Here is a 69,911-nt window from a genome sequence, read left to right as displayed (position 1 = left end):
CATCATTTCTGACAGAGATGCTCGTTTCACTTCTCATTTTTGGAGAACCATGCAATCCGCTATGGGGTCCCAACTTAATCTGAGCACAGCTTATCATCCGCAAACGGATGGTCAATCTGAAAGAACAATCCAGACACTGGAGGATATGCTTAGAGCTTGTGTGATAGACTTTGGTGGTAGTTGGGATTCACATCTTCCATTGATTGAATTCTCCTACAACAACAGTTATCACTCCAGCATCAACATGGCTCCTTTCGAGGCTCTCTATGGTCGAAAATGTCGTTCACCAGTCTGCTGGAATGAGATCGGTGAGGCTCAACTTACTGGACCTACCCTCATTTTAGAGACAACAGAAAAGGTAAAGAAAGTTCGTGATAACCTTCAGACAGCTAGAAGCCGTCAAAAGAGTTACGCGGACCTAAAACGCAAACCCTTGGATTTTCAAGTCGGTGATCGTGTATTACTTAAGGTCTCACCTTGGAAAGGTGTGATCAGATTCGGAAAGAAAGGAAAACTTGCACCTAGATATGTTGGACCATTCAAGATCGTTGAAAGAATCGGTAAGGTAGCCTACAGACTTGAGTTACCTCCTGAACTTGGAAATGTTCATCCAACCTTTCACGTGTCCAATCTCAAGAGGTGTTTAGCTGATGAAAACCTCCACATACCGCTTGACGAAATTCGTGTTGATGAAACACTGAAATTTGTTGAGAAACCGGTAGAAATCATGGAACGTGAAGTCAAGTGGCTCAAACGCAAGCGCATTCCTTTGGTCAAGGTTCGTTGGGAATCTAAGCGTGGACCCGAGTTTACTTGGGAACGTGAAGATCAAATGAAGGCAAAATATCCGCATCTTTTTCAATCAGTTTCCTCTAAATAAATTTCGGGACGAAATTTCCACAAGTAGGGGAGACTGTAACATTTGTGCTTGTAATCATCATGAACAGTTCAATTATCAATAAAATAATGTTATTTGATCCCAATGTTTGTTTCATTGTGTTTTACATTTTTCGTGTTTTGACTTTCGTTCAATTTCAAACTCTACATCGCTTTCTGGAGCATTATACGCAAACTGGTGCGTAAACGTACTCAGTTTAATGCGACAAATACTCCGGAACATCAACATATACTCAACATACCTTAAATAACCTTTACATAACTTAGAAATAAGTTTTGAAGGCTTTGGTATAGCAAAAACAAGTTAATTCGCTTACAGGGACTAAACTTGACAAACTGCGAAAGTAGGCCAATTTGAACTGTAACGAACATTCCGGAACATGTCCATAAGTTAAACATACCATAAATATCCTTTAGCATAGCTTAGAAATAGGCTTTGAGGGGTTTGGTATGCTAAAATAAACTTTTGGGTCATTCAGGGACTAAAAGTGTCAAAAAGTGCACAAGTTTGCACTTTTGCGCATAACTTATGTTCTGAATACATCCGGACTTCCAAAAATTTATGTAAGCATCCTTATATTATGCCTTAGTGTTTGGCATGAGAAAAATCCATTCGTCGCGTCATTTGGATCGTCTTTCACGCTTATACGCATTCCGTCGTAATTAAGCGAACATCGCGATCGTACGGCCAAACGAACCGACATCCGACACATTTTTGAGCATGTTTCATGTCCACAATGTTTAGGCATCATTTTAGGGCCTTAAAGGTGACTTTACAGGTCTTAAAGGGGCTGGAAATAGCTTAAAAACGCAACAGGGGCTGAATACGTAAATTCTGCAAGTGGTGCAGATCAGACGGGGCTAGGCGACCCGCGTAAGACCTGCACCCACTTTCACGCGGGCCGCGTGAACATGTCTGACAGCAGATTCTGCATTTAATGCAGAATCTGGCCTTTCGTTCGATCAAAGGGCGATGCCTTTTCACCCAAATGAAGGGCCAAGGGTCAAATACACTGAATCTAACCTCTGGACACGTGTACGCACGAGATCAAAGCACGTTATTCGATAAAACGATCCTAACGGTTCCACCTTTCCTATAAATACCCCCCCCCCTTTTTGTGTAAAAACCCACAAATCAGATCTAAATGCTCTAAGTTGATGCTTATGCTTCATACCTGAGCTATTGGATCTTGATTAGCACTCGGGGACCCTCCGTAAGTCTTCTTTCGCTCTTTTATTCGCTTTTCGAGTCCGAAAGTCAACGTTTTGTTGACTTTCTGCATTGACCAGCCTACGGTCGATGCGAAGTTCATGGAACTTCATAACATGAGCGTGTTCACGATGGTTATGGTCCATAGTGACCATACCTACTGATCACCACGTTATCTAGGCTCAGTGACGAGTCGTAGTTTCGGCCAAAATATGCATTCTTGCATATTTTGTAACCAAACTACTCGTGGGCATCAAAGCCGTTTGTTTTGATGTCAAACCCGTTTCTAAACTTAGTTAAGCATGTTCTAACATGCTTAGCTCGTCACTTTTAGTTTAGTGCTTATATAGGGTCGTAAGGTAAGCGATCTAAACCATCGCTTATACTTTCGAACCCGACCCATTTGGTCGGTCATTAGGACCTGACCAAACACATTAGGTGACCATAGCTATAACCTTCCGAGGTTATACCTTGTGGTCACGATGTTAGGCGTTCCAGACGCGTTCTACGCGAACGACGCGTAAGGTGGCATAAGCTACCTAAACGGGTCGTGATGGACCGTAAGCACCTAGGTTAAGTTTCATTTTAGTATGTAGGCTTTGTTAAACCATATTACACGAGTCTCCATACTCGTTTGGTTTTCGAACCCGCGTACTGTCCGATCCTTCCGACTTGGTCCGGTATATTAACATAAGCTACCTATTAGGTGCCGTTGATATCCCGTGATCTTTAGCATTATCTGGTTATTCTACAAGAACTCAAAGCAATCTCAGGTGAGTACATAGAACCCCTCTTTTACCTTTTTTTTTTTCCAAACTGTTTTGGGGTGAAACACATGTGCCTATCTGTTACTTTCATGCTTTCCATGTTTTCACATCGTATATCTGCTATGCTCATTAGTACATTATAGTACATGATTTTACTACATTTTATGCTATGTATGCCCATTGTGTGCGTACTTAGTACATTGATTTACATAAACATTTCTGTTGCATATGTTTACTCAGCATATGGACACATTGATTTACATGAACATTTCTGTTGCATATGTTTACTCAGCATATGGACACATTGATTTACATAAACATTTCTGTTACTTATGTTTACTCAGCATATGGACACATTGATTTACATGAACATTTCTGCTGCATATGTTTACTCAGCATATGGGCACATGCCTTCATTTTGTTATGACATTTGGTTTGTTTAACATGGGACAATACATTCATTAACATTGATCACGCCGTTCGTTAGTAGGTAGTGGTACCATAGGAATTGACAACTCCCATTCCTGAAGTCCTGGGTTTGATAGGACTGGAAGGAATGACCGAATTCGATATACATAACTTAGATAAACCTTTAATTTGTTTAAGGGTTTATCGCCGCAGTCTCAAGGCTTGGATGTATGCATAGTTTACAATACCGCATAAATGTTAATATCAATAGAGCATGCATTTCCCGCAGAACATGACGCTGATTTAAACCACGTTTTACTTCAACGACTTGTTTTGTGCATATGGTTTAAGTTGATACATTTCGCTTACCATACATGATTCATTTTGGGGATACACATTACATGATTTACATTGAACATAAACACGTTGACATTGACATACACATTGGTGGTTTACATTTGAACATAAACATTTGACATGGTTTACAATAACACTTGACATTTGGTTTACACATGAACAATTTACATGGTGGATTGGTTTGGGTAAATGATTTAAGTAACGTGGCGTATGTAATATGATACAAACATGGTGGATACGCCGCTGGTACTTCCTATATATAAATGTTTGTATAATATTCCATATCGTGGCGTTATCTAAGTCATTTCAGTTTAGACACATTACACTTTACATAAGTAACATATTCTTCACAAGACATTATTTTCACAAACAACTTATCTTATTCAACTCATTTTACTTGGTTATTCGTTTAACCTTGCACTTATCTATACATATCGTTTGATGTTATCGTTTTTCAAATGGTTTACAAAGCAAAACAAATTACAAGGTTCATGACTGACTGTTATTAAACATTTCTTTAAGCTCAAGTCATGAATCCCATTTTCACAAAAACTATGTATCTCACAGGCATTTTTATGCTGACGTACCTACTTTCACATGTGTTTTCAGGAGCTATTCCATAGGATGATGATCATGACACTAGGGCGGACCTGTGCCTTAGAGCCTAAAAATGAAGTTCGAACTAGCTTAATTATGTTTTGATTTCCGTACTCTCTTTCCAAGACAATGTAACACCTTTGTTTATAAATAAAATACAACTTGTATGCCATGGTTATGAAACAATTTAATTCTGTCCACAACACTCCACGGCGTTTCCGCCGCGGTTGCATGTTATACGCGGCCGGGGTGTGACAAATTATATCCTTAACTACCAATTACAATCCAACTCTACACCCCCCCCCACCTACGGCCCCAACAAGGGACCCACCTAGAGATTTTATTCCAATTCTTTATTAGATATTGTTGGATCTTTTAGAAACATAATATACATTGGTTTATATGATGGTGGAAGATTATAAGTTGGACCATGAGTTTATTATTTCTCAATCTTTTACAACAACACAACACACACAAAGCTCTCTTCTTCCTCCCTCTAGTCACGGCCAAGATCACCACCACCCTTACCACCATTTTCACTTCACCTCCACCCATTCTCTAGTGATATTAAGGTGTAAGAAGGTGTATAAGGAAGCTAGGAAGTCTTGGAAGTTGAAGGACCTCTTGTAAGTGCTTTTATCCACCTCTTCTTCAACTTGTGATCATCCCTAGCCTTGAGCTAGTAGTAAGATCATCTCCATCCATTTTTACATCTTGTTTAAGTGGTTAAAGAATGATACAAGTTGGTAATCTTGAAGAACACTATGAATCAAGAACATGAAACATGAACATAAGCTTAAAAATCATAAGAAATCATGTTGTTTAGTGTTGTTATGCTACTTGATGGTTGATTGTTTATGTTGATGATGTTAAACAACATATGATCTTGCTAGATAGTGATTAAAGACATAATCTAGCAAGATGAGAGGATGATTATGTTAGAGATGAATAGATCATCCTCATATAAATCACGAACTTGAAAGAATAAGTTGTTTTCTTGTTAAGTATGATCAAAGTGTGTGTAAAGTCTTGTAAATCTATGATTTCAAGAATGGTTTTTCAAGAAATCAAGTTAAATATACAAAGCTTACTTAATCTTGGTTCTTAAAGAAATAAACCACATTTTTAAAGGTTAATCAAGTGTAGGATCATGTATTTAACAAGAAAAATCCAAGAAGAAACATTTTTAGAAAAATTAATTACAAGTTGTGAAGACCTAATTTCTTCAAGAATGAAGAATTTAAATAAACAACCAAACTTTAAAGGGTAACTAGACTTACTAAATATACTAGTAAGTTACTACACATTTTTATAAATTTTCAAGTTCATGAAGTAGTAGTTTATGTTTGATTTTGGCAAAATTGGTAAGTGTAGATTGATTTGTTGTTGATTGTGTTGATTTACAAAAGAAAATGATATGCCTTGAAGGCATGGAAACCTCCATTTTTAGGGCAAACTATGGCAATTTTTTCTAAAAATTAAACACTTAGAAAAATATTTTTAAACAAATATTTACAAGTATATTTTAGACCATGAATTTTTATATAAAGTTTGCCATAATTTTTGTTACAAAAATTATAAATATTGGAGGTTAGTTTTTATAAATAAAAGTGACTAAATATGTATTTAGGAAATATATATTTAGAAGTCACCATGTATGTGATTATTTGGATATTATGTGTATTAGTTATATTATTTTAGGACTTGAAATAATATAACTCATCAATTACCAAAAATTACAATCCAAAATATTACCAAAAATTCCAAGGAATAAATATAAAAATTATACCCACAATATTGGAGAAACGAAAAATATTCCGGAAATTTTATTCATAAGTATATTTTGGTAATTAGTATTTTGGACACCAAGAGAATGAAAATATAATTTTACAATTATTATAAAATATATCATATTTTGACAAGGAGAAAAATATATTATTTTTGGCAAGTAAAAATATATATTTTTCTTGGAATTATTAGAAGATGTATTATTTTAAGAAGAAAATATATATATTCTCAAACAAACATGAAATACAATATTTTTGGAGTGAAAATATATTTTCTTAAATAAACATGAAATGCATATTATTTTTTTGGGTGAGAAATGGATTTATATATGTTTTCTAAGTTAGACTTGAAAATATATTATTTTGAGGTTTATATGAAAATTATAAATATTTTTGCCAAGGGAAAAATTATAAATAATTTTTCTATTTCATAAAATATATATTTTGAGAATATATATTGATGTATTTTTATTAGAAATATTATTCCAGAAAAATAAATACGAAAATTAAGTATAAGATACTTAATAAACACAATAAAAAAATACATATTCTCGTACGTATAAATACACACCGAAATACGCCACCGATATTTGGCAAAAATACGCAAGGTTAAGAATACGAGTATGAATACACCCATCCTTGGGAAGTTATACATGAACAAATACACATATGTGGCAAGTTAAGATATATCATTTTAAATAACATTCCAAAAGTTAATAAATATAATTTAAGTTAAAATATTTATTCTTTTAACAAATAATTATATACTTGGAATAACATTGATAACACAAAGAAACGTAACTCAAAAATACTAAATAAGACCAAGGTCAAGGCACGACCCACTCGTCTAATGAACCGTAGTACGCATGTAGGTAGTCGTGCGATCTAGAGGAAGCTTTGAGTTACTTTGGATACGAAGAACGCAAAACTGTGAGTTCATGTCCCCCTTTTCTTTTAACTGTTTTCAGTTTTATAACTCCGGGGGTGAAATACATGTTACAAATGGTTCGATGATTACAAATGGTATGGTTAGCTAAGGAATGAACAGGTAGATCATGTGAATGGGTAGGCATTAACTTAAGACCATTAATCCTTTTATAAGGACCGAGGGGCATGAGTGATAGATCTATTGGGTGTCGCGAGCCCCACCCATAAGCTCGCAGGGTGAACCATGTGGTGACTATGTCATTCCCGCCAGATGGCCCAGTACGAAATACGCATAAAGGGTTGAGCCTTCCTACACCGTTGCACATATATTAATGTATTAGCTACACATTAATTGATCTGTTTCCTTGTTGCTTTCATACCGGTTTACAAATACATTCATACTTACAAATGTTTACAAGGATGTTCGTGCACACATACAAAACACATGAACTCGCTCAACTTTTGTTGATGTTTTCAAACTACATGTATTTCAGGAAATTAAGTATGGATCTGGCGGGCGTTGAAGTTTACAAGTTATGTTTCTAATAAAGGTTTCATCCGAAGTCCAAGGGTTTGGGTTATGTATTTTATCTTGGATAAGATACAGAGCTCAAAACCTAGTTTGTTTGTGTCTTTTGTGAAGTCCTTATGGAACTTAAAACTTGATGGTATTGTATTTTGCTCAGGAAGTCTATGTTTGGATTTTAAGACAACGTTGTTTGTAATGTTTTGAAACTTAATTTATGGATGAACATCATTGTGTTATCATATAGATGTTTGTTATGGTTGAATGTAATGATATTAAGCAAGTCACACCAAATCACATTTCCGCAAAAGTCAGGGTGTGACAATGATGTCCTTCAACTCGTCCCACGTAAGCCCGTAAGCTGCATCATTTCCACACTTGTTTCTTTCGGCAGTCCACCAGTCCAGAGCCCTGCACTGGAAAACGCCGTTGGCGTTAACAGTGCGGAGATTATCAGGACAGCCGCTTTGGTGCAGGGTGACTTCGATAGAATCAAACCATTGAAACATGGCAGTAGGTCCATCGTCTCCGGTGAGTTCTTTGGGTCCGCAGGCTTTGAACTGCTTGAAGCTAAAAGTAGACTTAGGAGCATCAGTCCTGGACTCTTCAGAGGACTTGCTAGCGTTTTCATTCAGCTTGCTAACAATTTGTGGTATAACCTTCGCCATCTGCTTGGCGACCAAAGAAGTGATAAGCTCGTCTTCATGATTACGACGAGCGGAGCGGGAGTGAAACGATCCAAATGACGACATTATCTTCAACAGACATCGCCATAGGACTCAGACACTATTTCGATTAAGTGGAGTATAGCCTATTCTTTCCCCCAAAGCTACTTTATATAAAGCACAGGAACACGTCTACACATAGGCACATATTCACACAGACACATACCACATAAGCATCCAAGCATGTAGAGCATAGAAGCACGTAAACTACAGAACCACACTATATTTTGCACGTATTTACCTACATGTATTGCACGTATTCACCTATCATTCAAAATCCATGAGTTCGAGAATAGCGATTGCGATTAGCGAGTACATAGTGAGTAGCGTAGCATAAACGAGCGATTTGTTAACGTTGTGTAGTGTGTTGTGTGCGATAGGCGAAGCAAGAAGTGTTAGATCGAAACCATCAGTATCTCAAAACGTTAACAAATAAACATTTGAAACCACATAATACACATAAAATTCCACATAAAAACGACAAATATCAGAGTCAGCAGTTGCGGACTCAAAATCGAAACACATAAAATCATCGATCACGAGCTTTGAAATCGAATATAGATTGTCTCAGCTTTATAGACGTTGACTACCCAAAGTGATTCGACTATTCTCAAGGACTACAAGTATACGTTTTGGCCTAATGGATTTTGCTCTGTCACCGACACACGGTGAGTGGCACGCATCCTTTCGGTTATTTACGCAACTCTAGTCGTTGGAATCCATGGAGACTTTGGTGGGAGTTTTGTAAAATCGAAAATAGAAGGCGGAACGAGTCATCAAGATTCGGGTATCACCCCTAGCTTAACGACTACAATGCTGTTTGTGTCATAGAATCACGAGATTGAGAGATATTTACGTCGAAGTACAGATTTCACTCCTGATTCAACACAAATTCTCTCTTGTTTATAGTAAAAATGCGGGTCGAACAACGGTCCAATCGAGAGTTTGCGGTTTTCACACCTAATCTCGATCTAATCACTTATTCATTTTCCAAAATAGTGCAGTGCGACCGCCTTAGGAAATGCAGTGTGATAGTATAGCATGATGGCGAGTCGATCGAGAAATAGCGATAAGCTCGTGCAGAACCCCTACCGGGTTCGCACAAGGCGGTCTGTTGTTACATAGACTATAGACTAGGTCGTTTCTAAACATCGACCCAGACTAGGTTGAGTCTTGCCTAATTCCTATAGTTATGGCTCTGATACCAATCTGTCACACCCCAACCGATGACGGAAACATCAGGGCGCGACACTAAGCGAAACGGATTGTCCAGGAGAAATCCATAACAACTAAAATTACCGGATATTTATCATTATGTCCCATACCGTAATATATCAAATAAAAGCAGTTATTACAGACATTGTTTTCTTAAAGACAGATCAAATGTTCCGACAACTCAGATTTTATTTAATTCTTTTCTAGACTCCATCCTAGCTTGATTCCAGCAAATAACAAGCAACCATCCTAAGCACCTGTCACATACGTTAAAATAAAGTCAATACACGTAGTGTAAAGGTGAGCATACAAGTTTAATAGTATAATAGAGTTTGAAATCGTTTACGCATAACCAGCATGTAACATGTTGCAAAGTGAAAGCTAGTAGGTTATCGACAATGAAATATGCACAGACGTGACTGCGAGTTGTAGAATGCACAACACATATCCCCACTGGGACACATGAAGTAAAGCCCTTAACAACCCCTGTCCACGACAGGTGCTGAGTCCAAACTATAGTACTATCGTTGCTAAGGTGCCAGGCAACAATCACTGTGTTAACATAACATATAAGCATTCATCGAATAACACGTAGCATGCAAAACGGTCAGCGTATAAATAGCGTTGCGTTGTGTGTCGATTGTCATTTGATTAAGTAACGTATGTAACACCCAAAAGTGTATGTAACACCCAAAAGTGCGTAAAGCAAAAAGGGTTCGAGTATACTCACAGATTTTGTTTAATAAATAAACACTCTCATGGATTGAAGGGAGCGCTGAGGGATTAGCCTGAACAGTTAACGATAGCATAAGCGAAGAACGGCGCGTTAAACGGTGCAAAAGAACCAAGTGACGAATGGTAATCCAATTGGATGACAATCCGATCGGATGGTCATTCGATCGGATGTCAATCCGTTCGGATGGTCATCTGATCGGATGGCCATTCGGTCGGATTGATATTCGTTTGGGAAGGATGTGTTTGTGTATGATGGCTTTGAAGTTTTTGTTGTAGCATTTTGAAAACAGAGAAGTATCTCTACCCTTCAGGTCGATCGATCGAACGGTCGTTCGATCGAATAGAGATCCAATTGGCGAGACATTTCTAGTGAGAACAAGTTCGCAGCAGGATGGTCATTCGATCGGATGGTCTTCCGATCAGATGGCAATCCGTTAGAAACCGATGATCTTTGAAAATTATGAAATTTGTTAAGTGTTGGAGATCCAAATGTCAACAGATCGGATTGTCATTCGATCGGATGGCAATCCGATCGGACGACAATCCGTTCGACACTCAGACCTTTGAAAGTTTAAAAATGTTTTAAGTGTTGGAAGCTCAAATGCAATCCGATCGGATTGTTGTTCGATCGGATGACAATCCGATCGGATTGTTGTTCGATCGGATGACAATCCGATCGGATGGCAATCCGATCGAACTGCAATATGTCCCAACGATCTGATCGTCTTAAACTTGATTATTTTGAAAAGTTTGCGGTTTGATCGAGATGGTATGACAATGTATTAAACAACGGAACCTCGTCAAGTCCAAGTCGTCTGACCGAAGTGGGAATCACCGCAGTCCGATCAGTTTACAGTTCGCGACGGTGGTTCATGTTCAACCCGAAATCGGTTGTCTCTGTGATAGAAATCAGATATCAGACCGACACTTTACTAAGAAATGAGTAGAAGGCCTGAACGAGTTCCGATTCTATCAATTTTGAGTGCATTGAGTGTAAAAGAGTTGAAAGAAAGTTAGAAAAGTATCTTTCAATCCTTTTAACCTTGAAAATGTTTAGATCTATGCGAAAACAATGTTTAATCATGTGGAAATCCTTCATATCTGAGTTATTCTTGGTGGAATGAGGTCAAAACTTGAAGTCTATAAGAACTCCATGTTGACATCACCCTAGAACACCTCAAATCCGCTGATTTCATGGTTAAAAGTTAAGATTCAAAGGTGAAAGTGATGAAGAAGTGAGTGTAGATCAAAGATGTACAAGATTTGGGTTTGAAACTTACAAGAATCGCGAGAAATCGAGATAAAAGAGGGTTTAAGCGTGCTGGTCGAACGAGAGAGCTGTCACATCACTGTTGGTGATGTGACAGGGTATTTATAGGTTGCCAAAAGAGGAAAGTGGCACAAGTGTGGGATAGGATGGCACATCGATCGGATGGCCTTCTGATCGGATGGTCATCCGTTCGGATGACCATTCCATCGAATAGTCATTTCGATCGAACTGGTCCGGCGAGTTGAGTTTCGGCGTTTCGTTTCGTGTTTCGAGCGTTGCGATGCGTTTATGCGAGTGTTGATTAAGCGATGCGATAGATTAATAATAACCACACAAATATTATATCTAACATACAATCATCCTAAATAACTTGCGTTTAGCATTTGCGATTAAGTTGCGATAGAGTTGCGATTGTGTCTCAATTAATCACCACAAGTATAAAGTAATCATGCACAAGTAACACATAAATAGCACACACTCGTAAAACAGTATACAGAATCATAGGTTTTGTTCGTGATTGCGATTAGCGATAAAGTGATAAAGCGATAAACATCGATTAAACCTCGATTATTAATAGATACTCCACATAATACAACTAAAGTGAATAAATAAAAAGATTCGATTACATGTCATTGACGTACAATCAATAGTTAAGCAAGGAGTGGCAGATCGCAATTAGCAATCTTTTCTTCCTTTGACATTGACTTTGACTTGTACTTTGACTTTCGTAACACGGGGTGTTACATTACCAATCGGCCTACCACGTCACGGGGCCGAGGTCGTGATACCACACACACCAAACGAACACCCCATTGCCAACTGTGTCGTGATGATGGTCACTATGCGACCACTTGCCCACAACTCGCCTCTTGTGCCAAAAAGGCGACATCTCTTGATGCCAATCTAGCTGAAGCTTTCCTTGCCCAATGCAATGTTGCTACCGATACTCCGGATTGGACTGTAGACTCAGGTGCTACCACTCACATGCTTCCTACAACCTTTGGTTTAATTATTTCTAAACCTTAAAACGGTAACACACGAGTTACTTTTGGGAACGGGGAATCTTTACCCATTACCCATATTGGTAACACTCATATTGAAAACAATCTTCCTTTCCAAAATGTTTTAGTCGTGCCTAACCTCACAAAAAATCGACTGTCCATTAGTAGATTAACTAATGATTCTCCCGTTGATGTATTGTTTTCTAACAATTATTTTCAAATTCGGGACCGAAAAACAGCGGAAGTTCTAGCTAAAGGCACGTGTGAAAATGGCTTTTATGTTCTCACTCAAAGTCACAAGTCTCTTGTTGCCGCTCTTTCCGCTTCGCATCTTCTGTGAAAAGAGTAAAAAATTCAGGTATCCGTACGATTAATTAACTATGATTAGTGCTTAATGACTGTGCTGAATTGCAAATTTATTTGCTTTCTGATTACCGCATTATACATACATGTGCATCACATATTGCCAAATGTCATATCATTATTGCATGAAAGCTTATTTGACTCAAATGATACATGAAACATAGTTAGCACAGTTAGCAGATAAATCAGGAAAATGCTGACAGAACTCCGTACATAGACAGACAGTGTGTAGAAACACAGAATGAGCCAGAAACCAAGTATGACACTAGTATAGTGTGTAGAAAAGTAAGGATCACAAAACTGCCTTTCTAGAGATAGTTTAAGTGCCAGAAAGTGCCTAAAACTCACATAAAGTGCTGAATTCAGCAAAAATCAGCATTTTAACAATCTAATTATATGCAGTAATATGGTTAAATGGCACCTTAAGAACATAATATCCTTTGGAAAACACCTAAACTTGGTTATAAGTATAACCCTTATGATCATAACATCCATTTTCACACACACTAACACACACAAACTCTCTCCTCTTCTCCTCCTTGTTCTCGGCTGACCCCAAGCACCCACACATCCACCATCATTCATCCATTCTCATACAATCCAAGCTCATACAAAGGTGTTAGAGATCACATAAAGGAGCTAGGAGCTTTCGGAAGTTCAAGGACCTCTCTTATTTGCTTTTATCCACTTGTTTTCTTCACTTGATCATCCCTAGCCTTGTGCTAGTGGTAAGAACCTTGATCTTGCTATTTTACTTCCATTTTAAGTGGTTAAAGGAAGAATCATCATCATAATCTTGAAGAACACTAAGAATCACAAGAAGTAAACTTGAACATAAGCTTAAAATATGAAGAAATCTTGATGAATATGAGTTGTTATGCTTGATGATTGTTGATTGTTTGTGAAAATGATGTTGATCATCATATGATCTTGCTAGGTCATGATTAAAAACATAATCTAGCAAGATGAGAGGATGAACTTGATGAAAGTTAATGGATCATCCTCATGAGAAGCATGAACTTGAAAGAATACATTGATTTCTTGAAAAGTAATGTTCAAAGTAAGTTGTGATACTTGTAGATCTAGAAATTTTATGGATGCTTTCTAAAGAAACCAAGTTAAAAATATAAGTTTTGTTTAATCTCGGTTCTTACATAAACAAACCTTATTTTTGGTGAATAAACAAGTGTAGAAACACTTGTGTAACAAGAAAATTTCATAAAGAAACATTTTTAAAAATTGTGATCATAAGTTGTGAAGATCTATCTTTTTCAAAAATGAGGTTTTTAAAGAATCACTCACACTTTAAAGGATAACAAGGCTTAATAAGAACACTAGTAAGTCTCTACAAATTTTTACAAATATTCAAGTTCATGAAGTAGTAGATTATACTTGTTTTTGGGAAAGTTGGTAAGTAAAGGTTGTTTATTATTGATTGTGGGTTGATTGTGTTGATTTTTACAAAAGAAAATGATATGCTTGAAAGCATGGAAACCTCCATTTTTATGGGAAACTATGGCAAAATTTTGTAAAAATGTAAACATTTAGAAAAATATTTCTAAACAAATATTTACAAGTGTATTTTAAACCATAAATTTTTACAAAAACTTTACCATAAATTTTGTTACAAAAATTATAATTATTGGAGGTTGATTTTTATAAATAAAAGTGACTAAATATGTATTTAGGAAATATATATTTAGATGACACCATGTGTGTGATTATTTGTATATTTTGGTGTATTAGTTATATTATTTTAGGACATGAAATAATATAACACATTAAATACCAAGAATTACAATCCAAAATATTACCAAAATTCCAAGGAATAAATATACACATTCTACACAAAATATTGGTGAAACCGAACTATGGAATAAGACTTACAAAATATTCCGGAATTTATTTCACAAGTATATTTTGGAAAATAATATTTTGAACACCAAGGAAATAAAAATATGAGTTTTACAAATGACTACAAGAATATGTCATATTTTCTACAAGGGAAAAATATATTATTTTTGGCAAGTATGACTATATATTTTTCTTGAAATTTTTAGAAGATATATATTATTTTTAAGAAATATATATTTTGTTACACAAACATGAAATACAATATTTTTGAGGTGAAAGATATATTTTCTCAAATAAATATGAAATATATCTTTTTTGGAGGAAAATGAGTTTATATATATTTTCCAAGTTAGACTTGAAAATATATTATTTTTAGAGCTTATATGAAAATACAAATATTTTTGCCAAGGGAAAAATTATAAACAATTTTTCTAAGTAATATTTTTAAAATATATATTTTGGAAATATATATGGACTTTTATTAAGGATATTATTCCGGAAAGGATAATATAACATTAAGTATAAGGATACTTAATAATTACATGAAGATACGTATTCTCGTACGTACAAATACACACCGGAATACGACCCCAATACATGGCAAAAATATACAAGTATAAGAATACGAATACAAATACACTCATCCTTGGGAAGAATATACAAGTATAAATACTTGGGAAGTATTAAGTTAATATATATTGTTTTATCAATTATTCCAAAATTTAATAAATATAATTTAAGTTAAAATATTAATTATTTTAACAAATAATTATATAACTTGGAATAATATCGAAGATACGAAGAAACGTAACTCAAAGACACTAATACTAAGTCAAGGCATGACGCGCTCGTCTAATAGATCATAGTACGTTGTAGGTAGTCGTGTTTTATCCAAAGAAGCTTGAGTTACGGTGATTGAAGACGCAAGACTGTGAGTTCATGACCCCCTTTTCTCTAACTGTTTTTGGTTTTATAACTTCGGGGGTGAAATACATGTTACAACTATTTACAAACATTTTGATTTGGTATGGTTAGCTAAGGAAGGTTACTCCTTGATCATGTGAGTGGTGGGTACAACACTTAAGGCCATTAATCCTCGTTGTAGGACCGGGGGACATGAGTGATAGATCTATTTGGGTGTAGCGAGCCCACACCCATGTGGACCAGGGTGGCCCATGAGGTGACTATGTCTTATTCCCGGAGACAAATTTGCCAGGTTTGAGCTTTCCTGCATCACTTCACACATATCAATGGCCTTGCAAACCATTGGTGATCTGTTTTCCTTGTTGCTTCCATACTAGGAGTTTACACACATACATACATACTTTCAATGATTACAAAGGTTATTCGTACACACAAACAAACACATGAACTCGCTCAACTTTTGTTGATGTTTTCAAACTACATGTATTTCAGGGAATTAGATGTGGATCTGGCGGGCGTTCGGAACCTCCAAGCGTGGTTTAAGAATAAAAGATGTCATCCATGATCTTAGGGTTTGGTCAGCGTGTCTTATCCTGGACGGGACACGTTTTCCAAATCCTGGTTTTATTTAATATCTTTTGTCGAGTCTTTGTGAACTCTTAAACAAGTTGGATGGTTTGTACTCGAATTAGAATTCTACGTTTTAAATCAATGTTGTCGTTATGTTTTTAAAATTTATTTAATGGATGACCATCGTTAGTTTTATCATTTAGTGGTTGTTATGATTGGATGCAATGATATTAAGAAAGTCACACCAAATCACACTTCCGCAAAAAGTCAGGGTGTGACAGCTTGGTATCAGAGCTTCGATTGTAGCGAACTAGGATTCCTTCTCGAGTCTAGACTACAATCATTAGGGCTCTCACGAAAATATTTTCACAACATGTTTTCATTGCTTACACGAAACACCCAGATCCAGGAAAACAAACATTTTTACAAACAAAAAGACACGAAACACATTTCAAGGTTTATGTTTATGGTTCAGTCTGAGTGTGTGATTTAGTCTGAGTGACTGGGAGGTTTAGTCTGGGAGACTAGGTGGTTTAGTCTGAGAGACTAGGTAGTTCAGTCTGGGTGACTGTGTGGGTTAGTTTGGAAGACTATGTGGTTAGTCTGGGAGACCAGAAAGGATACATGTTTGCATTGTCATTGATTGCATGTTTAATGTTAGTAGTTGATATATGTGCATATGTTGTGATTGTTTTGTTACAGACACCATGTCATCATCCGAGAGTGGATTGTCCGATACCGATGACCCCGTGACTACTGGCTCGGGTGCGAGCAAGCCAGAGTTCTTTACTTCTGATACCGAGAGTGACCAGAGATGATGTCCGACGACGACGACGATTTCCAGCCATTTGCGCTGCCCGATTTTTGAGATGATTTACCGATTGCTGATGGTATCCAAGACGAGGATCCTTTTGTTATTCCCATTCCAGTTCACGATCATCTTATCATCGGTCACCCCGATGGTAAGCATGTCATGGCATCGATCCTCGCTCCCGTTCCTCTCATGGTCATTCCTCCTGAGGATTGGCCCTTTGACGATCTCTTTGACGATGATTTTGATCTGTTTGTTGATGGTCCTCCCGATGATGCCCATGGCGATGGAGAGCTCGATGAGGACGTTGTTGATGTTCCACTTCTGGGGATTCCTGTTATTGAGATTTCTTCTGATTCTAGTTTATATTCTGTCCCCGATTCCTTTAAGTCTGTGTCATCTTCCGCCTTACAGGCAGTTGGTTTGCAACGTTACGCCACTAATTTTGACGATGACACAGCCATGACTTTGACTGGACTTGAGCCTGATTTTGTTCCTGATGATCAGCCTATTGATGTACCCGCTGATCCTGAGCCGATACCTGCTCCTGAGCCTTTACCTGATCATGACCCTATTCCGTTTGGCATACCTGACATTGCACCTCTCATACCAGATCCAGTTCCTGCACCCGCTGACCCACCTATTATTGAGCCAGTCACTCCCCCACTTGCACCTGCACCTGTTGATATTGCTCCTTGTCACCCAGCAGAGTCTGATGTACACCATGTCGACCTGCCTATTGTTTTCTTGCAGGATATACCCGCACCCCGTCTAGGGGAGGGCACTTCTATCCAGCAGCCTAGCCATGACCCTTACGTTTCAGCAGCATTTCCCCACGTACCTCAGTCTGCACCTTCTGCTCATTTTACATCTTCACCACTTGATGAGCCACTTAGATGGTTCCCACCTTACACCATGCCGATTTCTGATCCCTACCATCCCTCACACTTTACTGGTTATACACGGGATGAGTTACTCCTATCCTTGCAGCTTCAGTTTGAGATCATGAGTCGAAGGATTTTAGAGCTTGAGATGACACCGCGACATTTGCCATGTCCTTGTCAGCCTTCTTTTGTTCCCCCTCGTTCATCACAGTCCCCGTTTTCGCATCCTCCTGCACCGCTTACTCCATTTCCCGAGTTTGATACTCGATTTCTTACCGTTGAGCAGCAGATCAGTTATCTGCTACGTCATGTTTGTCAGCTTGAGAAGGAGCTTGCGCATGTGCCCAGCTTGCTTTTTGTTCCTCCACCTCCTCCTCCCCCACCATCAGCATAGCCGGTTTTTGGTTTTATGTAGGTAGCTACTTTTGATGAGAGCACCACTATTGAGCTGAGCTAGTGAAGCCTTTTGGAGATCACCTTTTGACTGTATGACTTTTGTAGACTGATAAACATTTTGGACAAGGGTAGTGTGACCCTGTGTTCCCTTTTGATATGATACACTTGTAAAACATGTAACAATATTTGTGGTGGATGATTAATGAAAGCTCAATTGTAATGTTCTCATTAAATACGCTGTTAAATTACTTGTTTATGCTATGATTGTGATGATTACATGCTTACTTGTTATGGTAAATTCTATTATATACATACTATATATTTATCATACGAATACGACCTGACCTAAACAATTCGTATAATAGATGCTTATGTGCTTAAATCTTTATTAAGACCTGACCTAGATAATCTTCTTTATAGAAGATGCCTCCTCAAAGGAACAATCAGTTGCCCACAACAGAGGCAGAACTGCAAGAACGGATTTCACAAGCAATCGCACAACATGAGGCCTTACACTCTGAACACAGCGGAGGTACCTCAGGAAATAACCCACCTCACGGTAATGTTTAAGTCACTAAACACACATTACGATACGTTTGGACATTCCATGTACGTTTGCTAATGCTTTCCGTGAATGATGTTGCTTGTACAGGTTGTACTTACAAGCAGTTCCTAGACTGCAAGCCTCTGAACTTTGACAGCACTGGAGGTGCTGTAGCTTTCGTTAGATGGGCTGAGAAGACTGATTTTGTGCTGCGAATGAGCAAGTACGCACCAGAGCACCAGGTCACCTACATTTCTGGACTATTCTTAGACGGAGCTCTATCATGGTGGAACCTTCAGGTTCAGACCCTAGGTGAGGAAGCAGCGTATGCTATGACTTGGGATGAGATGAAAGAACTGATGCACAAGAAGTACCGCTCGAGAGCTGAGATTTAGAAGTTGGAAACCGAGTTCTGGAATCTGAAGATGGATGGACCGAAGATCGCTGAGTACGTGCAGAGGTTCCATGATTTGTCTCGCATTGTCCCTTACATGGTAGAACCGGAATTCAAGCGAGTTGAATGTTTCATCTGGGGATTGGCGCCCCAAATTATGAGCATGGTGACTACTTCGAAGCCTCCCACAATCACTGAGGCCATTGATTTGAGCGTGGCATTGACTGAAGAAGCGATTAGATTGAACAAGTTTTCGGTTTCTGAGGGAAAGAAGAAGGAGACTCATGTTGAGTCGTCAGGAGAGAACAAGAGGAAGTTCTCGAACTTCAAGAATGGTACCTAAGGGAACAACAACAGTGGTAACAAGAAGAGAGAAGCGAACCCACCAGCCGAGGTCAGGACTGGTGTTACAAGTTCAGAGAACAAGGGAAAGGGATACATGGGCACCTTGCCCAAGTGTGATGTATGCCAGTTCCATCATGCCGGCCAGTGCAGGGTTAGGAAATGTGAATCCTGTGGAAAGAATGGTCATTCGAAGGAGACGTGTTGGGCTGGTACTGGTCGTGGAAATGGTGGTCAGAGAGGTAGTAGTAATGGAAATGGCAGTGGAAACCGTGGTGGAAACGGTTATGGAAACCGCAATCAAGGAGGAAATGGCGGTAATGGAAATCGTGATGGTTCTGGAAATCAAGTTGGTAGTGGAAACCGTGGAGCCAACAATAATCAAGGCGGTACTGGAAACAAACAAGGTTGTTTTGGATGTGGAGATGTTGGACATTTCAAGCGGGATTGCCTAAAGAACAACCAAGCCCAAGGAAGAGTCTTCAAAATTGGAGCTAGGAAAGCTCGTCAGGATCCGCACATAGTCACTGGTACGTTCCCTATCAACCAACACTTTGCATCTGTGATATTTGATACTGGTGCTGATTATAGCTTCGTGTCCTTAGAATTTAAGGATATACTTGGGTTAGTTGCCAGTAAGTTAGATATTTCGTACTCAATAGAACTACCTAATGGAAAGCTAGTAGAGGCAAATGAAGTGATTAGAGGTTGTGTGATAGAACTTGGAGAGCGTGAGTTTACACTTGATCTTCTGCCAGTCGAGTTGGCAAGCTTTGACGTGGTAGTTGGAATGGATTGGTTGTCGAGCAACCGAGCTGAGATCGTATGCCATAAGAAGGTTATCCGCATTCTATTGGCAAATGGAGAGATGACTGTAGTGCATGGAGAGAAGCATGATACGCCTCTAAGGATTATCAACTGTTTGAAGGCCCGAAAGTTTATGCAGAAAGGATGTGTTGCCTTTTTGGCTCACATTGTTGATAAAGAAGCCAAAGAGCCGAAGCTGGAAGATATCCCCGTGGTAAGAGAATATCTTGAAGTCTTCCCCGAAGACTTGCCAGGATTGTCGCCGCAATGACAAGTCGAATTCCATATTGACTTGGTTCCAGGCGCCGCGCCTGTGACCAAGGCACCTTATCGACTTGTGCCATCAGAAATGCAAGAATTGTCGACACAGCTTCAAGAGCTTTTAGACAAGGGATTAATTAGACCAAGCTTCTCGCCTTGGGGAGCTCCAGTTCTTTTTGTCAAGAAGAAGGACGGTACTTTTCACATGTGCATTGACTACCGAGAGCTGAACAAGTTAACCATTAAGAATCAGTATCCTTTGCCAAGGATTGATGATCTCTTCGACCAACTTCAGGGTTCGAGTTAGTACTCTAAGATCGACCTTCGATCAGGTTATCACCAGCTGCGGATTCAGGAAGAGAGTATACCGAAGACTGCCTTTAGAACTCGTTATAGACATTATGAGTTTCTAGTGATGCCGTTTGGGTTGACGAATGCACCGGCAGTGTTTATGGACTTGATGAACCGAGTTTGCAAGCCATATCTCAATAAATTTGTGATTGTATTTATCGATGATATTTTGATTTATTTGTGGACGAAGGAAGAACATGAGCAACACCTTAGAGCCATTTTAGAGTTGCTTAAGAAGGAGAAACTATATGCTAAGTTCTCGAAGTGTGAGTTCTGGTTGCATGAGGTACAATTCCTTGGTCATGTAGTGAATGAAGATGGAATCCATGTGGATCCCACCAAGATCGAGGCGATCAAGAATTGGGAAACTCCGAAGACGCCAACCGAGATCCGTTAGTTTTTGGGTTTAGCAGGTGCTATCGCCGATTCATCAAGGATTTTTCTAAAATCGCTCAACCGTTGACCTCCCTTACTCAAAAGGACAAGAAGTATGAATGGGGAGATAAACAAGAAGAAGGTTTTCAGCTACTCAAGAACAAGCTTTGTGATGCACCTATTTTATCCCTACCCGAAGGCACCGATGACTTCGTGGTATAATGCGACGCCTCGCGTCAGGGATTGGGCTGCGTGCTGATGCAGCGACAGAAGGTCATTGCTTATGCTTCGCGCCAGTTGAAGGTTCATGAGAAGAATTACACCACACATGATTTGGAATTAGGCGCAGTGGTGTTTGCTTTGAAGATTTGGCGGCATTACCTTTATGGCATCCGATGCACGATCTTTACAGATCACAAGAGTCTACAGCACATACATAATCAGAAAGAGCTTAATATGAGACAACGACGATGGGTTGAGCTGTTAAACGATTATGATTGCGAGATTAAATATAACCCAGGAAAGGCGAATGTGGTGGCAGATGCCTTAAGTCGGAAAGAGAGGATTAAGCCCATAAGGGTTAGGGATTTGGAGATGATTATACAGATAGACCTCTCGTTGCGCCTTCATGCTGCGCAAAGAGAAGCCCTTAAGAAAGAGAATCTTAAGGATGAATATCTCCGTGGGATGGAGAAAAAGTTGGTACCCAACAAGGAAGGAACCTTGTGTTTCATGGGACGAATTTGGGTTCCCCTTTTTGGTGGTCTTAGAGATGTGATTTTCGATGAAGCTCATAAATCAAGGTATTCGATCCACCCAGGATCAGATAAGATGTACCAAGATTTGAAGGATTTCTAATGGTGGCCGAGACTGAAGGGCGATGTTGCAACTTACGTTGGAAAATGTTTAACTTGTACCAAAGTGAAGGCCGAGTATCAGAAGCCATCAGGTCTTCTGCAGCAACCTGAGATACCCATATGGAAATGGGATCATATTTCAATGGACTTCATAACCAAGTTACCCAAGACACCCACATGTCATGATACGATTTGGGTAATCGTAGACCGTCTGATAAAATCCGCGCACTTTTTGCCAATCAGAGAGAAGGATAATACAGGTAAGCTAGCTGAGCTATATCTGAGGGAGATAGTTCCACGTCATGGAGTGCCTATCTCGATTATATCTGATAGAGATGGGAGATTTGTGTCAAGGATTTCACAATCTTTCCAAGAAGCGTTTGGTTCACAGTTGAATCTGAGCACCGCATTTCATCCACAGACGGACGGTCAAAATGAGAGAATGATTCAGACGCTTGAAGATATGTTAAGAGCTTGTGTAATGGACTTGGGTGGCAGTTGGGACACTCACCTGCCTTTGGTTGAGTTCTCCTATAACAACAGCTACCATACAAGCATTCAAGCTGCACCGTTCGAAGCTCTCTACGGACGAAAGTGTCGATCACCATAATGTTGGGCAGATGCAGGTGATAGACAACTGGTTGGTCCCGAATTGGTTCAAGAGACGACAGATAAGATCGTACAGATCCGAGAGCGCATTAAGGCGGCTCGTGACCGACAAAAGAGCTATGCGGACCAAAGAAGGAAACCTTTGGAGTTCGAAGTGGGAGATATGGTTCTGTTGAAAGTCTCACCTTGGAAAGGTGTGGCACACTTTGGGAGGCGTGGAAAGTTAAACCCATGATTCATTGGACCATTCAAAATCCTGGAGAGGATTGGTCCTGTAGCATATAAGTTGGAACTACCTTCAGAACTTAATGGTGTTCATGATACATTCCATGTATCTAACCTGAAGAAGAGTCCAACACAAGAGACAGTGGTCATTCCTGCTGACGAAGTTCACATTGATGACACACTCCACTTTACCGAAGAACCCGTTGAGGTTACTGATTGGAAGGTCAACAAAACTCGGAGGAGTAGTTTTAAGCTTGTTAAGGTTAGATGGAACGCGCGTCACGGTCCAGAGTTTACTTGGGAGCGTGAGGACCGCATGAAAGCCAAATACCCGCATTTATTCCCTAACTCCCCTGCAGCTAATAGTAAGGCTTAAAATTTTGGGACGAAATTTTCTTAACAGGGGGAGAATGTGAAAACAGTCAAAAATTCAGGTATCCATACGATTAATTAACCATGATTAGTGCTTAATGACTGTGCTGAATTGCAAATTTATCTGCTTTCTGATTACTGCATTATACATACATGTGCATCGCATATTGCCAAATGTCATATCATTATTGCATGAAAGCTTATTTGACTCAAATGATGCACGAAACATAGTTAGCACAGTTAATCAGATAAATCAGGAAAATGCTGACAGAACTCCATATATAGACAGATATTGTGTAGAGATACAGAATGAGCCAGAAACCAAGTATGACACTAGTATAGTGTGTAGGAAAGTAAGCATCACAAAACTGCCTTCCTAGAGATAGTTTAAGTGCCGGAAAGTGCCAAAAACTCACAAAAAGTGCTGAATTCAGCAAAATTCAACAAAAATCAGCATTTTAACAATCTAATTATATGCAGAAATATGGTTAAATGGTCCTTAATGCTTTCCTAAGTGTCGGGAATCAAAAGTGTCACAAAAGGATACATAAAGCAGACTAAACTGCATAGTTTAGCACCTTAACAAACCGGTAACCAACCGAACAACCGGACACTACCCGAAACACCAAATTTTCACTAGAAGCACTGTTTTTACATTACCAAGCTAGTTATGATCCCCGAACATCATAACATGTCATAAATATCTAGTAACTAATATAACTAACTAATACTTACAATTTTACCATAATGCAACAAACTTAATTCAAACCTATGCTACTACCCCCTCCCCATGTCTACGGCCCAACAAGGGCCCCACAATGTTCATTTGTTTTAATATTTAATTGGATTATGTTGGCACCTTAAGAACATAATATCCTTTGGAAGACACCTAAACTTGGTTATAAGTATAACCCTTATGATCATAACATCCATTTTCACACACGCTAACACACACAAACTCTCTCCTCTTCTCCTCCTTATTCTCGGCTGACCCCAAGCACCCACACATCCACCATCATTCATCCATTCTCATACAATCCAAGCTCATACAAAGGTGTTAGAGATCACATAAAGGAGCTAGGAGCTTTTGGAAGTTCAAGGACCTCTCTTATTTGCATTTATCCACTTGATTTCTTCACTTGATCATCCCTAGCCTTGTGCTAGTGGTAAGAACCTTGATCTTGCTATTTTACTTCCATTTTAAGTGGTTAAAGGAAGAATCATAATCATAATCTTGAAGAACACTAAGAATCACAAGAAGTAAACTTGAACATAAGCTTAAAATATGAAGAAATCTTGATGAATATGAGTTGTTATGCTTGATGATTGTTGATTGTTTGTGAAAATGATGTTGATCATCATATGATCTTGCTAGGTCATGATTAAAAACATAATCACTCGTCCCGATCTCTCGTAGGCGCACTCCAATATCTCACAATCACTCGTCCCGACCTCTCATACGTCGTTAATCAAGCTAGTCAATTTTTTCAACAACCCACCACTACTCACTTTCAATTAGTCAAAAGAATTCTTCGATATGTCAAAGGCACATTATCTCATGGTTTAACTTTTGATCGACCACCTAACACTGTTTTGCTAGGTTTTTCTGATGCAGATTGGGCACGATGTCTAGACACTAGAAGATCCACCTATGGCTACTGCATTTACTTGGGAGCAAACTTTGTCTCTTGGGGTGCAAAGAAACAACCCACCGTTTCTCGCTCAAGCTGTGAATCCGAATACAGGACAATGGCTAACACTGCTGCAGAAATAATTTGGTTGACAAATCTACTACGTGAGATTCATGCCTTGCCTCAAACTCGCCCAACCTTACTATGCGATAATCAGAGTGCTTTGTTCCCTAGCCAAAATCGAATCTCACACAAACGAGCAAAACACATTGATTTCGATTATCACTTTGTTCGTGAATTGGCTACTTCCGGTCGGCTCGACACTAAATTCATCTCCACCGATCAACAAGTTGCGGATATTTTCACAAAAAGTCTCCCACAACCGTTGTTCGACAAGTTTCGTTCAATGCTTCGTGTCGGACCACCTCCATCCTTGCATTGACGGGGGGTATCAATCCATCACAAAGTCTCAGCCTAAAATCCCCCTAGTCAATATTATTCATTCAAATGTAATTATTATGTAACTCCTATTGTTGTAAATGTGGAAGATTTCTCTCCACATATTTCTCCCATTCTGTATGTTTATGTACCTCTCATTGTTATTCTAAAATCACAGAAGAAATTGATTCAGCATTGATTATAGACATCTTTAAATCGATTCCGGATTTCTGTTGTGATATTGATTTTAATCTAATTTGTATTTGTTTATGCATTTGAGGAGGACAGTTCTTGAGAGAGGAGATAGGGAGAGAACATAGAGATAGATGAGTTTAGAGATAGAGAGATTAAAGGTTTTTATTTTTTATATTTTACACAAAAATCCCTTGTTATAATTTATTAACTCAATATTCCCTGTGAATATAAAATGACAAGAATACTCTCATGTGCCTTGCACATGACCATCTTTAACTAAAAAATCTAACTGGATTTGGCCTAAATGACATAACTTGCAAGATTTTGGAACATTAAGTACAAAACCTGACAACTTTTGCGCTAAAGAACAGAGCCTGCAATTTGATGTAAACATAAATAACAAAACTTGTAATTTACTCTAATATTAACACATTTAGATATCATTTTGTTTAATTTTACAAATTTATTCGTCTCAGTTGTGATGGTATGCGGTATATAGCGAATTTTAATGGTATCCCCGCCTAATGGACGGGTGCCTACGACCAGCTAGTTTGCATAATATACATGTTAATATTAAATTGACTCATGACAAAGTTATCACATATAAATCCTTATAAAAAAATCAAAGGAGCATGCTTTTATGTCTTTATATGGTTTTTCTACTCAAGTTCACATGGTTTTTGATTATATGAAAACTCTAAAACACCATAAAGTTTTATTTTAACATCATTTTTCTAGAGAAGATAATATTACTAAGTCCAAATCATATTACTACTTTATGTGCATTCAAAACATGTCATCGTAGAAACACTACTCTTGTGTTTAAGAATCATACATACAATTACAAAAACCGCCACCTACCATATACTTTTTAATATTTTCCAGCACACAGAATCAAGATTTCAACATGCCACGTCAGCTAAACAAACTTACCCGGTGGGCCCAACCCCAAACCTAAACACGCATTTCCAAATCCAACGAATGACATCCTGCCATGTCATCATTCTCCGATGCGACCAAATAATCCGATCTCCGTGACGTGAACCGGATCATTCCTCCCAAAGCTGGCGGTTCAGAAGGCGTTCCCGGTTCACTGTTTACCGGTTTTACACTCACGCATTTCCTCCTCGAACCAGATCTTTCTCCCGGTTTTTTTACCTTCTCCGACGGTGATTCACTGTCTTTTTCTCGGTGACCTTTCGAACGGAACAACGACATTATACGAGACCTCAGACCGGCTTTCTGTGATCGTTGACTTCCAGATACGACCGGTTGTTCCGCTGACTTCCTACATCTCTTGGATCTAACTCTACCAATACACGAAACATTCGGAGAAGACGGTTCGGTCGGCGGAGCCTTACCAACGGAATATAACTGCTTTGGAAACAGCCGTACGTTTAGCGGTTTATACTGCCTGCACTTTATATCAACGTAAGTCGTCTTGTGTGTTTTAGGCAAACCAATTATGTGAGCTTTTGGTTTCAAGGTCTCCGAATACCGCTGTGAGCTCGAATTCGAGTGTACAGTCGAGTTGAAGCTTCCTTTGGTTGATTCCTTCCGTTCTAAGAAAGCGTTTTGATCGAACCAGTCGAACTCGGCATCTTTTGATAGCCAGAAGGATTCAACTACTGTGCTATCTGGAATATCAGAATCTTCAATTGATTCTTCGTGAAGATGTTGCATTGTAGATAAGCAAAGTTTTAGTGGTAAAGAAAGAATTATGTATTTCTGTTTGTTTGAAAGTGTGTGTGACAATAAACGGAATGTCACTAAAGGTTTATATAAGGGAGGAAAAATATATTATTTTATTTATATATTTTGGATTGAGTGTGACTTTTGAGTTTTAACAGATTGAACATGCATGGGTTCCTTCCATATTCCTTTGCTCTTTCTAGAAGTTTGTATACTACTCACCATCACGCCGACAACTATTGTATAAAAATATAATTCAAATATAATTAATAAAAAAATAGAGGTGACACTAAAAAGTATAAAATTCAACTTTGACGACAAATATCAGAAACCACTTCGCTAGAAACCACGTGTAGACGTGTAGTCTTCAAAATCTTTTTAGCTTTGAACAATCATATCCCCAACATCATAATAAGACAATGTTAATTACATGTGTAATGACATCAACGAAACACCTTTCCTTCGAATATCTTTATCTTGATCTCTTATTTACAAGCAATCCGTCACTCAATATAAAATAACTCTAAACTAACAAAACCTCAATTGTGTTATGAATGTCTTATAACAACGGTGACTCTCTACATACATAACTCCTTTGTATTAATGTGTGTGTTTATATACTGGTATTTGTATATGGTGTATATATCTTAATGGACAAGAATTCCTATTCACTTATTCTCTATAGTCTTGTTCTCTAATGTTTAGTATAGTTGTATATGGATTGCTAATAGACCGTTGTTTTACAACATGTTATCAGCACGAGTTGTTGCAAGATCTTCATATCCATGATTTGAATCTTCATATCCATGATTTGGTTTTTCCTTCATCCATTCAGGTAACAATACACAAAGCTCATATTTCTACTTAGTACTTGTTTTATTATTTTAGACATCTTGAATAAGGTTATCGTATCCATGAAAAGTGAAATTAAGAGTAGAAACAGTTGACCTATAGCGTTTCACCTTAGACTCCATGGCTCCATGTTTTGTCCTCATTTTATTGTTTTTGTATATAATCATAACTAGAAAATTTAGATCTAGTTTTGTGAATATTTTGATGCCATGAAAGTAACTGAGGAGAAAATGACCGAAAAATAAATTATATTTGATTTGTTTTAAAAAAATAATACATAAAAAAAATAAATAACAACGTTTACAGCCTTTAAAGATTATTTTTTTTCATGCAATTGCTTACGTTCTTCACTAGCATCAAATAAAAAAGGTGTGACTTCTACTTTATAAAATCGGACTCTTCCATGCCATTTACTACATTTTAGATTTGTAGTATTTAAGATTTCCCCCAATATCGTTATTAAGTCATTATGACTCTTGACCTCATTATTTTTTTATGTATATTTTTTCTCTTGGTTGTTCTTATATGGGCTCAATGAAAATCTTGCCTAAGTTAAGTAGTCATAATCCATTAGTCATCCATTATAAATGAATGAAAGTTTAAATGTTATATATAGTATGTACATTTGCTAATAACTGATCAATATTATCATCAACACGCACATAAATTATTTGTTTGTATTAAGAATTATTTTGACATTTTGATTTTAACTAAAAAATTGTATTTAAGATGAAGAGCCTAATAAACTTTGCTTGAAAACAAGTTAATTTGCATATATCTCATTAATATTTGCCGAAGAAACCTGATTTTCTATGTTTTTAATCCGCCATATACTTCACCGGTTGAAATCTCGTTGGAATTGATACTTTGATATACATGATCTAGAATTATGCTTTTGTGTTTGGTAGATTGCTTTCTGAAACCACCAAAGAAATTGAAGGGGGGTTAAGAAGAAACGGGATGGTAACTATTTGCTATAATTCAATTTTTAAATTAGCTATAAAGAGCTATAAAGAAATCATTTAAAGTGGCACTTAACAATCCCTATTAATTTATATAATTAATAAAAAGTTTGTCATGTAGCAATTTAGATAAGTTTTACATCTTTGCCACTTCATTATATTCTTTCAACACTCTTATGTATTATTTTGATTTACGTTTTTCATCATAACACATGTTTTAAAAGTAAAATAACTCTTGCATATATGATTAGTTACATAAGCATCAATCATCTTTATTATTATTATGATTATTCATTCTGATATTCAAAAAAAAATGTGACACTTTGTTGCTTTTCTAATTCATAAAATAATAGCCTATAATGGCTCAACTATTTAAATTGAGTTAAATTGGATTTTGCCATGTTTATATAAACCTTTATAATATTTTAATAGTGGTTTTAAAGATAACATGTTAGCTGCGTTATATATGTTTTTTATGACTAATGAAAAAAAATGCATCTTATATCAGTCTATTCACCATAACTTGTTTTATGAGACACATACTATAATGTCATACATTTTAAAATTTATTGTCTATAAGATTATAAGATGTCATACTTTATTTATATGGATAGTGTTTGAAGAAACACGGAACTAATTTTGGGTTTAATTAGTTTGGTTTATGTTTCTACCATAAGGGTTAATCTTCTTATCACTTTCTGAGCTCCTTAATGATCCGCTAATCCTGCAAAACAGAACACCATTAGCTCGTTAAGAGGGGAATATGGGGGTTTCCCTCTTAACCAGACTCCGGTGTGAGAATAAGTAACTGTTTTGAGGAGATTAAAGTGTGTAAAGAGTGAGAGTAGAGAGAATAGAATGAATCAACCTGTGTATGGAGGTTCTTATTTATAGTCGGAGAGGTGTAAGAGGAGTTGGGCGGATGGGCCTTGGGCCGGAAGATGACAACCTAGAGGATATGCTCCTTGTCTCACTGGTGTCGACCGTTAGTGTCTTCTAGAAGGTATCCGGAGCTGGCGCACCGTGATTGGAGCCACATGTCCTGTTGTCGGCCTTGTTGTCCCTCTGCCCTCAGCAGGTGAGTGGAGATCGTGGGGCATGTGTCGCCGCCCCTTGATTGGTGCCACGTAGGCGTCCTTGTGTACTCTCTGTCTCCTACATATCAGACGACCGTGGAGCACGATTGAGCACAGCCTGGAGGGCGCTGATTGGCTCTTTGGTTCTGCCACTTGTACCTTCTAAATTGGCCTTGCGCCTTATCCCTCCGCGACCCTTGTTGAGCACGTAAGCAACCCGCGCAGGATTATAAGTGTTGCATGCTCTTATTTAGAATGCTAAGTATTGAAGTCGGTGTTTTTTCTTGTTTGGACGTCGCGCAAGGTCAGTCCTTGGTGAAGTAGCCCGCGCGAGTCTGAGAATGAACCGCTTGTTAAATTAGGAGTATGGTCCCGCTCGCGACCTGTTAGAAGGTCTGCGCGGCTTTTTAGGACCATACCCCTTCAAGTCCCCCCAGTCCAGTGCTGCACCATACGCGAAGTAAGTGGTTGGAGCTCTGGACTTAAAGAAAAGTGCTAGTTATGAACAAATGCTTGATTGACCTTGGTAGGCGCGCGCGTGTAATTGCTTGTCAGTTACTACGGCGTGGCTACCGAATTTGGCTGCTGATGATTCGCTACTTTTGGGAGTAGGTGCGCAGGCCTGAGTAATCATCAGAGCTGCGGGGCCTGAGTAACTTTTGCATGGAGTTTCTAGTAATTTTGGGCGGGAAAACCCTCGAATTTTGAATTCTGACGAGTTGGTGCAAATGTCGTTGATGGAGACGTTTGAGTTGACTGCTGACACGACTGTCATCAAGTTGTCCCTGACGGTTCGGCTTTCCGTCAGGCGAGTGAGGCCCACGCGCGCGTGGTAACCGTCACTCCGAGAATCCCGCCTTACGTGGCGTTTTCTGATTGGTCACGTGCGCGGTGACCTCGGCACGTTTACCCATCGCATTAAATGCGATAGGTATATATATCTGACGAAGGGGAGGAAATCCTTACTTCTTCTACTGTTGCTACCTTTTCTCTCCCCTTGTCTTCTTCATATCTTCAAATCTTCAAAACCGTAGTAGCAGATCTTCAAGATCTTTAACAGATCTTCAAGTTTTCAACATTTCCGAGGTCTCTTCTCTGAATATCCATGGCTTAAGAACATCATCAAGAAGAAAATCCCAGTGAAGAAGGTCCCATTCTTGTCCTCAAATGGGACTTAGGGTTGTTTGAGCAGATAACTCGAGGTTTCTGGTTCCCATCGGAATGGGATGCCCGATACCCCGGCCAGAATCAGACGGCCGGCGATGCACCGACGGGGTATATTACCCTTTTTGAAGACTTCTTTCTACAAGGTAACTTCCGGTTGTCGGCGACAGAGTTTATGGCCCATATACTTCAGTATTACGGGTTCCATATTTCTCAGATGAGTCCACCTGGGATGATTAGAGTGCGACACTTCGAATTTCTATGTCGATCCCATGATATTGAGCTAACGGTGGAAAGGTTTAGAGCCTTCTATCAACTGATCAGAAACATGGGTTTCTACTCCTTTGCTAGTCGAGGGTCTGCCAAGAAGATACTCTTGAACCCCCCCCCCCCTAAAAGCTTCCATGACTGGAAACAAAAACTTTTCTTCATCCAGAAGGAAGTCATGCCGATTGCCATGATCTTCCGTCCATGGACTAATGTGATCGAAAAGGAGGAGCTGGCGATTCCTAAAAAGGAGGGTTGGTATTCGAAGCTCACTCCTACACCGAATCGAGTTTTTTGGTGAAAACGTTCTGGTGGCGGCGCGGATGAGTGATCAGTGGCCAGCAGAGAGCAAGGAAGTTACGGTTTTGAAGTTCGAAGATAGAGGTTAGTCACTTCTTTAATTTTTTTTTTGTAATCTTTCTGTGCTTAACTTGATGATTTCGAGTGTGGAAGCGCATTTGTGGCAAGCCGCCTTCCCCACCTTTGGTGGGTCCATGGGGTGCGCCCGCTGGAAGCAGGGGAGCAGTATTGGTATGAAGAAATTAAAAGTCATTTTATGTATCCGGTTGCTGGAGCTTTCGCCAATCCACCTACTTCCACCGAAGGTGCGCATATACCTAACCCCCGGCCTTTGCGCGCTATGACCTCTGCTGGGAAAGAGATTTTCTATCTTTCCAGCGAGGAGTCTGTGGGGTCTTCAAATGGAGAGCTAAGTTCCTGGTCTAACATCTTTGCATGTGTGTTGCGCGACCTCGGGATTGACCCAGAGGAGAAGAAGAAGAAGAAGTCAAAGAAGAAGAAAATTGTTAACATTGATGCTGATGTGACCAGCAAAAAGGGTGGTAGTAGCCGCGTGGCCTCCGGTGTTGCTGATAAAGGTACTCTACTCTTTCGTCAGAGTAACTTGGAAGATATGTTATTACCAGTGACTCACTAGAAGGTTTATCGCGCGTAGGCGAGAAGAAAACCGGCGCCGCTGGTTCGAAGAGCTCTGGGAGCGCGGGTTCTCGGAACCCTGATGCTGGTGCCACTCCGTCTTCTGTCACGCTTGAGGATGAAGAGAAGGAAGAAGAGGAAGAACCTGCTGGGAAGTTGATAAGTAGGAAAAGGAGCAGGGAGACCATAGCTGGTGCTTCTGTGGCGCAAAAGCCTGGTGGAGTCCCTTTTATTGGAAAACAGAGCAACCTTCGCTCTCTTTATAAATTTTCTCCTGGTTAGTCTCTTTGATTTCTTTGCTTCCTTTGTTGTTACCTCTTTTTGACACTTTGTTTCTGCAGAGGCCAAAAAGAAAACCCCTGAAAAGAAGGCTATTGCTTTTAAAGATCGTCAGGAGCCGGCGCTGAAGAAGACCAAAGTTATAATTAAGCCTATGAAGGCTGCTAGCATAGAGTCTGAGAAGGAGAAGAAGAAGGCTGTTGAGAAAGTTGCTGAGAAGGAGAAGGAGAGAGAGAAAGAGAAGGCTTCGAGAAAGCCTGTTGGTAGTGAACGCAAGGAGACCGGGGCCGCTGCTACAACTGCACATGAAAAGGCGAAGGGTCCGGAGGTCGTCCATGTCACGGGGCTTGACCAGCCCTCTCATGAGAAAAGAAAGGAACCTCAGGTTGAGAAGCCGACGAAGTCTGCGCAGCCTGATGCCCCACTTCATACTGCTAAAGTAACTTCTACTACTAGGGAACCAGGCTCTTCGATTCATAAGGAAAAATCTACTGCTGCGGGAGGCGCGGGCTCGGGTGGTGCTGGAGGGTTCGTACCACAATCTCCCATCGACCCTAAAGATATTGTGGGTGATCTTTATTATAAGACTTATACGGAGGAGGCGCGCGGTAACGCTTCCCACCAAGCTCCCTGGGGTCTAAAGCAGAAGGATACTTTCATGGAGTTTAGTGCATGTCGTGATTGGTTCCTGAACTCCTTTCCTCCTGGTGAGGTTAACCGTCAAAGGGCCCGCACTCACGATGGGCTATACCAAGCTTATGTGGTTGGGGAGGCCAATACTCGCGCCGCCAATCACCAGATTGTACGTGAGTGGCGCACAATGGTTAACGAGCGAGCTGATTGGGAGAGGTATCGTGAGCGTCTTGTGTGGCAAGCGAAGGAGTTTGAGAAGGCTAATGCCGCACTTGCTGAGGAGAAGTCTAAGTTTGAGGCTGATAGGAAGTCTGAGGAATGGGGCCGCGAGGGCCTTAGGAGCAAGCTTCGTGCTGCTGAAGATCTCCTGGCAAAGGAGCGTGCCGAGTGGAAGAAAATTTGTGAGAAAGACAACCAGCGCATGTATGCGGTTCGTGCCAAGGTTACCGAGCTCGAGGGTAAGGTTGCTGAGTTGACAGGAAAGATCGAAGATGAGCAAACTACTAAGGAGCATGCTGAGGTTCGAACCGAGTTGACCTTTTTTGTTCTTATCCTTTTTGTTTGTCAAATTAACTAAGTCTTAACCTTTGTAGGCTGAGCTTAAGGCGCAGGTATCCAGTAAGGATAAGGACTTGGCGACCAAGGACGTCGAGATTGCGGAGTTAAAGTGTCGCCTGCAAGAGCAGGTTGACAAAAGTGAGTCCTTGGATATCAACCTTGAAGCTGAGATGGGGAAAGCTGCTTCTGCTGAGGAGGCTAAGCAAAAGGCTGAGGAGGCACGAGACATGAGTACATCCGCCCTTAACATAGCACAGAACAATTACTCCGAGGCCCAAGGCATCGTTGACACGTTGGTTGCCGAGGCTGAGTGGATGCGTGGCAGAGGAATAGTTCTGGTATGGTTCTCATCTTCACTTCGGCTTTATATGTTAAAATCAAATTCTCATCCATTGCCTTTGCTGTAGATGGCTAACTCTATCCTGAATGCTAGAGAATTAGATGAAGCTGTTGCTGCTCTAATAGATGCCTCCCACGTGGTTGGTCACCGTGGAGGTTATCTGGAGTGTGCGCAGCATGTTGAGGAGGCAATGGGACAAGAGTTCGATGTTAGCCACTGCTCCATGACCGATCAGGCTGATGCTGAGTTGGCCCGTGCTGAAAAAGCTTATGATCATCTATCACTACCTGTGATGGATTTGGTTGCGGAGGCACTGAAGCATGATTGGTGCCAACGGCTAAAAGCCATTCTCGACCCACCAGTACTGTTGAATTATCTAATGAGGAGGAACCAGCGGGCAATGATGGCGATGGTGATGGTGATAAGCACAACGACGATGATGATGGTGGTGACGGCTATGAGTAGATAGCGCTGACAGGCTTTTTGCCTTGTAATTTTAATTTTAGATGTCGAATGTAACCTGTTGCGCGGTTGCGCTTATTTTGCTTCGAACTGATGATGCTTTGTTATTTTGTTATGTAATCATTGCGCGGTTGCGCTTGTTGAATATGTTGTTTATGTTTGCTTTCCCTTTGCCCAGTTACAATTATTGCACTATTGTTAAAAACTTTGGTTAAGTTAGCGCGAATAAATGTAAGTGTGGCTCTTGTGCGAGTGTAACTGCCCGGTCTCGCGCTATGTTCACGGAGGACCTTGGAGGCATAACTCAAGAGCTCGTAATTTACTGAAGTGTTTTCGTGCTAATCAAAAGTTTAACATGCATTTGTAACGTAGAAGTCATCATGATAAAAGAAAACATAAGGCATATGCTTTCATTGATTAAGAAATAGGCGCTTAGGCCAACATACATCGCATGTAAGTAAAATAAAGGCCATTTAGCCAACATAGGAAATTAAGAAAGGCACGTGGCCGACATTAGTGGATAAAGGCGCAAGGCCGAGAGTAGTTACATAAAACACTTGCGCAGTTGTTGCGCGTTCCACGTGCGCGGGATGATGTATCCATCCAGAGTGCGCAACTTGTATGCCCCCTTTCCTAGCACCTCATGAACCAAGTATGGGCCTTCCCACTTGGGTGCTAGCTTTCCGAGGCATTCAGCATTGGAAGCTTCATTGTCTCTGAAGACGTACTCTCCGGGAGTGAAGGTACAAATGCGCACTCTTGCATTGTAATACCTCTCCAGCTGCGTCTTGTACTTGGCTTCTTTGATTCGCGCTATTTCGCGCCTTTCTTTGAGTAAGTCCAAGTCAAGACGACGCTCTGCCTCGTTATCGACTGTGTTGACTGCCGTCAAGCACGGCGAGGGCAGGCCAATTTCAGCTGGGATAACTGCCTCTGAGCCATAGACTAGGCTAAAGGGGGTTTCGCCAGTGCTTGTCTTCGGCATGGTTCGATGAGCCCATAGGATACTCGGGAGCTCGTCTACCTAGCCTCTTCTCTTTGTGCCCAGAGGGGCTTTTATCCCTTCAACGATACTCTTGTTGACACTTTCTACCTAACCATTGCCTTGAGGGTGCACAACGGAGGAGAAAGTGTGCTCAATGTTCATTTCCTTCATCCATTTTTTGGAGATCTTCGGAAGCAAAATTGGTGCCGTTTTCTGTTACGATTTTGAGTGGGAGGCCAAACCTGTAGATGATGTGTTCCCAGATGAACTTGCGCACCATCATTGCAGTTGTTGAAGCAAGTGCTTTGGCCTCCACCCACTTGGTGAAATAATCGACGACAACAATTATGAACTTCACAGCTCCAGGAGCTTCAGGGAAGGGTCCTACCATGTCAATCCCCCACTGCTGGAAAGGCCAAGCAGTGGACACGGGGATGGGATCATTTTTCGAGCGCAGGATTTTTGGGGCGTGCCTTTGACAGGAGTCGCATTTGCGCAACTCCCTTAGGGCGTCAACGTGCATCCCTGGCCAGTAATATCCGGCGTTTATTATCTTCGCGACAACCATGCACGGGCTCGCATGGATGCCGCAGATTCCTTCATGAATCTCCCTGATCAAGTAACTTGCATCTTGGGGGTCCACACAACGCAAAAGTGGCCCCAAAAAGGATCTTCGATACAAGATTCCGCCATTCATCTCATAGAACAAAGCCTTGTTCTGTATCTTTCTAACTTCCGCTTTGTTTTCAGGGAGTATTCCTTCTTGCAAGTACTGAATGATAGGGGTCATCCAAGATGGCTGCCCTATCTCGATCACATTCACTTGACACAGCAGAACTGACGGGTTTTTGAGTACTTCAATCCTTACATCTTTGGCGAGATGTTGAAAAAGAGGTTGAAGAGAGCTTGCTCAAGGCGTCTGTTGGTTTGTTTTCTGAGGGATTGATGTGAACTACCTTGTATGACTTGAATTGTTGGAGTAATTTTTTCGCCTGGTCCAAATACAAAGCCATAACTTCACCCTTCGCATCATACAACCCGTTGACTTGACTTGATATTAGCAATGAGTCAACATGAGCTTGTAAGTTTTGGGCTCCCATCTTGATGGCGAGGCGCAGGCTTGCCAAGAATGCTTCATATTCCGCCTCATTGTTGGTATTCTTGAAATCCAACTTGATGGCGTATGTAAATTCATGTTTCACGGGGCTAACAAGGCGCAAACCGGCTCCTTGACCATCTACGTTTGAGGCCCCATCAGTGTATAGCAACCACAATCCGTCTGATGTATCCTTAATGGGAGTATCCACCACTTCAAAATCTTTGATTTTATCCTCTAGGACTTCTGTTATGAAGTCCGCTAGGACTTGACCCTTGATGGCTGGGCGCGGCCTGTAGAGAATATTGTGCCCCCCCCATCTCGATTGCCCATTTTGCTAGATGGCCTGATGTTTCTGGCTTTTGTAATATAGTGCCGATGTGAAAGTTGGTGAGTACCGTGATCACGTGCCCTGTAAAATATCTGCCCAGCCTTCTGGAGGCATGTAGCAGTGCAAGTACCAACTTTTCCATTGTTGAATATCTCATTTCTGGATCAGTAAGCACCCTACTGACGTAATAAATTGGAGTCTGAACTCCATCTCTCTCCACCAATAATACCGACCCCACTGCCTTGTCCGAAGAGGACATGTACAGGATGAGTGGTTCCTTTTCAAACAACACGGTCAGAGTAGGGAGCTTTATCAAACATTCTTTCATCTGCTGGAATGCGGTTTCTGCTTCTGGCGTCCATTTGAATTCTTGTTTCTTTACGCAGTTGCGCAGAGTGCTGATAAAAGGATATGATTTTGCAGCATGGTTTGATAGAAATCGATTAAGCGCGGCTAGGCGGCCGACCAATCGTTGCATTTCCTTGATTGTTCGACGTGACGGCATCCGCTCTATGGCTTGAACTTTCTCTGGATTAACTTTAAAGCCGCCATTTGTGACTACGAAGCCCAAAAATTTTCCCTCTTCCATACCAAAGGAACATTTGGCTGGATTTAATTTCATATTCACGCTTAGCAAAGAGTGGAATGTCTTCTCTATGTCCTTTAACATCTGGTCTTCCTCAGGAATTTTGATTACGAGATCATCAATGTAAACCTCGATGTGTTTCCCAATATCTTCAGCAAAGATTTTATCCATCAGACGCTGGTATGTTGCGCCAGCGTTTTTGAGACCGAACGACATCTTTGTGTAACAGAAGATTCCGAGGTCGGTTCAAAAAGATGTCTTGTCTTCGTCCTCCAGCTTCATCTGGACTTGGTGATAACCTTTGTAACAGTCCAGAAAACATTTCCATCTGTATGGTGCGAGAGAGTCTATCCTTTTGTCGATATCTGGCAATGAATAACAGTCTTTCGGGCATGCCTTGTTGAGATCTGTGTAATCGACACACATTCGCCATCCTCCATTTGACTTCTCGACCATGACAGGGTTCATGACCCAACTCTGATAGCGCACCTCTCTTAAGATTCCTGCTTTTAACAGCTCACACACTTGCTCATTCATTGCTTTGGCCTTATCTGCCCCTACGCTGCGCCTTCTTTGTACTTTTGGTTCAACGGAGGGATTAGTGTTCAGGCAATGTTCAGTAACATCGCGCGGGACACCGGTCATGTCTGCTGGGGTCCAGGTGAAAATGTCCATGTTCCTGAACAAAAGTTGTTTGAGATGCGTTCTGATGTTTGGTGAGATTGCGTGGCTTATCGTCACTGTTTGCTCTGGGTATTAGCGGTTTAAAACCCACTTTTCTGGCTCGGTTGTTGAAACTTTCGCCGATTTGGTCGGGCGCACAACCTCTGCTAACATTACTTCTTTCTTTGCATATATAATCGCCACACCCGTCTCAGGTGGGAACCCGATGGCTGAGTGGGGTGTGGAGGTTACCATGTTCAGCTCCCCTTGGGTTTCTCTCCCAATCAAAACATCATGCCTTGATTTGACAAGCATCACCATGAAGTTGACAATTGTGGTTCTTGAATGCTTCTCGTCAGACAGCGTGACGGGGAAGCTGATTTGGCCCAGTGGGAAGACCATTTCGTTGAAGAATCCTGACAGAGGGTAGTCTACCGGCTCATGTCTCGCTTTATCTTCATCATCAAACTGATTAAAGCATTGCTCATATATGATATCCGCTGTACTTCCCAGATCAATGAATACGTATTCTGTTTCGTAATGCCCAATAATACCGATAATGACGACGGGGCGCGTGGACCCCCGCGTACTACCGGGAAGATGACCTGTTGCTCTTGCCATGCCGGTTCGAAAGGTCGCTTGCCTTTATCTCTTGCGCTATATCTTGGTCCGTTGACCATATGTGTTTCCAAGCGTCTAACCTTTTTCTCTTTTCCATCATCATTACGCTGAATCTGACGTGTCTCTTTGCGCACGTTCTTTACCAGATGGTTTAGCTTTCCACTTTTCAGCGCTTTTTCGATTTCTTTCCTTAAGCTGATACAGTCATCTGTCAGATGACCTGTATCCTTGTGGAAGTCACAGTACAGGTTGGGGTCCTGCCCCTTCTTGTTCGTTATAGGCCTAGGGGCCTTGAAATCATGGTTCTCCGTCATGAGCACCTCTTTTGGTGTCTTGATGAGCGGAGTCTAGTGCTTTTCTCGATTCTCGTTCCTGACTGCCTTTCGGTAACCCATGCGATCGATTGTGTCTCGCACGTCCTCTCTGTATCGAGGTCGTTCGTCATAACCACTGGAATGTGTTGGTGCATCCGTCTATCGCCTACGTCTTGTATCGAGTCTTGTTAGAATAGGTTAGAATAGGGCACGAAGTCCAAGAAATTGGTAATTGCAAGTGATTCCGCTTGAAATGATATCTTGTCATTTCAAGCGAAATCACATATCATTCTGATTCCGCTCGAAACTGTAATGCATGATTTCGCTTGAAGTGTTTCATTGTGATTCCGCTTGAACTGAACATGTTATGTTCAAGCAGAATAAGAATCCCTATATATAGGTGATCATTGGAGCGAAATCAGTAGTGAAGTTCTTCCGGTTTGCCACGAAGTGCTGCTGAAGTGTTGTCGTACATGTAAAAGGATTCTTTATCAATAAAATCAATAGTTTAAAGTGAATATGGCTGAAATAAAACCGAAACATTTGTTTTCGCCTCTTGTTTTGGTGAATTACTCTTCCGATCGACTCGTTTAGGTCTGAATACGATCCTACAAGTGGTATCAGAGCACATGAGGAAGAGTTCTTGCCATTTCAGCTGTGTTTTCTGTTTTTCTACACCTTCTTCTTCAAAATTGAAAATTTTTCACTGTAAAATTGGCTCAATTTTTCACATGTCACACGCAATCATGTTTTGATAAATCCTTGAAAGTTTCAAAAGTAAAATCGATCTAAAACTTGTTTTTTACTTAATTCCGCTTGAAATGTTTTCGGAAAAAATGACGTCATTGTGATTCCGCTTGGATTTTGTCTTGGTCCGCTTGAAAATCTTTGATTTCGCTTGAAAATTTCATCTGATCCCGCTTGAAACCGAGATTCCGCTTGAGTTTTTGGAAGATTCTGCTTGAAATCACTGATCCCGCTTGAATTTAGTGATTCCGCTTGAGAGAACTTGGTGATTCCGCTTCAAAGATTGATTCCGCTTGGAAAATTCTTGTGATTCCGCACTAGCGTGCATATTCCGCTTGAAATTGTGATTGTTGATTCCGCTTCAAAGCTTCAACAGAGATTTCGCTTGAAGTACATTTGTGATATTTCGCTTGAAAGTATACACTTGCTATTTCGCTTGAATTTGGGAATTTGTGAACTTTTGAAAATTGAATCATGGACAACGAGTTCTACAATGCCTTTGCTAGTCCTATCACAATTACTCAGAATGCTTTGCTTGAAAATGCAACTGGAACAACTCAAAAACCGCCTAAGCTTATGGATATTGATGATTATAACGGTTGGTCCGAACGCTTTGGTAACTGGGTTGAGGCGTATCATTTGGATGCTTGGGATCATACTGAAGAGCCATATTTCAGACCTCTTGGCAGTGATCGAAAGATGATACCAATTAGAGAATTCAGTCCTGATGAGAAAAAGAAATCCAAAGATGAGAAGCTGATGGTTAGTTAGTTGCAGCAGGCAATTGAAGAAGACATCTTAATCTTACTTCAACATGATGGTAGTGCATATTCGATCTGGAAAGAATTAGAAGCAAAGTCTCTTGGTAATGAAGATTTTGTCAGAAACAAAGTGTCTCTAATGAAGAAAGAATTTGATTTATTTCGGGGTTTGAGAACGGAAAGCACCAAGCAGATTATTGAAAGATATTGTAACTTGGTGAAGAATATGACGAGATTGGGCATCCACAAAAAGTAAAGATGAGCTGATCGAGAAGCTGGCAGATGCGTTGCCACATGATGTTTGGGGAACGTTTTTGATGATGTTGAGGAATAATAGAACAGAATATAACGATCTAACTCTGGGAGGGTTCATCAAACATCTTGAAGCTCAAGAGATGGAGCAGAGAAAGATTGCTAGGATGAAGAACTATGATGGAGAACAAGATATTGGTTTGTATTTCAAAAGTGGTGTTAGTGAGAAGACAATCTCTCCAAAGGTTGAAACTGCTTATAATGCAAAAGGTTCTTCTGAAAGTTCATCTCATGGTTCAAGCAGCACAACAGGATTCTCTTCATTTCCAACATATGATCCACAGTTTTCTACAACAAAGAGTGGCAAAGTTCATCAATGCAATATTGCCTTAAAGCTTGAAAATGATCAGAATTATACTGAGGAAGTTGCTGAAAGCCACATGTCTTTGTTGGTAACGGTGCTTGAATCTTATGGAGGATTAGTTGCAGGAAGGATCGGGAATCCAATGCTCACGAAAGAGGATTACGATCAAATTGATGCCGAGGAAATGGAACTGATGGATATAAAATGGTGCATGGCTAGTGTGTTGAGACGGGCTGAAAAGTTCAAACAAATTACAAGCAGAGATGATTTTCGCGAGGCTCATGTTTCAACTTTAGGTTTTGATAAGTCTAAAGTTACTTGTTTTCGTTGCAAGGAAAAGGGGCATTTCAAGAGAGAGTGCACAAATCGTGAAGCAAGTGGAGCTCAAAATCCTTTCGGAAACAACGATTACCACAAAAAGGCGATTTATCATCAAGTTACACAACAGCCATATCAACAACAACAGGCACCGCATCAGGCACAAACTGCACATGGAAGAAAAGAAATTGAAGATTCAAAGAGAGCGTGTCTGGTTAATCAGGGCAAGGATGGTGGATTCAGTTGGGATAAATACATTCCAATGGACAGTAAAGTATGTTTAGCAGATCAAGATGATGAAAAATTGCCAGAAGGTTTCAGTTGGGATAATTTTTGCCCAGACCAAGAATTCATGGCCAAAGAGATGCTAAACGCTAAAGCCTTTGTTATTAATGCTTATGATGAATATGGGGTAGAAAAATATAGAAAAATTAGGCAAGCTGGAGAAGAGAAATGGAAAAGGTATGAAAAGGAAGAAGAGGAAGAAAGGAGAAAAGCTGAAGCTGAGAAGAAGAAAAGAGAAGAAGAAGTTCAAGTGAGAACAGTCAAAGAAGTTCCAGAATTTGAAATCAAAGCTGATACTGAAGCAGTCAAAGTTCCAGAGAAGTGTTTGAATTGTGATTCTTTGATCAAGCAAAACAACGAGTTGCTACACAACATTAAAAGGTTGAAAGAATCATATGATACATTGAACAGAGAAATGAACAAATACACCGAATCGAACAGTGAACAAGCTGTTGCAATGAATACACTCAAAGGAGCTTACATGAGACAGCTTGATGACGTCAACTACTACACAGAGAAGTGTGCTGAGCTGGAATTGAAGTTGGCAACACAAAGAATTGAAACTGAAAGAGTCAATAATTTATTGAAAAGTTACTCATGTTCTACTTTTGTTGTTGACAGGATTTATCCGATTGTGGAAAGATTGAAGACTTTTGAGGAAGAGAAGACTTCGGATGAAAAGAAGTCCGAGACAAAAGAAGAGGATGAAGTAGAAATTTCTGGTAAGAAACCAAGTGTTGTCTACAATAGATGTCCGCCCCCCGGTCGAAAATGGATATTCTCCTCGAAATCCAAATTTTGAAAGAGTCAAACAGGCAATTAACTTATAGTGGGAGTCTGGGCCGTCAGATAACTTGCCAGAAAATATTGATGTCACGTTCACATCATCTTACACTGATCATGAGTCCAAGTTGATAAAAAGTGTGGTCGATCAGGTGTTGGATAAAGATGACGTTGAGGAGTCAAAAACGGAGTCCAAACCCGAGTCAAAGTCTGAGTCTGACACGTCAAAGTCAACAATCAAAAAGGACAAACGGGTTTATGATATGGAATTTTTGCTATCAAAATCTAATGTGAATGACGAACCGGTCAATGTAGCATATACTTTGAAAGATTCTGACAAATTATATTCTGATGAGATTTTTCCAATAAGAAGTGTTAAACTTGAAATGATTAAAAAGGTTTTCAAAATCACAGAAATTAATATTTCTGAAATAAAAGATTTAAATCTTTCTAGAAAACCTAAACTATACACTTCAAGAGACAAACAAAGAATTAACAAGAAAATGGGTTACAACTGTGGTTACAGTTTCCAAAAGAAACCAAACCATAATAGTAATGTCAAAAAGAAAGGTCTTGGATTTAATCAACCGAAAAATCATAAAAATGAAAAAGTTTATAAACCAAAAACTGTGTTTGTTTCAGGAAAATCTTCTGAGGATGAGAAAGAACAAGCTTTCAGGAAGCAGACAAATCAAGAATTCCTTGCTAAGAAGCAAGAAGAAGTAAAGAAGAGTGTTGCTCAGAAGAAGATAGAAACTAGAACCTGTTTTCAGTGCAAAACTGCTGGTCACATTGCTAGGAACTGTCCGAAAACATTCAAACCAAAACAGGAAATTTCTGAGAAACTAAAAGAAAAGATTGTTGAGAAAGTCGAACCACCAACAAACAAACTTAAAGTTTTTGAAAACTCAATTTATGAAGTTGGTGAGTGTTCGAAAAATGTTTTCAAAAAGAAGCAGAAACTTAACAATCAAATATGGGTTGTTAAGAAATCAAGAGACAGTTCTGGTGATGAATCTGATTCCATAAAATCAGAGGAGCCGCATGTTGTTGTGAAAGATGAGAAGAAAGTTCGTGGATGATGTGAATTTTCCACCACTGAATGCTAAAAACTTGAAATCTAAAATTGGAAAAGTTGAAATTTCAAACCAACTCTTTCCTAAAAAGAAAGAATTGGATGTTGAAAAAGCCTTTAACCCTGCAGTGAAAAATATTTTTGGAAAAATGATTGAGGGGAAGGCTAAAGGGGTTAAGGAATTTTATCAATTGAAAAGGAAAGATACAACCCCAAATGAGACTGAAAAGGTTACACCCAAGGCTGGTCAGGCTTGGGTGGATATATTCTTCATTGAATAGAAACCTTACTTGCCGGAGCTCCCAATTTGGTAATCGCGGAGCATGAATCGGCATCATTCTTGAAAATATTTTTGAAAATTTAAAATTGAAAAGTGTGAATTGCCGGAACTCCCAGGTAGGTAAATGTGGAGTAGGAATCAGCATCTTGAGAATTCAACCAACAGATGGTAATTGGTCATTAAGTTGAACTTGATTTAACTATCATTCAAAAGTTTTGGTAAACAAAGTGATGAAGTGACCCAAACCTACAAGTGGTTTGTTGGATCTGAGTTTCCTTTTGATTGTATTTTTGTTTGAAGTTAAAATGGAAAATGGATGAGTTGTGCAGCGGAATTAAAATGATAACAAACTTTGCATACAATCAAATGAGAGTAATACTTTAATCAAACATCTTTACACAAAGAACCGAATGATTGAATTTATTTCAAACACGATTACAATGATGATGTATGAATGCAAACTCCCCCTCAGCCCGAGCTCAGTAGTTTGTTCGTGCAAAGAAGACGAATGATGTGAAGAGCTAATAGAACAGTACAAAGTACGGTACTATTTATAAGCACTTGCAAACTACTGAGCATCTTTAGCTGACGTCACCATGAAAGTGACATCTAACCTCCTAACAAACTCTAACCTCTGATCTATACAGACACTGCTTGTGTTAACTACTGCTATTACATTCTATTACAAACAGACTTTAGAACTACTGCTGCAACCTTCTACTGCTGTGAACCTAGCAGCACTTATCCGGATCAGCAGTGCTTGACTCAAGGCAGTAGATTGAATCAGCGGGACTTGAGTCTTCATCAGATCTTTAATTGAGCAGCAGTTATTGGTCAGCAGTTAGTAAGATCAGCAGATAGGAGGTCATCAGTTGTTGTAATCACTTTCAAGGGGAGAGATATGTATATCAGCATCTGCTTATTCTGAATCCACTGAGCTGATCCAATTTTGGCTTTACATTGTCTGTTCCTCTGATAGGGTTCAATCCCAACAATCTCCCCCTAGAACAGATAATGCCAAAACTCTTCATTATTGTGGATATTTTATTGCCTCATCAACAGCTCCCTTATCTGGCCTTTAAATTGCAATTCAAAGTTAAGGGCATCTGTATCTTCATCATCCCTGCTAAGTGGAAGATCAAGGAGATCCTGCAAATATTCAAGACTCAGGCCAAGAGCTTGTTCCCTTGATATGATCTTCACTTCTCCACCAGACCTGAGCAAAGTCAATACGCGGGTCTGTTTGTCAGTTGCCCACTTTTGTATTTTTGAGCCTGGTGGGTTTCTTGGGAGATGCTTATTTGCAGAAGTATTTGGAGAGGCTGGCCGATTCATCACTGGCTGAGCAGTGGTAGCAGAATTTTCTTGTTCAAGTTCTTCTTTTAACGTTCTTAACACGCCTTCTTTTAAAACTATATTGCCCGAAAGAATATCTTGAACTGTCTCACCTCCTAACTGGCTTTGTCTCCTCCTTTTGTAAGAGGAAGTACCAGCTGGAGCAGTGGATCTCCTGATTTGCAGCTTTGATGGTCCTTTTGAAACCGCTGCTTCAGGGTAGTCAGGGTTTTGAGGGATTTTAGGATCTTTCTTCCTTAATTCCTCCAACCTTTTGTAGGTTGACCTGACCAAATCTTCCTTCCATCTAGCAACTTGTCTTTTGGTTCCGAATTCAGCAACCACCAATTCTTCTTTCATTCTTTTTAGTTCCAACTGCTTTTCAGATACATTCTTTTTAAACCTTGCCCAATCAGGAGTAGTGTAAGTGACTTTCTTTTTTATCATATCTTGAATTCTAGCTGCTTCAGCTTCAAGCTCAGGAACAGTCCACTCTTTGTACATGTGTCTCTCTCCTTTGTATTTCTTGTAAAACATGATGCTTTCAATGTAGTCTTTCTTCAGAGTTTCAGCAACTCTTTCAGAAATTTGTTGACTAACATTCTTTGCAAAACGTTCTAGGGAATTGACTTGTGTAAGCAGATATTGGTAGTATCTTGAAACTTCTTTGTCAGATTTCCCTTGTGAGTTTCTTTGCGAGATATCCTCTACTTGTTTGGCCTTTATCTTCAAATATTCATCAATGTTTTTGGGCCGCGGATATCCTTTGATTGAGGGCAAACTCCTTTTGGCAGGGTTATCCTCAGTATAGAAGGATTTTATCTCTTCTCTGATAGCTTCTAGTTCAAGAGGAAATTGAACACCTGCAGGAGGTAAAGGTTTGTGCATTGGAACAGAAGAAAGTGGAACTGGTTTTGGTATATTGACAAGAGCTAAAGGTTTTGAAGATGTTTGGGGTGGTGAAGTGACATCATCTTTAGGAGTTAGCCTCCTCCTCTTTATTTGAGGAGGGACTGATGATGTTTTGGATGGAAAGATGGTTGTAGTGGCAGTGGTTTGTGATAGACTAACAGCTGTTGAAACAACTGGTGTTCCAACCACTGTTGTCTTTACAACAGATGTTTTAACATCTGCTGTCTTCTGCCTTTTGACAGGAGGTGATTGTGATTTTGGTGGTGATGATGGTAAAGCAGTAGATGAAGTGTGTGTTGAGGTGGTGTGTGTCGAAGTGAGGGCAGATGTTGAAACTACTGAGGTACCAACAGCAGTTGATACAACAGAGGTTACAACACCTGTTTTGGGAGGTGGTTTTTGAACAAACTTTGAACGCCTGACCGGAATGGATTTGGGTAGCCTTACTTTTCTAGTAGGCTTCTTCTTTTCATCAAAAAGATTTTCATCATCTCTTGACCCTGAAGTACCCTGATCCGGATAATCCACCTTGGCTTTCTTTTTGGCCTCTCTATCCCTTTTTACACAAGCAAGTGCTTCTGCAAGTGCATTTGTAGTCTCATCAATTTTCTTACTGCCATCTGGCACAGGGATCTGCTTGGTCATATTTGAATTTTCTGGTGCAAGGTAAAGACCATCAGTTATTCCCTTTCTTCTCCATTCTTGAATTTTCTCCCCCTTTTTGGCATTATCTTCAGGGAGTTGATCAATGAAGAATACTGGTGGAGGAGCAGTGCCAGTGGTGTGCAGGATCTGAGTTTTGAGAGCCTTTAGATCAGCCCGAGTGTCTTTGAACCTAGACTCCATAGCATTTCTCAGCTGTTGAACATGTTTTTCATGTTGCTGATCTGCCAGTTGTGCCTGATGATGGAGATAAGGTTGAAAGAGATTCCAGAGCTCATTTGTAGCAGGTGCTTGTTGTAGAGCAGGTGCTTGAGGTGGAACAGCAGTGGATTGTACCTTTTGTACCTGTAACAACTGCTGGAGCATATTTTTGAGCTCTGCAACAGAGTTATCAAGTTTTTCAACACGATCCGTCAATTTCTGGTACTTTAAATCATCACCCAATTTAATGGGATCATCTGATTTCCCACTAACAGTGGTTTTATCAGTGGCAGATGTAGGGAATTTATTCCAAACACTAACCACTGATGCCCCTTTTTCTTGGTACTGGGGTCTTCTTCCTTCAACACTTGACAACCTTTTGATGATGCCAGTTGGATATATAAATCCACTGGTGGTTGGCAGAGGTGCTATGTAAGGAATTGCCTCCAAGGAAGTCTTATTAATGAAACCACTGTCCAACTGTAAACCTGTAGGTTCAACAGTTGTAGTGGCTGCTTCACTTGGATTACCACAGAGAGTTACTTGTAACTCAATGGGTGTAACCTCCCCAGGCGTTGTTGGAGGGTTAGCAATGGATGATACAGCAGGCTCAGTCATTTGTTGAGGTATATTCTCATTTACAGGTGATTGAGAAGGACTGGATAGTGCCTGGTTCAAGTCAATTGCATCCAACAGTAGTTGTGTTTTTGGTGGAATTGAGGATGTGATGGTGGGTTTAGAAGGCGGGGTTGCTCCGGGCATTGAGCTGTGGATGATGGAGACAAGTGTATCCAGAGCATCATGATGTGGTGGCCCTTTGTCTACAACCTGTCCTTTTTGTGAAGAAGCAGGAGGAGTTATGGTTATGGGTTGAGATATTTGTACCAACTGCTGTGAGGAAGAAGCAGCAGTGGCTTCTAGTGACATTTGTGTTGTCATAGGCATTAACTCTGGTATCTCATCTGCCAGAGTTGCCTTTTTGATTGGTTTGGAGGGTTTTTGATTTTTCTTTTTGGATGGCCTTTTTGGTTTGGTAGGTGTGGGTTTCAAAACAGTTGTTCTACTGCTTTGGTCACCTAGAGCAGTAGGCTCAGCAGCAGATACCTGAGGAGCAGTGGTAGCTGCTAAAATCTGCTCAGGTACCCCTGCTTGTGTTTTGCAAGGTGCTAACATACGTGAAAATGTTTCAGATGTTAGACAGTTTATTGCAGTTATTTCACCTTGGTTTATTAGAGACAAATCATCCTTACTGAATTTCTTTTGAAAATAATAGCTTAAAAACCTTGGAAACAGTAAAAATGATTTGCTTTCAACATTATTAACCAAATCTTTAAAGATTTCCCGAGAATAGTTATAATTTTCTTCTTGAAGAATCGCATATCCCAATTTTGAATCTTTATAGGGATCTCATTGAAAGAAGTGGTTTTGTTTGAAACACATACTAGGAGGGTATGAAATAAAAATCTTGGTGCAAGAGGAAAATAACCTTTTTCTAAAGTTAATTTCGTCATCATTGTGGCTTCATACCCTCTTTCAATGAAGTCAATGTGCAACTCGTTTTTGGTGAAGGAAGTTTTACCTGCCTGATCATCGAGTTGAAAGACTTCGGAGATGGATTGTGGTGTAATGTGGACAGCTTTACCCTTTATGGAAGATTTGATTGCAGTGACAATGTCTCCTTGTTTTTCAAGGGTTGCATTCTTCCAAAACTCCCTTTGGGTTGCCAAGTAGATGGGTGCGTCGGCTGTGAGCAAAGTTTTGTACTTTGATTTTGCCATGATGGTGATAATGGAATCGAAAACATCCGTGGTTCCTGGTTTTGTGAGAAGACCCAGGAGATTGTGAGATTTTTTGAATGGAATGTCAGTGGTGGTTGCCTTTTGAGAGGCTGTTTTCGAAGATTTTGATGTGGGTTTTGCAGATGACTTCGATTTTGTCATTTTTGAAACGATTGATCGAAGGAATTTTGTGGGAGTTGGAAAGAAAAACTGCTTTGAGAAGAGAATTTTTATGAATTCAATTCGACAGTAAAACCCTGTTTGGATGGTGAGTGGGGAGTTTTTATAGGAGAGATAGTGAATGCTGACGTGGCAGCCGTTACAAAAAGTCTGACACTATGTACTGCCCACGTGACAACCACTGGTGAAAATGAAGGACAGTACTTTGGATGAAAGCAACTGATGAAAGCAATGGAAAAGGGGCAGTGGATGATTTTTACTATCAGTAGATAGCATATCAGTGGATAAGACACTGCTTTTGAACAACAGTGGTTATCAAGGAATGAGAGAACAGAGGTTGCCTTTCAGCAATGGGCAAACTTTTTGATGTAGAGCAGACTTTTGAACAATCAGTGGTTATGGCAGACTTTTAAGGATTTTAATGAAATTTTCATTTTTAAGCTATTTTTAAGGATGGATTTTTGATTTTCTGAAAACATTTTGTTGCTTTTATTCATAGAAAAACAAGATGTTGCTTGTTATTCCATGTTCAGCATCCCAATCCTAGAGACCAGACTTTCAAAAATGGCTGTATCAAGTGCTTTTGTGAGCACATCTGCCAGCTGGTCTTTAGTTGGGACATGATGCAGAGAAATCAAACCTTTTTCATAGCAATCCCTCACAAAGTGATGTCTGATGTCGATGTGTTTGGTGGTAGAATGGGAAACTGGATTTTTGATGATATTTTCTGCTGCCTGGCTATCCAGCATAAGTAGTGTCTTTAAGGAAGTGATACCAAGATCCAGTAACTGATTTTGAAGCCACAAGAGTTGGGCTGTACAGCTTGCAGCAGCAATGTATTCAGCCTCAGCAATGGATGTTGAAACTGCTGCTTGCTTTTTGCTTTGCCAAGAAACTAAGCAATCACCTAGAAAGGCACCCTCCTGAAGTGGACTTCCTTGTTGTGTGACAACCAGCAAAGTCACTATCTGAAAAACCTGAAAGCTTGATATTCCCATTAGCTGGATACCAGATACCAAGTGTGGGAGCACCTTTTATGTATCTGAGAATCCTTTTTACAGCAATGAGATTAGATTTTCTGGGAGCTGATTGACTTCTTGCACAGACACATGTTGCAAACATGATGTCTGGTCTGGATGCAGTTAGGTACAATAAAGACCCAATCATGCTCCTATAAAGTGTTTGGTCAATCAGCTCATCCTTTTCATCAGACATGACCAGCTTATTTGTGGCCATGGGTGTGCTGCATGGTTTACAATCATTCATATCAAATTTGGTTAAAAGTTCGTTAGCATATTTGCTTTGATGAATGAAAGTTCCATTTTGCATTTGCTGTACTTGGAGACCAAGAAAGCATTGCAGCTCACCCATTGCACTCATTTCAAACTCAGCTGTCATGAGTTCTCTAAACTCTTCACACATTTTGGTACATGTGCTTCCAAAAATAATGTCATCCACATAAATTTGGACAATCATTAAATCTTTCCCTCTCCATTTAAGAAACAGTGTTTTATCAATGGTACCTCTTTTGAAACCATTTGAGAGTAGAAAGTTGGAAAGAGTTTCATACCAGGCCCTTGGTGCTTGTTTCAGGCCATACAAGGCTTTGTTTAGCCTGTAGACATGATCATGATAAAATGGATCCTCAAAGCCTGGAGGTTGACATACATATACCTCTTCTTGCAATGTACCATAGAGGAAAGCACTTTTGATATCCATCTGAAACGCCTTCATGTTGTGGTTGACAACAAAGGCCAGGAACAGTCTGATAGCTTCCAATCTTGCAACAGGGGCGAATGTTTCATCATAATCAATCCCCTCTTCCTGTTTGTAACCTTGAACCACAAGCCTGGCTTTGTTCTTGACAACAATGCCCCTTTCATCTGTTTTGTTCTTGAAGACCCACTTTGTGCCAATGGGACTGACCTCTTTTAGCAGTGGTACAAGCTCCCATACTTGTTGTCTCTTGAACTGTTGGAGCTCCTCTTGCATGGCTTCTACCCAGCTGTTGTCTTTTAGTGCCTCTTGGTACTTGACTGGCTGATGGAGTGATAGAAAACCAGCAAAAAGACAAATGTTTTGGGTTTGGCTTCTTGTGAGCACCCGTTCATTGATGTTGCCAATGATTTGATCAGGTGGATGAGATCTCAAGAAGATTAAATCTCCTTGGTATTGTATGATGGCATTTGTTGGTGAAGGCTGCAAATGTGTATCATCTGAGCTAACCACTGCTGGTGACTTTGATGACCCAGCAGTGGCTTCAAAAGGTAGTGGAATGGGTGGTACTGGAGTAGACCACTGCTGACTTTTATCCACTGTTTGAGGACTTTTGTCAGCAGTAGTTGAGGATATGGAAGCAGTGGTGGATGGGCTACTTTGATCAACAACTGTTGATGCAGCAGTGGTTGAGCTTTCACAGATGTTTTGAACAACTGATGCTTTCCCTTTGGTGGCAGACCTTTGAGGGATGATGACTTCATACCCATAGTCTGGTGTTGTATCCTCTGATGGACCTGCACTGTTAGTCTTGACAGCAGTATTTTCAAAAGTGAATTTTTCAAGATCAAACAGTTCAGCAGGATTTGCTGGGATTTTCATTGATGAAAGTTCATTGAACTTTACATCCAAAGTCTCCTCCACTACCTTGGTCCGTGCATTGAACACTTTGTAGGCCTTGGCAGTGGTTGAGTATCCCAGAAAATAACCACAATCAATTTTGGCTGCAAATTTTGAAATGGAATCTTTTAAGTTCAAAATAAAGCATGGGCAGCCAAATACCTTGAAGTATGAGATCAGTGGTTTGATTTTGTACAGAATTTCATAGGCAGTCTTTTTGTGCCTGTGGTTGATTAAAACTCTGTTCTGGACATAGCAAGCAGTGTTTACTGCCTCTGCCCAGAAAGTTAGTGGCAAACCTGAATCTGCAAGCATGGTTCTGGCAGCCTCAATCAAAGTTTTGTTCTTTCTCTCAACAACCCCATTTTGCTCTGGTGTTCTAGGGATGCTGTACTGCCTTACAATCCCTTTCTACACACAGAAGGCATCTAACTCCCTATTTTTAAATTCTGTGCCATTGTCACTCCTAAAGCTTTTCACTGGAAGATCAAATTGCTTTTCAACCTGTGTCACAAAGTCTTGCAAAATGCCTGCAGTTTCATATTTAGAGTGCAAAAAGAAAGTCCGTGTAAACCTAGAAAAGTCATCAACTATAACTAAACAATATCTTTTCTTTTTGAGGCTCATCATTTGAATTGGGCCAAACAAATCCATGTGCAGCATTTGCAAGCACTGGGTTGTTTTGGACTCCTCAATGGACTTGTAGGAACTTTTATGATGTTTTCCTTTTAAACAGGAAATGCAATGTTCAGGACATGAAAACAATTTTTGTGGAAGGCCTCTCACCAAACCATTTTTTGAAATTTCTGTTATTGTCTTAAGATTTGTGTGTCCCAGTCTTTTGTGCCAAAGTTCTGTCTCTTTGTTAGAGGCAGCTGAGAACAGACAGGCATCAGCTCTGGGACACTCTTTAGACATGTCAACAACATAAACATTGCCACTTCTTTGAGCAACAAGTTTTGTTTGACCATTTTTAATTATTTCTTCAATCTTTTTGACCATTTCTGGTCCAACAATCCTACAACAATCTTTTGTGAAGAATGACCCAAACCCTTTGTCACTCATTTGAGACACACTCAGAAGGTTGAATTTTAGATTGTCTATTAGATTGACATTTTCAAATTTTACATTGCCAGATTGCACTGTGCCAGACCCCAGAACTTTCCCTTTACTATTATTTCCAAAGGATATATCACCCCCACCATGGATTTTAAAGTCTTTGAGGAGGGCTTTACATCCTGTCATGTGCCTGGAGCCTCCACTATCTACATTCCATAGACTATCAAAGCATGCAGAAGCTCCCTGCACATGAAGTAAAAGGATTAGTTCATTAAGGACTCCAAAGCCAACAGGGCTTTGGATGGGGTCTCAACAGTGTCTGGTATGGATGCAGTGTGATGGGCAGTGGTTAAATCAGGGGTTTGGACAGTTTTAGTACTGTTTCTTGCTAACCACTGTTGGGGGTCTTGCCCAATCAACTGCTGGTAACTGAAAGGATGCCTATTCACTCTGGGTTTAGAGGGCTTTTTGTAGACCTCATAAACGTGTGGAATCCTTTGGTAAGACTGTTTTTCCTTGCCCTTTCTGAACTGATTGGCAGGAGGTGCATTAGTAACCTGAACATCTCTTTTGACAGATGTTTGGTTCAGCTATTTTGTGACAGCTGTTTGAACTGGCACAAACAGTGGTTGTTTCTTTGTGAACTTGACAGATGGTGCAGATGCTGATGAACTCAAGGATGTTTTAGCCATGTACTCATTCTTCTTTTCATTGAAGTTTTTGAGGTATACACATGCCTGAGTTTTATGGTTTGTTTTACCACAAACACTGCAACTTTCAGCTGAAGTAGTGACACTTGTTTTGGTTAAGTCATAAGCTTTTAGATGGAAACAATCTTTTGTTAGATGGTTCCTCTTCTCACAGAATTCACAAAACAAGTTATCAATTTTCTCTTTCTTCTTCCTCTTTTCAGACTCCTTTGTAGCAGAGGTTTTGACCACTGCTGGAATATCCTTAAGAGGAATGACTTTAGCTTTTGGAGCCTTAACACCATCAGTTGATGTAAAGTCCATTGGCTTGAAATTTTCAAGGATATCACACTCATCAGACCATCTTGGTTTAAATTGATGATTTTCAATCTCCTCAAATGTAGAGGGACACATTGGTCTGTCAAGTGTGATTTTGTTACCAAGTTTGTCAGTGATTTTCACTTCTTGGCCATCCTTGTTTGTTGGGATGAACTCAGTAGTTACATCAGTGGTTGAAACAGATTTTTCAAAAGCAGTGTTTTCATCATCATGTTTTCTATAACCAACCCCAAATTTTACATTGCTTTTTATCTGTTTCTCCAGCATAACCTCATACCCTTTGCATGATTCCACCCATCTTTCACAAGTGATCTGGGTGGATTCTAACTCCTTTTTGCAAACTTGGTATTTTTCTACCATAGTTTGGAGTTGGGTTTTGGTTATGCTTTGCTCTTCTTTCAAACTGCTAATCTCGTTTTCCTTTTCAGTCAACTTGTTTTTAAGTTCTTTTAAAGATCTTTCAAATTTGACTTCATCAGTTAAGATTTTGTTCCTAAGGTTTTCATTCACCTCTTTGATGTTAGCAAAAGCAATAATGCAATTGTCAGAACATAGTTTTTCTAGAACTTGAGGTGATACCTTGGCAGCAGCCATCATTGCACAATCACATTTAGGATTTTCTTCCTCATCAGCTCTCTCTTCTACCTCACCAGCCTTTTCATCTTTCTTGTCTTCTTCAGACCATAGATCTGTCATTGGTTCAATCAGGGTACCTAAACTTTCTCCCAGCAGTACTTCATCAGTCACAGAAGTAACCACTGCTTCAGTCACCTCTTCCACTGTTTCAACCTTCAGCTGTTCCTCCTTAGATTCAACCCCCTCCTGTATTGACTCTAATGCCATCAAACAAATTCATTGTGAGAAGAATCATTTGAAGCATATAGTGCAAAATTTTCATCATTAAGATTTTCAGGCATACTGCTCCAGTCAACAAACTCTTGACTAAAGAAACTTTGTTGTTCAGGTTGTGTAACTACTGGAGCAGTAGTTTGAGGTGCAGATTGCACTTGTGCCTGGGGAGCAGGGGTTTGAACAAATTGGATCTGTGGAGCAGCTGTTTGGACATAATGCACTGGCATAGGGGCAACAACATAGTGAGCAGTGTTCACATGTGCTGCTGGGGCATATTGGGCATAGTGCACAGTGTTTTGAGTTTGAGGTCTAGGATTTGAACTAGGGTGAGTGACTATGGGACCAGTTGTTTGACTCCTACATTCCCTAGCAAAGTGTCCCAACCTGTTACACTTGTAACACTTCATTTTCGATTTATCCAACCCAACCCTTAGGTTCCCATGAAGACCTGGAATTTTCTCCCAGTTCTCTTAAAAAACTTGCTAGTTCTAACACTTAGCAAGGCCAGTTGGTGCAGGATGTCCATTTCTTCTAGGTCAGTGGGGTCGAAATGCTGTAAATCATTGAGTTCAAAGCTTAAATTGTCTGACATCTGGTTTTCATTTGCAGCGAATGCATAACCTGTAGAGTGAGGATCAGGGTTGTTAAAGTTTGCACCAGCAGTTATGTCAATGAAGTGATCATAACCCTGATCCTTACCACTACCACCAGATTCTTCTTGACCCAGAAGAGCAGTGTTACCGAATGAATAATCATCAACGGTTTTCCCTGACTCTTGTAACTTCCTTTTCTGGTTCAACTCCCTCTCAAAGGTCAGGAGTCGACCATGGAGTTGGGTCAAGGTCAGATCCTTGAACTCAGGTGCAGTTCTGGTGACAATAGCTATTGTGTCCCATTTTTCTGGCAGTGATCTGAGGAACCTGCTATTTTGAGTCGAGTTTGAAAACGTGACCTTAACAAGCCTCAGTTCACTGATGAGACAACTGAAACGCTCAAATTGTTGAGTCAGTGATTCACCTTTAACATGACAAAATGTTTCATACTGTTGGTTCAGGATTTCCCTATTGTTTTCTATGACCTCTTCGGTACCTCCAAACTGTTCCTTAAGTGCGTCCCACAACTCTTTGGCACTGTTACAATGTAACAGTCCAGCATATATTTCGTTGGGGAGCGCTGATGCAACAATACTAAATGCTTTAGCATCCAGTTCAAATTTTTGATAATCCGTTTCAGTATAATTTTCAACAGGTTTAGGAACTTGTTTTTTAGCATCTTCAGCGCTTGGCACTGTAGGAACATGAGGACCAAAGATAACAGACTTCCAACAACCTGTGCTTTGTTGAGCGAGGATGTGACCCATCCTCCTCTGCCAGATGTTGTACTCATTTCTTTTTAGCATAGGTGGTTTAAAGAGCGAGCCAATGTTGTTTTTATCGTCCTGAGATTGTGACGTCATTCTTGTTGTTTTACAGGTACTGAGAAATCAACTATAATGGTGATTAATCCTTACTCTGTTTTTCAACGACGAACAAACGATCAGTATCAACTGTTTTGAGCTGAACTATTTACGTCAAAATGATTGTTAAATCAAATTTGACTGTTCTAGCTCTGATACCAATTGTTGGATCTGAGTTTCCTTTTGATTGTATTTTTGTTTGAAGTTAAAATGGAAAATGGATGAGTTGTGCAGCGGAATTAAAATGATAACAAACTTTGCATACAATCAAATGAGAGTAATACTTTAATCAAACATCTTTACACAAAGAACCGAATGATTGAATTTATTTCAAACACGATTACAATGATGATGTATGAATGCAAACTCCCCCTCAGCCCGAGCTCAGTAGTTTGTTCGTGCAAAGAAGATGAATGATGTGAAGAGCTAATAGAACAGTACAAAGTACTGTACTATTTATAAGCACTTGCAAACTACTGAGCATCTTTAGCTGACGTCACCATGAAAGTGACATCTAACCTCCTAACAAACTCTAACCTCTGATCTATACAGACACTGCTTGTGTTAACTACTGCTATTACATTCTATTACAAACAGACTTTAGAACTACTGCTGCAACCTTCTACTGCTGTGAACCCAGCAGCACTTATCCGGATCAGCAGTGCTTGACTCAAGGCAGTAGATTGAATCAGCAGGACTTGAGTCTTCATCAGATCTTTAATTGAGCAGCAGTTATTGGTCAGCAGTTAGTAAGATCAGCAGATAGGAGGTCATCAGTTGTTGTAATCACTTTCAAGGGGAGAGATATGTATATCAGCATCTGCTTATTCTGAATCCACTGAGCTGATCCAGTTTTGGCTTTACATTGTCTGTTCCTCTAATAGGGTTCAATCCCAACATGGTTGATAAACAAAGTTATTTTTTGGAAAACCATTTTGATTAAAACAACCTTAAGTGTTTTGAAATCATAATGGGAAAATAGTTTGTTGTGAGGGAGAGTTCTGATTGTTATGCCAAGTGGATGGAGAATTGAGGCAATTCATATCAGTTGTTGTTGGACCGTGTTCCGACCCTGAATAGTCAATAGAGAACGTTCATCTTCACGTACGAAGGCGGAATCAACGTAAATGAAGTTACAACAGCTTTCCTATTCAATTCCTTTCTTTTATTGCTTTCTGAGGTAAATTTGATAGAGTTTCGGTAACAAAAGCATGCAACAGATCCGCTTCAACATACACAAGTGTCTCTCAGGTTTCGCTTAAACTGACTATATATAGTCTTCATGGTTCCGCTTATACAACATGCCGTATAAGCGAACCTATCAACTTAACCCTATAAGCAAAACTCTAAGATGACAAATAAGCGGAACCTCTAGCTAAGAGTACATACAAGCGAAACTACATTATAAAATACAATTTTGACTTTCTAGCTTCTAATTTCATCAATCTTGACCTAAGACTTGATGTAGACGTAGTCAACAGACATTCCATGCATCAACAGACTCCCCCTTGGATGTTGACGTAGTCTTCAGCTCCTGAGTCTTCCGTCTTGGTCTTTTCTTCAATTTTGTCTTCTCATCATAAGCATTCTATCTTCACAGTGTGACAACCCGTATCTTCAAAGTAAATTGTTTGCTTCCTACGACTATGTTTTGTTACGTTACCTTCGGGTTATCGCACCGTGTCTAGACGAATAGGTATTATTCATGTTTTTAGTATACACTAACCCATCTAATTGTAATTGTTAGAATATAATTGCTAACATTTGTTAAATTATAGTTAAGTATTAGACTGTATTGGTAAAAATAAATAAATAAATAAAAAGATTACACACTAAATAGAAATCACTACCAATCACCATTTCCTCTTTTGCGTTTGTTGAGCAGCCATCACTAGCCCACATCCCTCTTTTTTTGAGCAGCCTAACTTAACCCTCCAGCCCACCCCTTCTCTTGTAATATTTCGGCCCAACCCCAAACCACCCTAGCCCACATAGTTGTGAAGATTTGCGCATGCATGTATATACATGCGTATGTATCTTCTGTCGAGGGCACAAATACAAATTTAAAAACCCTAATCGTCTCTACCCCACCCCCCTACGGCAGTATCAGCAGCAAGACCCCCCCCCCCTCACATCGTCGCTAGTTTTCTTCCCTCCACTCGATGCAAGATCCTTCCTGTTCTAGACGTTCTCCTTCGAATCCCGGATCTCGGTTAGTAAACTCACACTTAGTTTGGCTTGAGTTCTTAAAATAATTGATGGTGGTCACGATACGTTCGGGTCAAACTCGTTTCAGATTTGGGTTATGGTTCAATGGATATGGAATCGGTTCGGAAAACACCCAGGTTCGGTCAAAGGTAGTCAACAGCAGCCAACTGGTCAGCCGTGGTTCAGGTCGCATTTGGTGCGTTTCGGTCAGTATTATGTCATTGTTTGCATCTTTGTGATTTCCGATGTTACATAAATTGTTAACTGTTGCTTGTTTAAATATACAAGGTATAAAAGTTGTATAAATTGAATATTATGATGTAAATGTAGCATGAGTTGTCTATATGATTACTGAAGTGTTTAAATTGATTTTATGTTCTTTTGTTAGTACTGCTAGATGTCTATTATTGGAATGAAGTTTAAACTATGCTACAAATTGACCTGAATAGCGTTTGTATGATTAAGTGTGCACACCGACCGAAATAATCATAAGATAATTATTCATAATTCCACAATTCGTACACTGTGATGTTTGTAAACTACAATTTAAATACATGGCAATACTAAAAATATGTATTAGTGCATGAGGTTATTCATATTTAATTATATGTAATGGAGTATAAATAGTTATTAATCATTAGTGATGTGCTTGCCGATAATTATTTGATATATAAACCATACTTATTAGGCTTTTATCATATTACCACCTATGATGATGTGTTCTAATAATAGTTGATTGTATTATTTCCACTGTATTTGCGGTTATAGTATCAAAAGTTTTATAATAAGTGATATTTTATAAATAAAACAAAACTCTAACAGTTTTATTGATTGGGTTATATATCAATAAAGTGATATAGGCCGCACAGTCTTATTAGGCTGCACAGTCTTGGTGGGTTGCAAAGTCCTTTGGGCCTTATCTATTAGTGGATCACACACTTATGGCTAACCGTACACTCTCAAGTCGCACCATTGTATGACCGCACACTCGTCAGAAGTCGCACACTCCCGTGTGGACCGCACACTGACAAGTGGGCCGCACACTAGAAAAGCCCAAATCTCTTAAAGGTTGCACACTCACTGTTCCATGTTATTACATGATTAACTTTTTATAAGTGGATTATTTATGGTTAGGGTGTTACACGATAACTGTTACTTGTACAACTACTTGACGAATACGTGTCAGATATGTGTAGCTTATACGTGATTACTTGTTTACCGTCCTAACAAATGATAACCATAATAGGATGTGGTTGACCAAATTAGGACAAATGCTTTACCTACCGAGCAAAGCAAAGGTGAGTTCACACTTTACACAAGGCATGGGATTCCCAAGGGTTGGGAATGGGTAAAGGATTTAAACTGAAACTGCGTGATCTCCTGGTTTGGAACACGTACACACCCTCTTTATTGAAGGGTGACAACATGTGATAAGGAATGGATTGGAAACTACGTAATCTCCTGGTATTGGGATTTCGTACACACCCTCTTTATTGAAGGATGACAACACGGATACTAGACCAAAATCTCTATCATGAAGTCCCTCCTTTTATATCGACTTAATCGCCGGGCCAATGGCGAGCGGGTCATTACTTAGATAGCGCTATTTAGGTTTGACAAGCCTCACACCGTGCCGCAGAGGACGGGCGTGAACTAATGGATCTGGGCACTAGTCAATGATGATAGACATTGACGTCAGGGCACCAACTTACTTTAGTCAGTGGTCGATATGGTAAACAGGTCTAGTGGTTAACATGGGGAAGCCCCCACTGATTATGGATATGTTTGGGAAACAGGTAAACGGATTAACTTACAACTTACAAATGAACTCCTGGTTTTGAAACAACTTAATAATGAACACCAACTGTGAACTCGCTCAACTTTGTTGTTGACTCGTTGTTACATGCCTTGCAGGTCGTTAGGTGCATAGATGGAGCTTGCACGAGGAGGAGAGGTCGTTGTGGGACATGGACTGTTGAGTTCCATGTTAAACTTATGAACTTTTAAATTATGTTTTGGGTTTTGAACTTTATGCTTCCGCTGATAACTTTAACTTGGTTGAATTGTTTTGACACCGATTATATTGATTGGATTGGAGTTTTATCTACTTAATTTATATTGTTCAATATGATTGGTGGCTGGATCCTGGTCAGTCACGCCTCCAAGCGGTGATACTCCGCATGTGGATTTTGGGGGTGTGAAAGATTGGTATCAGAGCCATTGGTTATAGTGAACTTGGTTTTAAAAAGGGAAAAGCTTTTTGACAAAACCAGACTATAACCTGTACAGTGCTCAACAATCCACAACGATGCTTCGCTCCACGTGCAAGGCTCAACACTTTAGGTGATGTGATTTAAGTTTATATTGCCTACTTGCTAGATCACTTTTGTGTAATGTGCTGTTTATGGTATGCTTATTTAGAATAGTAGCATGCTGTCTGTTAGCCCTACTACGTCCTTTATGACACGCAATTGTTTAATTATTTAATCGGTGGTGGTCAGACCCCTTTCTGATTTCTCATCACCCTGCTACGACAATCGTGTATGCGTTCTATCTATTTATATGCTTATCTCGACATGACATCGCCATTTGACCCTTTGTACATTCGGTTTGTATGCCAACATTCACGTAGACCAGAACCGGCTCAAACGAACAGGGCTTAGGAGAACTATACCCACGAATCCCTGTTGACGAACCTTATCACCTTCACCTGTCATTGTCACCAGAAACGAAGCAGCCACAGTTACACGCGTTCGTCATTTTGCAACTCGCAACCCTACCAACCAAATTTTGTTTTAGACAAGTGATATACTCCCGTGACCGTGATGCAGCAAACTTCCCTTTTTGTGTCGTACCGCCATACCTCACTACTAGAATTGCTTCTAAGCAACAGGTTACTTGGTTGAATTCTTCGGTTATTGTTGGACCCCTTTTTTTCGCTCGATTCTTCGTATGAACCTCATTAATTCCCTGTTTCTTCGATTGGCAACTGATTTAATGAAACGCTAACAACCATACCATGATTTTCACCGATCAGAACACTACCTTATTACCCTGTTGGATGGTTTATTCTCATTCTACTTGATTAGCTCTCTCGTATACTCAACCTAGTGAATGGATGCCATTACTGGTGAAATAGCCTTCGGGACATTCGTGAACGAAGATATGGATCACTCAACCTACAGACGAACACGATAATCTATACGTTTACCTTACCCCCTTACACCACAAGAGTCGTATTTTAATTCCATGATAGCCTTCTTAAACAAACGGATTTGCCACTGCACTAGCCAACTTGCGTAGAACCAGTTGTACCTTCGACATCAGGTAAACCCCTGCTAGGGATTATTAAATGTTTACTCATCGATTGCGACTACCCTTCCCCGTGTTCCCACGTCCGTACATACTATACTTTTGAACCCTAGGATCCTAGCAACATGTCCCACGAACAGTCACATGGACATGTTACACTCAACGAACGTTACTCACTGAGCATTGGGCCATAAATATGATGATACCACATGTACTGTCCTTTGATCTTGATACGACCGATATAGAACCACAGACACGACATTCGAATTTAGTCTAACCTGACGGATATGTCATTTGTTTTTCTTCGACGACATCTGAATCTACTTGAAGAGCTAGTAGGAATCCGAGCGATACCTACACCTTACCGTGAAGCTCCTACGACACAAACAACCTTATGTTAGTTTCCATCGAATGACTTTTGGCGTTGCGAAACCCGTTTTCTCGATCTTATGCACAAACCCTCGTAACTCTAAAGCTTGCTCAGGAATCTGCATTCCAACAGCTGAAGGTGAGACCCTGTAGTATACCCATTCTTTCGTTACCAAAAGGTACTGATAATTTCGTTGTTTATTGTGACGCGTCCATCCAGGGACTTAGTTGAGAAGGTCATCTCATACGCATTACGCCAACTCAAGGTTCACAAAAAGGGCTACACTACCCCTGACTGGGAGTTGGGAGTAGTAGTGTTCGCACTCAATATCTGGAGACATTACTTGGATGGTACCAAGTGCACCATTTACACCGATCGCAAGAGTCTCCAGCATATCTTCAAGCAGAAGGAGTTGATCATGCAACAACGACGATGGTCGAACTCCTTTATGACTACGAATGCGCAATCAAGTACCATCCAGGCAAAGCCAATGTTGTGACTGACGCCCTCAAGCGTAAGGAAACCAAGCCTAAGCGTGTACGTGCGTTACAGCTTACTATTCACTCCAATCTTCCCGCTCAAATTCGTGAAGTTCATGTTGAAGCTTTAAAGGAAGTGAACCTTTCAGCAGAGTCCCTGCGGGGCATGGAAAAGAAACTCGAACGCAAGTATCCTCAGTTATTTAAGGAAAGAGAGTCCACTACAGAAGCTACTGCGGAATTTCGGGACGAAATTCCAAACCAACAGGGGGATGATGTGATACCCCAGGAAAACCAGGAAACCACGCAACACAACTAGCTTCTCCAGCGACTATGTGCTAAATTTCGGGACGAAATTTCTATCAACTTGGGGATGATGTGACAACCCGTATCTTCAAAGTAAATTGTTTGCTTCCTACGACTATGTTTTGTTACGTTACCTTCGGGTTATCGCACCGTGTCTAGACGAATAGGTATTATTCATGTTTTTAGTATACACTAACCCATCTAATTGTAATTGTTAGAATATAATTGCTAACATTTGTTAAATTATAGTTAAGTATTAGATTGTATTGGTAAAAAAATAAATAAATTAAAAGATTACACACTAAATAGAAATCACTACCAATCACCATTTCCTCTTTTGCGTTTGTTGAGCAGCCATCACTAGCCCACATCCCTCTTTTTTTGAGCAGCCTAACTTAACCCTCCAGCCCACCCCTTCTCTTGTAATATTTCGGCCCAACCCCAAACCACCCTAGCCCACATAGTTGTGAAGATTTGTGCATGCATGTATATACATGCGTATGTATCTTCTGTCGAGGGCACAAATACAAATTAAAAAACCCTAATCGTCTCTACCCCACCCCCCCTACGGCAGTATCAGTAGCAAGACCCCCCTCTCATCGTCGCTAGTTTTCTTCCCTCCACTCGAAGCAAGATCCTTCCTGTTCTAGACGTTCTCCTTCGAATCCCGAATCTCGGTTAGTAAACTCACACTTAGTTTGGCTTGAGTTCTTAATATAATTGATGTTGGTCACGGTACGTTCGGGTCAAACTCGTTTCAGATTTGGGTTACGATTCAATGGATACGGAATCGGTTCGGAAAACACCCAGGTTCGGTCAAAGGTAGTCAACAGCAGCCAACTGGTCAGCCGTGGTTCGGGTCGCGTTTGGTGCGTTTCGGTCAGTATTATGTCATTGTTTGCATCTTTTTGATTTCCGATCTTACATAAATTGTTAACTGTTGCTTGTTTAAATATACAAGGTATAAAAGTTGTATAAATTGATTATTATGATGTAAATGTAGCATGAGTTGTCTATATGATTACTGAAGTGTTTAAATTGATTTTATGTTCTTTTGTTAGTACTGCTAGATGTCTATTATTGGAATGAAGTTTAAACTATGCTACAAAATGATCTGAATAGCGTTTGTATGATTAAGTGTGCACACTGACCGAAATAATCATAAGATAATTATTCATAATTCCACAATTCGTACACTGTGATGTTTGTAAACTACAATTTAAATACATGGCAATACTAAAAATATGTATTAGTGCATGAGGTTATTCATATTTAATTATATGTAATGGAGTATAAATAGTTATTAATCATTAGTGATGTGCTTGCCGATAATTATTTGATATATAAACCATACTTATTAGGCTTTTATCATATTACCACCTATGATGATGTGTTCTAATAATAGTTGATTGTATTATTTCCACTGTATTTGCGGTTATAGTATCAAAAGTTTTATAATAAGCGATATTTTATAAATAAAACAAAACTCTAACACTTTTATTGATTGGGTTATATATCAATAAAGTGATATAGGCCGCACAGTCTTATTAGGCTGCACAGTCTTGGTGGGCTGCAAAGTCCTTTGGGCCTTATCTATTAGTGGATCACACACTTATGGCTAACCGTACACTCTCAAGTCGCACCATTGTATGACCGCACACTCGTCAGAAGTCGCACACTCCCGTGTGGACCGCACACTGACAAGTGGGCCGCACACTAGAAAAGCCCAAATCTCTTAAAGGTTGCACACTCACTGTTCCATGTTATTACATGATTAACTTTTTATAAGTGGATTATTTATGGTTAGGGTGTTACACGATAACTGTTACTTGTACAACTACTTGACGAATACGTGTCAGATATGTGTAGCTTATACGTGATTACTTGTTTACCGTCCTAACAAATGATAACCATAATAGGATGTGGTTGACCAAATTAGGACAAATGCTTTACCTACCGAGCAAAGCAAAGGTGAGTTCACACTTTACACAAGGCATGGGATTCCCAAGGGTTGGGAATGGGTAAAGGATTTAAACTGAAACTGCGTGATCTCCTGGTTTGGAACACGTACACACCCTCTTTATTGAAGGGTGACAACATGTGATAAGGAATGGATTGGAAACTACGTAATCTCCTGGTATTGGGATTTCGTACACACCCTCTTTATTGAAGGGTGACAACACGGATACTAGACCAAAATCTCTATCATGAAGTCCCTCCTTTTATATCGACTTAATCGCCGGGCCAATGGCGAGCGGGTCATTAGTTAGATAGCGCTATTTAGGTTTGACAAGCCTCACACCGTGCCGCAGAGGACGGGCGTGAACTAATGGATCTGGGCACTAGTCAATGATGATAGACATTGACGTCAGGGCACCAACTTACTTTAGTCAGTGGTCGATATGGTAAACAGGTCTAGTGGTTAACATGGGGAAGCCCCCACTGATTATGGATATGTTTGGGAAACAGGTAAACGGATTAACTTACAACTTACAAATGAACTCCTGGTTTTGAAACAACTTAATAATGAACACCAACTGTGAACTCGCTCAACTTTGTTGTTGACTCGTTGTTACATGCCTTGCAGGTCGTTAGGTGCGTAGATGGAGCTTGCACGAGGAGGAGAGGTCGTTGTGGGACATGGACTGTTGAGTTCCATGTTAAACTTATGAACTTTTAAATTATGTTTTGGGTTTTGAACTTTATGCTTCCGCTGATAACTTTAACTTGGTTGAATTGTTTTGACACCAATTATATTGATTGGATTGGACTTTTATCTACTTAATTTATATTGTTCAATATGATTGGTGGCTGGATCTTGGTCAGTCACGCCTCCAAGCGGTGATACTCCGCATGTGGATTTTGGGGGTGTGACACACAGGCTTTAGAATCATTACCTGACTCTAACTTCAGACTCCCCTGTAGCTGTTGATCCAGACTCCCCCTTTCACTAACTCCCCCTCTCAGTATGCTGGGATCTGAGATCTTAATCTGGTTCAAGCTTTGACAATTAGTTTTCGTGGGAATTATGAAGTCCAAAACCCGTTACTCAACCAATAACATTACCATTCTATCTTTTCAATAATAAAACATTAACACAATCAGTTTTAGAAATCCACTCAAGTATTCAGGTTCAAGTTAATCTACCAAGTTCAACTTAATGACCTTGGTTGATCATTTGACGAATCAAACTGATTTTGTAAAAACATTTTCACTTTTTCTAAAAACAATGTAACAAGCATCAACTTAATGAACTTGTTTTAACTTTGAAAAACATCTCAATCTCTGACAAAGTAAGCTCTCCTCATTCTTCAGTCCAGAATCTCCTGCATCTGCTTGAATCTTCTGAGAATCCAACGATCAACTCTCTACTTTGGTTTGTCAAAAATAAAGCAGAAATAAAATCTTTTTGGATTTTATATTGTGTTCTAAACTAAGAAATGAAATACAAAAAACTTAAATTGCAGAAAATAAAGAAATTGAACTATATACAAACTTATTTTTGGCAAGCGTTTCAGGGAATCATATCAGCTTTTCAGACAAATTACTAGTACCGTTAAGCTTAATTACATGCTCAGACTTAAACAATTCACCTCGATTGTCGATATATTGATCCATCTTAAATTCTCACACAGATTTCAATCTATTCAGGATATGATTTAGATGTCTTATGAACTATGCTCAATCCATGTGTCCCACCTCTTGAATATACTCCCGTATCCAGAATCCCAAAATTCAGTCTTACAGGTGAGTATACTACAATGATATCTGTACATAAATTAGGTATGTGAGGGCCGAGGGATCTCAGGTCGATACTTCTGTATACGCAGAGAGATATCAGCTTCGACTTTTCAGTATGTCCCCTTTAGAGGATCTTTTAGCTACAACAGCAGCAACTATCAATTTTATTATTTCATCTGCATGCTGAGGGTTTATGCTATGTTTCAAGCATTTGGTGAAAGTATTATCCAAGGACTAGGTCAGAACTTCCGTTCAGCAGAAGTCCCGGAATAATACCCCAGACATCATTGAGTATAAAAACCTAGTATATCAGAATACGAGACCTTTCAAATGAGATTTCAGGGGTTACCTATATATCCAAGTAGTGTTCCCCACGAATTTCGCAAATTTGAAATTTTAGATTTATATCCCGAATAAATCTACTAAATGTGCGAAAACCTATCGACACATCATTAGTGAAACTGTTTAACTCATTTAGACTTTACAATTCTTTAGCATACTGTAATTGTCTAGCCGATGTACTATCATTTTCCCTATATACACAAGCTCTTTTTCAATTTTATCATGTTTTTGGATTTTTTTCATTTTTTACTGTTTTTGTATTTTCTGAAAAATATATCTATATACAACTAACTATACTACTCCCCCTAAATACCAAAACAAGTAAAAAATCGACAAACCATTGCAGATTGTTTCTCGTCTTCATCCGCAACAGTACTCTCATCAACGCTCACAATTCCATCCGACACCGAAAGCAATTTCATACCATTAAGTTTTAACAAATATTTAAACCGATTTTTATCAAAAGCTTTGGTATGCAAATCAGCTTTTTGTTCATCAGTGTGGATTTTCTCAATTCGTATCAACTTTTTCTCGAAACAATCGCGAATAAAGTGATGACGAATTTCTATATGTTTAGTTCTAGCGTGATGTACTGGATTCTTAGTTATATTTATTGCGGCCTCATTATCAACAAACAGAGGTGTGTTAAGAAACTGCAAACCGTAGTCGCGCATCTGTTGCTGTATCCACAGGATCTGAGAGCAGCAACTGCTAGCAGAAACGTACTCCGCTTCACATCTAGATAACGCCACAGACGTTTGTTTCTTACACTGCCAGGTAACCAATCTAGGTCCAAAGAACTGGCATCCTGCAGTTTTTGATTTCGGGTTGACTTTGCAGCATCTGAAATCCGAATCGGAATACCCTTCGAGCGTAAAATCTCCTTTTCTAGGATACCATAATCCCAATGACGGAGTACCTTTCAGGTAACGCAATATCCTTTTCACAATAATCATGTGCGATGCTCTCGGGTTAGACTGAAATCTTGCTGCGAGCCACGTTGGGTACATGATATCAGGACGTGAAGCAGTTAGATACATTAAAGAACCTATCATGGAACGATAAAACGTTTCATCAGCCTTGTATCCGGTGAGATCTGGGTGAATCCCATGATTAGTCGCAAGTGGGGTAGCAGCTGGAGTAGAACTTGACATTCCAAATTTCTCTAGAATATCATGCAAGTACTTTGTCTGATGAATGAAAATTCCCTCAGATAGTTGTTCAACTTGTAGACCCAGAAAGAATTTCATCTCCCCCATTGATGACATTTCGAATTTTTGCTTCATCACCTGTTCGAAATCTTTGCACAATTTCTCATTCGTTGACCCAAAAATTATATCATCTACATAAATCTGAACGATCAGAAGATGACCATCAACGACTTTAGTGAAGAGAGTGGCATCCACTTTTCCATGAATAAACTCGTTAGCGAGTAGGTGTTGAGACAAAGTCTCGTACCAGGCTCTCGGGGCCTGGTGTAAACCATACAGCGCTTTGTCCAATAGGTAGACCTTGTTCTTGTGGATTGGGTCAGTAAAGCCCGGCGGCTGACCGACATAAACCTCCTCTTTGACCTTCCCATAAAGAAATGCTGACTTTACATCCAACTGATAAACTTTGTAGTTCTTCCAAGACGCAAATGCTAGGAAAATTCTGATAGCCTCTAGTCGTGCTACAGGAGCATAGACTTCTGTAAAATCGATCCCCTCCTGTTGACTAAAGCCCTGAACAACGAGTCGAACTTTGTTCCTTATAACCACTCCTCTGTCGTCTCTCTTACACTTGAATACCCATTTCGTATTGATTTTCCTTTGACCATCCGGTAAATCCACTAGCTTCCACACTCCCAACTTTTCAAACTGACTTAACTCTTCTTGCATTGCTATGACCCAAGAGTCTTCAGTAAGCGCCTCTTTATAAGTTCTCGGTTCGATCTGCGAGATAAAACAACTTAATGAAAATTCAGTTTGTAAAGGTGCAACTGTAGAATAAAAACATGTAAGGCCCTGGTCAATTTGACGTCTCGTGCGAACGCCTGTTTGCAATTCTCCTATGATCAATTCGTTGGGATGATAAGAAAGAGTTCGCGGCATCACTTCGCTTGGAACATCTACATTTCCTTCCAGATTAGTAACATTTTGATCTGCATCTTGTTCACCAACTTGGTTTGTTTGACTTGATATCTGGATCTGCTCCCCCTCAGGATCTGAATCACCATGATCAAATACTGGCATGTTGTCAGCTTCTTGATTATCATTCACATCCGACTGATTACCAGGAGCAACTTCATCATCATGTTCACCAGCATTGCTCAGACCTGCTTCATCATCATTTGAAGTTTCCCAAGGTCTTCTAGAATACTCCGCTGGGAACCTGAGCTGCGACTCATATTCTCGCAAAATATCCAGCTCATCAAAGAAAGCTTCATCTTCCTCTGATTCTTCTCTCATGTCAAACGAATCCCAAAGTTTGTCATAATGATAACACCATGAATCTCAAGGATTCTGCGGCGGCATAGTGTGACCTTGACATTCAACATTCGCTGCTTCAATAATCCGCTTCTCACTTGGAACGAAGACTCGTCGCAATGGATTAGCATAACCAACAAATATTCCCTCAATGCATTTCGAATCAAACTTTCCATTAGGCTCTATAACTGTACAGGGTGACCCGAACGGTTCTAGATACTTCAAATTCGGTTTGCGGTTATTGATTAGCTCAAAACATGTTTTGTTGAACTTTTTGACAGTGAGAACCCTGTTGAGT

The 69,911-nt window shown here is 39.8% G+C and overlaps 3 protein-coding genes across 3 annotated transcripts; 1 reads left to right on the top strand and 2 right to left on the bottom strand.

Annotated features, from left to right (window-relative positions):
- Positions 1-26,380: 26,380 nt before the first annotated feature.
- Positions 26,381-27,362, bottom strand: LOC110934731. Its single transcript, XM_022177565.2, has one exon. The coding sequence runs from the start codon at positions 27,306-27,308 to the stop codon at positions 26,580-26,582; it is 729 nt and encodes a 242-aa protein (XP_022033257.1). The 5' UTR covers positions 27,309-27,362; the 3' UTR covers positions 26,381-26,579.
- A 4,832-nt stretch (positions 27,363-32,194) lies between these two features.
- Positions 32,195-34,853, top strand: LOC110933518. Its single transcript, XM_022176736.1, has 5 exons — positions 32,195-32,516; positions 32,594-32,851; positions 32,916-34,006; positions 34,080-34,382; positions 34,452-34,853. The coding sequence occupies exons 1-5, from the start codon at positions 32,195-32,197 to the stop codon at positions 34,851-34,853; spliced, it is 2,376 nt and encodes a 791-aa protein (XP_022032428.1).
- Positions 34,854-35,982: 1,129 nt separating this feature from the next.
- Positions 35,983-38,060, bottom strand: LOC110933519. The gene is made up of 3 exons (XM_022176737.1): positions 37,393-38,060; positions 36,788-37,220; positions 35,983-36,630 (listed from the first exon to the last, which is right to left on the bottom strand). The coding sequence occupies exons 1-3, from the start codon at positions 38,058-38,060 to the stop codon at positions 35,983-35,985; spliced, it is 1,749 nt and encodes a 582-aa protein (XP_022032429.1).
- Between the last annotated feature and the right edge of the window lie 31,851 nt (positions 38,061-69,911).

This window comes from Helianthus annuus, chromosome 4 (genome assembly GCF_002127325.2).
Source record: "Helianthus annuus cultivar XRQ/B chromosome 4, HanXRQr2.0-SUNRISE, whole genome shotgun sequence".
NCBI classification, from domain to species: Eukaryota; Viridiplantae; Streptophyta; class Magnoliopsida; order Asterales; family Asteraceae; genus Helianthus; species Helianthus annuus.
The sequence above is the reverse complement of the archived record's forward strand: the minus strand, read 5'-3'. Positions and strand labels throughout refer to the sequence as shown.

What these genes read in the sequence shown, in the direction of transcription:
- LOC110934731 (XM_022177565.2), bottom strand. Translation starts at nt 27,308, where the DNA reads ATGCAACATCTTCACGAAGAATCAATTGAAGATTCTGATATTCCAGAT.
- LOC110933518 (XM_022176736.1), top strand. Translation starts at nt 32,195, where the DNA reads ATGTATCCGGTTGCTGGAGCTTTCGCCAATCCACCTACTTCCACCGAA. An exon ending in CTCCGGTGTTGCTGATAAAG is followed by an intron (nt 32,517 to 32,593) that starts GTACTCTACTCT and finishes TATCGCGCGTAG; the next exon opens with GCGAGAAGAAAACCGGCGCC. An exon ending in GTGGCAGAGGAATAGTTCTG is followed by an intron (nt 34,383 to 34,451) that starts GTATGGTTCTCA and finishes CCTTTGCTGTAG; the next exon opens with ATGGCTAACTCTATCCTGAA.
- LOC110933519 (XM_022176737.1), bottom strand. Translation starts at nt 38,060, where the DNA reads ATGTCGTTCGGTCTCAAAAACGCTGGCGCAACATACCAGCGTCTGATG. An exon ending in AGATATTCAACAATGGAAAA is followed by an intron (nt 37,221 to 37,392) that starts GTTGGTACTTGC and finishes TATTCTCTACAG; the next exon opens with GCCGCGCCCAGCCATCAAGG. An exon ending in AACAATTCAAGTCATACAAG is followed by an intron (nt 36,631 to 36,787) that starts GTAGTTCACATC and finishes GAGATAGGGCAG; the next exon opens with CCATCTTGGATGACCCCTAT.